Raw genomic sequence first — 72,089 nt, forward strand, 5'->3', positions numbered from 1 at the left:
CGATCCCCACACTAACACGGGTTATACAGACCAAAGGACAAACTGCCGGAGGGTCGGGGCAGGGTGACAATTATTTGTGCTTTGTTGAGATTGTACCTGGAATATGGTGTAAAATCCCGATCCCCACACTAACACGGGTTATACAGACCAAAGAACAAACTGCCGGAGGGTCGGGCAGAGTGACAATTATTTGTGTTTTGTTGAGATTGTACCTGGAATATGGTGTAAAATCCCGATCCCCACACTAACACGGGTTATACAGACCAAAGGATAAACTGCCGGAGGGTCGGGGCAGGGTGACAATTATTTGTGCTTTGTTGAGATTGTACCTGGAATATGATGTAAAATCCCGATCCCCACACTAACACGGGTTATACAGACCAAAGGACAAACTGCCGGAGGGTCGGGGCAGAGTGACAATTATTTGTGCTTTGTTGAGATTGTACCTGGAATATGGTGTAAAATCCCGATCCCCACACTAACACGGGTTATACAGACCAAAGGACAAACTGCCGGAGGGTCGGGGCAGGGTGACAATTATTTGTGCTTTGTTGAGATTGTACCTGGAATATGATGTAAAATCCCGATCCCCACACTAACACGGGTTATACAGACCAAAGGACAAACTGCCGGAGGGTCGGGGCAGAGTGACAATTATTTGTGTTTTGTTGAGATTGTACCTGGAATATGGTGTAAAATCCCGATCCCCACACTAACACGGGTTATACAGACCAAAGGACAAACTGCCGGAGGGTCGGGGCAGGGTGACAATTATTTGTGCTTTGTTGAGATTGTACCTGGAATATGATGTAAAATCCCGATCCCCACACTAACACGGGTTATACAGACCAAAGGACAAACTGCCGGAGGGTCGGGGCAGGGTGACAATTATTTGTGCTTTGTTGAGATTGTACCTGGAATATGATGTAAAATCCCGATCCCCACACTAACACGGGTTATACAGACCAAAGGACAAACTGCCGGAGGGTCGGGGCAGAGTGACAATTATTTGTGCTTTGTTGAGATTGTACCTGGAATATGATGTAAAATCCCGATCCCCACACTAACACGGGTTATACAGACCAAAGGACAAACTGCCGGAGGGTCGGGGCAGAGTGACAATTATTTGTGTTTTGTTGAGATTGTACCTGGAATATGGTGTAAAATCCCGATCCCCACACTAACACGGGTTATACAGACCAAAGGACAAACTGCCGGAGGGTCGGGGCAGGGTGACAATTATTTGTGCTTTGTTGAGATTGTACCTGGAATATGATGTAAAATCCCGATCCCCACACTAACACGGGTTATACAGACCAAAGGACAAACTGCCGGAGGGTCGGGGCAGAGTGACAATTATTTGTGCTTTGTTGAGATTGTACCTGGAATATGGTGTAAAATCCCGATCCCCACACTAACACGGGTTATACAGACCAAAGGACAAACTGCCGGAGGGTCGGGGCAGAGTGACAATTATTTGTGCTTTGTTGAGATTGTACCTGGAATATGGTGTAAAATCCCGATCCCCATACTAACACGGGTTATACAGACCAAAGAACAAACTGCCGGAGGGTCGGGCAGGGTGACAATTATTTGTGCTTTGTTGAGATTGTACCTGGAATATGGTGTAAAATCCCGATCCCCACACTAACACGGGTTATACAGACCAAAGGACAAACTGCCGGAGGGTCGGGGCAGAGTGACAATTATTTGTGATTTGTTGAGATTGTACCTGGAATATGGTGTAAAATCCCGATCCCCATACTAACACGGGTTATACAGACCAAAGAACAAACTGCCGGAGGGTCGGGCAGGGTGACAATTATTTGTGCTTTGTTGAGATTGTACCTGGAATATGATGTAAAATCCCGATCCCCATACTAACACGGGTTATACAGACCAAAGGACAAACTGCCGGAGGGTCGGGCAGGGTGACAATTATTTGTGCTTTGTTGAGATTGTACCTGGAATATGGTGTAAAATCCCGCTCCCCATACTGACACGGGTTATACAGACCAAAGGACAAACTGCCGGAGGGTCGGGAAGGGTGACAATTATTTGTGCTTTGTTGAGATTGTACCTGGAATATGATGTAAAATCCCGATCCCCATACTAACACGGGTTATACAGACCAAAGGACAAACTGCCGGAGGGTCGGGCAGGGTGACAATTATTTGTGTTTTGTTGAGATTGTACCTGGAATATGGTGTAAAATCCCGCTCCCCATACTGACACGGGTTATACAGACCAAAGGACAAACTGCCGGAGGAACTCAGTGGGTCGGGCAGCATCTGTGGAGGGAAATGGACCGTCAACATTTCGGGCCGAGACCCTCCCTCTGGACTGAGAGTGGACGGGAAATAGTCTGAGAAAAGAGGTGAGGGGTGGGGATGGGGCAAAAGCTGGGGAGTGAGAGGTGGATCCAGGTGAGGGGGGAGGTGGGAATGTGAAAATAATGACAAGGGTGGGAGGTGAGTAGTTGGGGCAACACGGGCTGCAGAAAATGGAAATGAATTCCATAGAGGATGAAAAAAGAGGTTAGAGAGTATTTGTTATAGAGAGTGCAATGAATATTCACCTGACTGATCCCTGGAGTGGTGGGGTCATAACTTGAAGAAAGATCAAATGTGATAACTCTAAATGTCATTTAGAGAATCGAGGACTGAGAGGTGAACACATTGAAATGCACAACATCATTACCGGTTGAACCAGGGATCCCAGTCTCTGAAACAGGGGATGGACTGTCCGGGACTGTGATGAGGGGAAATGTCTCCATTCCGAGGGTGGTGAATATCTGTAAATCCCCACCACAGAGGGCGGCAGATGTGTGGAGACTGAAGGGGTGGAGGAAATGAGGATTGGGCAGAAACATGTGGTTGAGATGGATGAGCAGCCGCCATCTTGCTGATGGTTAGAGGGGATGAATGGCCTCCTGCTGTTTCTCACTTGATGTCTCAGTGTTCCTGTCCAGCAAGGCTCCGGAGGAACGTGAATAGAAATTAGTGTTTATATATACAGAACTGATTTAAATTAAACGTGAACATTTCCTGTTTGGGTCTGAATCATGTTTTGGACCTGGATGGGAATTGAGCCGGAGACTCTGTGACCTGGAGGTGGAGGGAAAGGAATCGGGGAAGATATGGTGTGGAAAAATAATCATGTATCTGGGGTAAATATGGAATAATGTGGTGAATGCGGTGGATGGGTCGGGCAGCGTGTGAGGGGCGAGGAGCAGAGTCACCGGTTCAGGTGGGAGACCCTCCACCCGTCACCTGATCCCGTTTCCCGTTCATGTTTTTCCACAGATCTGCAGCATCTGCGGGTCACTGCTCTACGTGTACGTGTAGCTTCATCTTTCCCCGTTCAGACAAGGCAGTGAGATCCGGATCTGTCACAACCTCTCATTGTGGGTGGACAATGTTTTTTTTTCTCTGCAATAGTTTCTGTTGTTTCATTCCACTGTTTTGAGGTGCTGAAGTGCTGCCAATGTTTCTGGGTGTCTGACCCGTTTTTGTGAGAATTTAGCCTTTTCTATTTCTCTGAGTTTCTCATAAATGTGTAAAGTTCAGTTCAGCTTCACCTCAGAATTTCCAAAGCAACACCCAGTCAGTCAAATTGCTCCACAAAATTAAAATAGCTTATTACATTTTTTTTCTATTTTTGTACTATATATATGTATATTCTTATTTTAAATCACAATTGTTAAAAACTATTGTTATTAAATAGGTTCTACTGCTACTGCAAGGACAACAAATTTCATGTCATATGCCGGTGCTATTAAACCTGATTCCTGGAGCAAAAGGAAAAACATTGTATTCATACAACCCAGATGGTGTCACAAATGCAGAAATTTCTCTACCTCTGTCCGTCAATGGAACACACCAATACCCTTTCAACAGATTAATCTTTGTAAGAAATTAGCTTTTCCAGCCTTATCGATGCAATGATCCACTCTAGGGATAGGATAGGCATCTGTTTTTATTACTGCATTTACCTTTCTATAATCAGTGCAAAATCTAACATGACCATCAGGTTTGGGCACAATAATGCAGGGTGACTCCAATCTCATTTTGAAGGCCTAATAATACCATTCTCCAGCATATACTCAATTCCCTGGTCAGCCAATTTACACTTTTCTACGTTCATGCAATATGGGTGTTGTTTAATCAGTTTGGCTTGACCAATATCTACATCATGTACTGCGACCGTGGTTTGCTTGGGAACATCGGGAAATAAATCTTTAAACTTCAGAATTAATTCCTTCAGCTGTTGTTGTTGCTTTGGCTGCAGATGAGACAACTTGTTAGCAGTGTTTTCTGGAACAACCGAGTTCATTGGCCTAACTGGGACCATGTTTGGCTTGTGCAAAGTCTCAGATGAATCAATAGTTTCATTCTCAGGGTTGCCAGTTTCATTTGTTTTGACAACAACACACACAGATGGTACCTGCCTGTCAAAAAAGGCTTTATCATATTTATGTGTACCACCTGTGTTAGTTTAAGTCAGCTGGGTGTTTTACTAACATAATTCACATCATTAGTTTGGGAGACTATTTCATACGGTCTATTGAATTTCGCCTGAAGTGGATTTGTCAACATAAGGCAAGCAGCTTATCTCCCACCTGGTATTTTCAATCGCAAGCCCACTTATCAAACCAACACTGCATTTTGTCCTGAGAAATCTTTAAGTTTTGTCTCGCTAGACTACAGGCTTGGTGTAGTTTATTATTGAACTTCAAATCATAGTCTAACGAGTTAGCATCAATCCACAGTTCCTTTTAACAAGGTGAAAGGTCACTCTGCGACCAAATACAAGTTCAAATGGAGTAAAGCCCAGTGATTCCTGTACTGACTCTCTTTCTGTGGACAAAAGCAAATGTATTCCTTCATCCCAGTCTTTTCCATTTTCAACACAATATGTCTTAATCATTGTTTTGAGGGTAGAATGAAATCTTTCTAAAGCCCCTTGTGATTCTGTATAGTATGCAGATGATGCAATTTGTTTTCCTCCCAGTTCAGAAACTACCTGCTGGAATAATCCGGATGTAAAATTACATCCTTGATCAGACTGGATTTCTTAAGGCAAATCGAATAAAGTGAAAATCTTGGTAAGAGCCTTTGCCACAGTTTTAGCTTTAATATTTCTGAGAGGTATTGCCTCTGGGAATCTGGATGCAGTACACATAATAGTTAGCAGATACCGATGGCCAGCTTTAGTCTTTGGCAATGGGCCAACACAATCCACTATAACTTTGGAAAAGGGTTCACCGAATGCAGGTACAGGCCACTGGGGTGAGCTCATTCGGTTTACCCACAACTTGACAAGTGCTTTTGGAAACTCTTATTCAGGGTAAACATAACTTTATGAGTTAAAGCAAACTGATCTGCTAATCTAGCAGATTCCTGCATCGTGGCAGCATCATTTCCATCTAGATACGTCTTTATGTCATCAGGGACGCACTTTTTGAATTCTTCAATTAAAACCAACTCTTTCAAGCGGTTAAAATCAGCATTTACATGTTCAGATGTGCACCAACCGTCAAAACACACAAATTTCTCATAAGCAAATTCCGTATGTCTGGTTCACAGATTTCTTCAAATGTCTAAACTTTTACCTGTATGCTTCTGGGACCAACTCATAAGCTTTGAGCACAGTCTGTTTCACTATGTCATAATGTGTGGTGCGTGACCATGTGGTTAAGGTGTTGAACTAGCGATCTGAAAGTCATAAGTTCGAGCCTCAGCCGAGGCAGCGTGTGTGTCCTTGAGCAAAGCACTGAACCACACACAGCTCCTGCACATTGATAGCCCAGTGGTGATGATTGGGGCAGCATAGATAAATAAATAATAAGCTGCTTCAGCAACTGTCAAAGCAGAATAGGCTTGCTAAGCCTTCCCCTTAATTACACTTTGTAAGAGAATTTTCTTTCTGCTTTTCTGCCTCTCCAGCCTGAAACTGCGTTTGCCTTTCAGGAGCCTCCATCTTTAATTTTTCTAACTTGTACTGGGGCTCAAGCTCACTAGGTTTACTTTCAGGAAACAACTCCAACTCCTCCACTTTAAACACACCCTCAGATATATAATGTTCAGCTATTATCCAGCGCATCAGTGCCCTCCTCATTGTCAATTTCACCTTAGCAAGTATCAACGTTTTAGCAATACTCAATCCTTCTGGTGTCCTCTAATGACTGAGAGGTTCACACTTCCAGATATCTATCAACATCCATTGCTGCTGATTTTCCACACACAAATAAATCAAAAGGGATTTCCCCAATGAAATCGATATTAAATCAATCCTCAAATTTGTTCATATCCCTGACGCAGGCCCCATTTTTTTACAAACCGTAACGCTTTAGAAATGAACCAGCAGCAACAGACTACTCCCAGTGGCCACACATTTTAATTCCACGTCCCATTCCCATTCTGATATGTCTATCCATGGCCTCCTCTACTGTCAAAATTAATCCAAACTCAGGTTGGAGGAACAACACCTTATATACCAGCTGGGTAGCCTCCGACCTGATGGGATGAACATGGACTTCACCAACTTCTGTTAATGCCCCTCTTCCCCCATCACCAACATATTTAATTGTTTGTTTGTTTTCCATGTCTCTCTGGTGCTTCCCCCCGCCACATTTCTTTCTCCTGAGGCCTCCTGTCCCATGATCCTTTTCCATCTCCAGCTCTGTATCACTTTCGCCAATCACCTTTCCAGCTCTTAGCTTCATCCCACCTCCTCCGGTCTTCTCCTATCATTTCGCATTTCACCCTTCCCCCCACTACTTTCAAATCTCTTAGTACCTTTCCTTTCAGTTAGTCCTGATGAAGGGTCTCAGCCTGAAACATCGACAGTTCTTCTCCTTATAGATGCTGCCTGGCCTGCAGTGTTCTACCAGCATTTTGTGTGTGTTGTTTGAATTACCAGCATCTGCAGATTTCCTCTTGAGTGTTATGTGTACAAATGATAGATAGATAGACAGATAGATAGATAGATACTTTATTCATCCCCATTGGGAAATTCAACTTTTTTCCAATGTCCCATACACTTGTTGTAGCAAAACTAATTACATACAGTACTTAACTCAGTAAAAAATATGATATGCATTCAAATCACTATCTCAAAAAGCATTAATAATAGCTTTTAAAAAGTTCTTAAGTCCTGGCAGTTGAATTGTAAAGCCTAATGGCATTGGGGAGTATTGACCTCTTCATCCTGTCTGAGGAGCATTGCATCAAGAGTAACCTGTCACTGAAACTGCTTCTCTGTCTCTGGATGGTGCTATGTAGAGGATGATCAGAGTTTTCCATAATTGACCGTAGCCTACTCAGCGCCCTTCGCTCAGCTACCGATGTTAAACTCTCCAGTACTTTGCCCACGACAGAGCCCGCCTTCCTTACCAGCTTATTAAGACGTGAGGCGTCCCTCTTCTTAATGCTTCCTCCCCAACACGCCATCACAAAGAAGAGGGCGCTCTCCACAACTGACCTATAGAACATCATCATCTCACTACAGATATTGAATGACGCCAACCTTCTTAGGAAGTACAGTCGACTCTGTGCCTTCCTGCACAAGGCATCTGTGTTGGCAGTCCAGTCTAGGATATGTATGTGCATAAATATAACTCCCAAACTATTGAGCTCGGGGGAAACAAGGCTTGTAGTCTTGAGATGGTAAAGTATGAAAGTTCAGTTCAACCACAGAATAGGTGATGAGAGAGATAATTGTAATCCAGGGTAAATGTTGAGAGGTTCCATGGTGGTAAAACGAGACAACAGTCACTGTAGATTTTATCTGTCATCCTTCCAAATCCACATACTAATTATCACCCGAAGTAACTTGTCATAAGGGGTATCGTCTTAAAATGAATTACCACACCACAGCCAGGCAAGGGTTAACACATAAGTGGCCTCCACAGGATATCCCAAATCAGATCCACTCCTATGGGTCAAATGAGGTGACAACCACACATTTGATGTACGGTGAATTGATAATTAGCCCACCCTTGTGGGCAAAGGAAAGTACCAAACAGTGACCCTTGGCCACTAGTTCCCTGGTTTCGATTCTTCCATTTTTCCTCCTTCATCTCCATCTGACTCTGAGTGTCTGTGTCCTCGGTTAAAACTGAACAAGCTGCACGTGATGTAAACAAGCTGCAAGTCAGACTGATTTGCCTTCTTAATCTCTCTCTCTCTCTCTCTTAAAATGACAGTCCACAGCAAACAAAACCTAGGGATTCATAACAATGGCCACTCCCCATTGTGAGCTGACAGGTGAGCCAGTAGGTGGGATAACTGAGTGAATCCCTTCCCACAGACTTGAGCAGGTGAACGGCTTCTCCCCAGTGTGAACTCGCTGATGACTCTGTAGGCTGGATGACCGAGTGAATCTCTTCCCACAGATTGAGCAGGTGAACGGCTTCTCCCCAGTGTGAACTCGCTGATGACTCTGGAGGTGGGATGACTGAGTGAATCCCTTCCCACAGACTGAGCAGGTGAATGGCCTCTCCCCAGTGTGAAGTCGCTGGTGTCTCTGTAGGGTGGAAGAGTCAGTGAATCTCTTCCCACAGACTGAGCAGGTGAACGGCCTCTCCCCAGTGTGAACTCGCTGATGACTCTGTAGGTTGGCTGGATCAGTGAATTTCTTCCCACAGACTGAGCAGGTGAATGGCTTCTCCCCAGTGTGAACTCGCTGGTGTCTCTGCAGGCTGGATAAATTACTGAATGTCTTCCCACAGACTGAGCATGTGAACAGCTTCTCCCCAGTGTGAACTCGCTGATGACTCTGTAGGTGGGATGACCGAGTGAATCCTTTCCCACATTCTGAACAGATGAACGGCTTCTCCCCAGTGTGAACTCGCTGATGTCTCAGTAGGTGGGATGAATGAATGAATCTCTTTCCACATTCTGAGCAGGTGAACGGCCTCTCCCCAGTGTGAACTCGGTGATGTACCAGTAGGGTAGATGACAGAGTGAATCCTTTCCCACATTTTGAGCAGGTGAATGGCCTCTCCCCAGTGTGAACTCGCTGATGATTCTGTAGGTGGTATGAATGAGTGAAACTCTTCCCACAGACTAAGCAGGTGAACGGCTTCTCCCCAGTGTGAACTCGCTGGTGCCTCTGTAGGTTGGATGACTGAGTGAATCCTTTCCCACATTCTGAGCAGGTGAACGGCTTCTCCCCAGTGTGAACTCGCTGATGACTCTGTAGTTGGGATGAATGAGTGAATCCCTTCCCACAGACTGAGCAGGTGAACGGCTTCTCCCCAGTGTGAACTCGCTGATGTCTCTGTAGGGTGGAAGATTCAGTGTATCTCTTCCCACATTCTGAGCAGGTGAACGGCTTCTCCCCAGTGTGAACTCGCTGATGTCTCAGTAGGCGGGATGACAGTGTGAATCCCTTTCCACAGACTGAGCAGGTGAATGGCTTCTCCCCAGTGTGTACTCGCTGATGTACCAGTAGGGTAGATGACCGAGTGAATCCTTTCCCACAGACTGAGCAGGTGAATGGCTTCTCCCCAGTGTGAACTCGCTGGTGAGCCATTAGGTCAGATGACTGAGTGAATCCTTTCCCAGAAATTCAGCAGATGACCAGCCTCTGCCCAGTGTGGTGTGAACTGACTGGTGTGTCAACAGGTGGGATGACCAACTGAACCCCTTCTCACACACAGAACAGATGAATGGCCTTGCCCAGTGTGAACTTGCTGATGTACCTTTAATTCTGATAACCGAGAGAATCCATTCCCACTGTTTGAGCAGGTGAACAGCCTTTCTCCTGTGTAAATTACAGGCGTGCCAGTTGGTCAAATGAGCGAGTGAATCCCTCCCCACTGTCTGAGCACGAAGGGTGGTCAATTGGATCCCTTGTTCCACTTCTTAAATATCTAGACAGAGACAACAAAACTGCTGTGCCGTGTTTGAGCTTCCTGGAGATGAATTCCTTCTCATTTTTAACCTGTAAAAGATTTACAAAATCCATCAATGGGTGTAGGACAACATTTCAGATTAAATTACTTGAGTTACCAAGGTTTGATCTGGTATCACACTGTTACAGTGAGGTTCAACGAAAGTTGGACAGAGAAATCAACTCCTGACTGGGCAGAGTGCTGGTATCTGGAATGACCATCAATTCCCTGATGCTCTTCCTGTCTCTATAAGAATGGGGCATTTCTGCCATCTCCAATCAGTGCCTTGGCTCAGTTTGACTCTCTCCATTGATATTATTCCCTGTTCCCACTGAGCTGCATGGGTTCCTCACCCCACAGTAACTGAAACACTCTCACACAAATAGTTTTTCTTGACGTGCAGCTGGGATCTACTTTTATGTATTATTAACTTAAAGTGTCACAGTTTTAATGCCATATAAAACATTCCTGCTGAAATGACTGGTTGGTTCACACAGCTGTCAAAAGGGGTTAGAGTGAATTTTTGTATTATTTCAGGTTCTTGTCACAATCATAGAAAATTTCAACACAGAAACAGGCCCTTTGGGCCATCTAGTTTGTGCTGAACTATTTAAACAGCCCACTCCCACACCTCTACCATCCAGGTACCAACAGAAAACCTCTTAAATGTTGAAATTGAGCTCACATGCACCACTTGTGCTGGCTGCTCATTCCACACCAGGATGACCGTCTGTGTGAAGAAGTTTCCCCTCATGTTCCGTTAACATTTCACCTTTCACCCTTAACCCATGTCCTCTGGTTGTTGTCCCACACAATCTTCGTGGAAAAAGCCAGCTTGCATTAACACTATCTGTGCCTCTCTATCACAATCAAATCTCCCCTCAATCTTCTACATTCCAAGGAATGAAGTCCTGATTTGTTCAATCTTTCCTTCTAACCCAACTCCTCCAGACCTGGCAAAATCCTTGTGAATTTTCTCTGAACTCTCTGAACTTCTTTTACAGCTTTCCTGTAGGCAGGTGACCACAACTGCACAGAATTCTCCAAATCAGGCCTCACCAATGTCTTCTACAAGTCAACATAACATCCATCTATTGTCAGTATATGGTTCATGAAGGCCAATGAACTAAAATCTTTCCTTCCATCCCTATCTACCTGTGGTACCACTTTCAGTGAATTAAGGACTTGTACTCCCAGGTCCCTTTCTTCCACAACACTCCTCCGTGCCCGACCAGTCACTGTGAAAGACCTCACTTGGTAGGTCATACCAAAGTGCAACAACTCACACTGGTCTGCAGTAAATTCCATTTTCCATTTTTCAAACCATTTTCCCAGTGGGTCCAGATCACACTGCAAGCCATGATAGTCTTCCTCACTGTCCACTGCCCCCAGTCTTGGTGTCACCCACAAATTTGCTGATCCAGTTAACCACACTATCATCCAGATTACTGATATAGATGACAAACAACAACAGATCCAGCACTGATCCCTGTGGCAACCACTAGTCACAGGCTTCCAGTCGGAGAGGCAACCATCTGCTACCACACTCTGGCTTCTCCCAAAGACAGTGTCTCATCCAATTTACTGTCTCATCTTGAATGCTGAGTGACTGAACCTTCTTGACCAACCTCCCATATGAGACTTTGTCAAGTGCCTTGCTAACGTCCATGTAGACAACATCTACTGCCTTGCCTTCATCCACTTCCCAGATAACTTCCTCGAGAGACTCTATAAGATTGGCCAGAGCCATGCTGTCTATCCTTTATCAGTCCACACCTATCCAAATACTTACAGTATATACTTGGTTCCTGCACACACATTCCAATAACTTTCCCAGTACTGATGTCAAGCTCACAAACATATAATTTCTAGTTTATTTTTACAGACTTTCTAGAACAGCAGAACAACATTGTCTGTCCTCCAATCCTCCAGTACCTCACCTGTCACTAAGGATGATTTAAATATCTGTGCTGAGGCCCCGATAAGTTCTGCACTTGTCTTCCGCAGGGTCCTAGTGAACAACTTGTCATGCCCTGGGGATTGATCCACACTGATTTGCCTCAAGACAGCAAACCCCTCCACCTCTGTAATCTGTACAGGGTCCATGAAGTTGATGCAGCTTTGCCTCACTTCTATAGACTCTGTGTCCATCCCCTGAGTAAATACGGATGCAAAAAAAATCTCCCCAAGTCTATGTTATCCCTTCATATGGATTACCATTCTGATCTTCCAGAGAATTAATTTTTTCCCTTGCAATCTTTTTGCTCTTAACATATCTGCAGAATCCCTGAGGATTCTCCTTCACCTTGTCTGCTGGGGCAACCTCATGCCTTCTTTTATTTCTTTCATAAGTGTTCACTTGAATTTCCTGTATTTCATAAGTACCCCATTTGTTCCTATCTGCCTGTACCTGGTATGCACCTCCTTTTTATTCATCTGGGAGAGGAAAGCCAAAGGGGTGATAGAGCTGCATGCTGGGAGGTGGGGGTAAGGAGGGTTAAACTAAAGTTGCAGGGGGAATGGGAGCCTGAGTAATAGAACAGATAGTGGAGAGGTTGTGGAGACAGATGTTGTTCAGGCCTCAGACAAAGTCAGGAATGAAAAAGTTGAACATGGTGCAGTGAATATGCTGAGCCCTGTATATTTCAATACAAGGAGCAGCGTAGGAAAGGTGGATGTGTTCAGGGCATGGATCAACACCTGGAATCAACACTGGAATCTGGCAACTGTGGATTGGGACAGGCTGCTTTATGGCAAAGGTGTGCTTGGTAAATGGGAGGCCTTCAAAGCAAAATTTTGAAAGTAGTAAGCGGGTATATCAGAATAAAAGGTAAAGATAGAAACTGTAGGGAAACTTGGATTGCAAGAGATATTGAGACCCTGGTAAAGCACAAAATGGAATTGCATAACAGGGATAGGCAGTCAGTTTCTTATGGATATCAGAAATGCAAGAGAACACATAAGAAATAAATCAGGATGGCTAAAAGATGGCATGAGGTCGCTGTCACAGAAAAGGTGAAGGATAATCCTCAGGGATTCTAGTGATAGATTAAGAGCAAAAGGATTGCAAGGCACAAAGTTGGTCCTCTGGAAGACCGGAATGACAATCCACGTGTGGAAACAAAGCAGATGGGGGAGATCTTAAATATTTTTCCATCTCTATTTACTCAGGAGATGGACAAAGGGTCTATGGGAGTGTGGAAAAGTGGCATTAACCATTTCAACCCTGGGGTAAAAAAAACACTCCTCTGGCCACTCACACGCTCAATACCCCTCATCATTTTATACACCAAAAAATGTCTCTAAATATAAACAAGGAAATTATACATTGCACAATCTACTTTCCACGATTCAGTACATTTACACAGACAGGTGTGTAAAAAGGGCCCAAAGAATATCAGGGACAAACAGGCCCAATTCATCCCATCCACAAACTATTTCTGCTGCTACCATCCAGGAAACGGTACCACAGCAAAAGGAGCAACAGGCTCTGGGACATCATCTTCCACCAGGCCATCAGACTGATTAATTCATGCTGATACAATTGCATTTCCATGTTATATTGACTGTCCTATGTACAAACGATCTATTATAAATTACTGTAAATTACACATTGCACATTTAGATGGAGATGTAACGTGAAGATTTCTACTCCTCATGTTTATGAAGTATGTATCTAATAAAGTCAATTCAATTCACCCTCTCCACTATCTGTTCTGTCATTCTGGCTCCCATTCCCCCTACAACTTATTTTAACCACATCACCCCCTCCCCTGCTCACTACCACTAGCAGGCCTTACCACTATGATATTCGTCCCCTCTTGTTCTGTTCCTCTAACTAACGAATCCCCTATCAGCCTTTTGACTTTCCTCTGCCAGGTAATTCCCCCCAACAGTTTCTAAAGTGATCCACCTGTTGTTGTGGGGGATGGCCACTAGAGTACTCTGCGATGGCTATTTAACCTCATTCCCCTTCCTGATTCTCATCCAGTTTCCTGTGTCCGGCACCTTGGGTGTAACTCACCTCTCTTCATGTCATATCAATCACCCCCTCCAACTGCTGGATGATCTGGAATTCACCCATTTCAAGTTGCAGCTCATTGAAGTGCAGGGTTACAAACTGCAGCTGGATGCACATCTTGTAGGTGAGGGCATCAGGGACACTGGAGGTCTCCCCTCCTTCCCTCCAATACCTCTCTAATTTGTAATAATCTCCCCTCTAACTTATAATAACCAGTGTGAAGATAAATCTTGTACTGTGTATTTTTTACCCAGTGACAAGATGTGCACAGTGAATTTTATATGGAGAGGTATTCATCTTAACAGCTAGCAAATCACTGTCAATAGGAACTTTGATCTCCTCTGGGTTTGATTGAGTTCATCTGCACTCTCACACAACCTATGTAGCAGGCCTGTAACGGAAATGGAGGATTTTCTCACCAAAGTTTTTGCACATTGTCCATATGTGGTTTCCTTGCTAAATTATGCTTTAAAAAGTCAGATTTCCAAATATCACTCCACTTCTTCCCACTTGCAAATTCTCCAGCAACTCTTGCATCACCAAAATGCAAACAGGCATCACTAGTTTCTGTATTCTACATAAATATTTCCTCTGAACCCTCCCCCAATGACTGACGGTGGTGGACTCAGTGATGGTATATGAAGGGGAGGGCAGTAGCCTGTCTCACCGGAGTCTGGCACATGTGTGATGTGAAAGCTACTTGTTGCCCAAGACAAAGGTGTTTGATATCATTATGTACACAGAGAGAATTGGACAAAACATGTTCTCACCGGTAGAAAAGTCCAGAGCAAGAGGAGGTAGAGCAAACAACACACAATCTACGGAAAAGAGTACTAATGCTGATTTTCTGAACTGCTGATGTAAAATATTTTGTTCCCTTTCTCTGAGTTCCTAATCCTTACATTTAGATAGCTGGAGCTCAGCTCTGTCTGAGAGATCCATCGGTTCCCATTCCCTCATCAACCGGAAGCTCCCCGGGGCCCGTGTACGGATCGTGGGGCTGAGAGAGAGGGAAGAGGGCAGGACTGTCCCGGGATTGTTGGCCACGGTGTCCGAAATTCAAAGGAATTATCCCGAAGTCGGTGTTTAAGCTAAAAACACGGGGAATCGCTCTTACCCGCAGCCGACATTTTCAAAGCCTTCTGTGTACTGCGCGCATGCGTGATACTCGGGGACGTCCTCAGCCTGACGCCTGCGCAGTTCATTGGCGCTTCAGCGCCGGCGAAATTCTTAACGCATTGCCTTATGGGTAATCACGGTGCCATTAAATATTTCTGTAAGCACCTGTTCAATGTCCATACCTCATTTTTTCGTGTGTGTATAGAAAAATCTGCAGCTGTTTTAACGCAGAAAGCGGCTCCTATAAGCAATATACTCAATATCAACGTGTATCTAATGCCAAAGTAAAATGCAGATATAAAACACAGGAGATTCTGCAGTTGCTGGAAATACACAGACGCACACACACAAAACGCTGGAGGAACTCTGCAATTCAGAGAGCAACTAAGCAGCGGAGTAGACAGGCTAGACACGCTGAAGGTGCTCGGCCTAAACGTTTCCTTTTTATGCCTCTCCACAATTGCTGCCTGACTGTTGATTTCCACCAGTATTTTGCAGAAATTAACCACCTTTTTTTTCGATCAACCAGTTTCCAAATGCTTCTAATCTTTCTTTTGTAGCCACATCCTGCTGGTCTGATTCCTCCTCCTCGTAAACTCTAGACCCCATCTCTCTTTGCAGCCCCAAAGCCCTGACTCAATCTGGCAACTCTTTGGTTTCTGACTCTGCACCATCGAAGATTCACTCGCTAGCCTGCTGTCACACTTCAGAGGCGCATTGTGTTACGAGACCGCAGGTTCGCTAACTGTGAGTGTCGCTTTAAGTGCCTGAGTGAGGCGGGGCAGTGACGTCAGACACAAAGGGGGAGGGAGGGAGAGAGAGAGGGGAAGGCGTAGGGGAGGAGAGGGGGGAGGGAACGTCAAAACCACAGTGAGCTCATCGTCTTATTCAGACTGGAGAAAATCATGCGGGTGTATAGGATGATGAGAGGCATTGGTCGTGTGGATAGCCAGAGGCTTTTCCCCAGGGCTGAAACGGCTAACACGAGGGGGAATAGGTTGAAACTGCTTGGAAGTAGGTACAGAGGAGATATCAGAGCTAAGTTTTTTTTAAGCAAACACTGATGTGTGTGTGTGTGTGGAATGCACTGCCAGCGATGATGGTAGAGGCGGATACAATAGGGTCTTTTAAGAGACTCTGAGATAGGTACATGGAGCTTAGGAAAATAGATTTCTATGATTCTGTGAAATTTATGGGAAATCTCCTATCCCACAGAGTGGTGACTAGTGGCAACCTGTCACCTCAGCGAGAGTGAGAGGGGAACAGCAGGGGTAGATTTTGATATACGGATATGGAACAGAAACATGGGCAGGAACCAGATGGGCTGAGTGACCTTTCTAGTGTACATTGTGAGTGTGGTAGAGACAGTAAGTACCTGAGACACGGGATTTGATACAGAACTGATTTATCGTTCACAGATCCACAATATTAAACATCAGTCTTGTTTAAGGCTATCATCAGCAGTACAGACTCCTCCAATGCTCAGTGACCAGGGTTCAGTCCTGGGTGCGATGAGCAGCCGCAAGAACTGCAGAATCTGACAGTAACAGTCCCTCATGAACCTGCAGCTGCCTTCAGTTACTGTGATGGTTAGACTTTTAACACAGAGATGATTTGAACTTCCTCCCTGATGTAGGAGGTTTCAGACCAAATATGTAGGGGAGAAGGAAAACAAAAAGATAATAAAGTTGCGTGCACTGTTAGGGATAAGCAGAGAGGAAGAGGTGGAGAGTTTCTTAAATGCATTTATTTTAATGCTAGGAGCATTGTAAGAAAGGTGGATGAGGTTAGAGCATGGATTGATACCTGGAAATATGATGTTGTAGCTATTAGTGAAACATGGTTGCAGGAAGGGTGTGATTGGCAACTAAATATTCCTAGATTTCGTTGCTTCAGGTGTGATCGAATTGGAGGGGCAAGAGGGGGAGGCGTTGCATTGCTTGTCCAAGAAAATATCGGGGTGGTGTTTTGACAGGATAGATTAGAGGGCTCGTCTAGGGAGGCTATTTGGGTGGAATTAAGGAATGGGAAAGTTATAGTAACACATAGGGGTGTATTATAGACCACCTAATGGGGAGCGAGAATTGGAGGAGCAAATTTGTAAGGAGATAGCAAATATTTGTAGTAAGCTCAAGGTTGTGATTGTGGCAGATTTTAATTTTCCACACATAGACTGGGAAGCCCATTCTGTAAAATGGCTGGATGGTTTTGAGTTTGTAAAATGTGTGCAGGATAGGTTTTTGCAGCAATACATAGAGGTACCAACTAGAGAAGTGGCAGCGTTGGATCTCCTGCTGGGAATGAGATAGCTCAGGTGATGGAGGTAAGTGTTGGGGAGCACATACCATTTGATCACAATACCATTTGTTTCAAAATAATTATGGAGAAGGATAGGACTGGTACCAGGGTTGAGATTTTTGATTGGAGAAAGGCTAACTTTGAGGAGATGCAAAAAGATTTAGGAGTGGATTGGGACAATTTGTTTATGGAAAGGATATAATAGAGAAATGGAGGTCATTTAAAGGTGAAATTTTGAGGGTACAGAATCTTTATGTTCCTATTAGTTTGAAAGGAAAGGTTAAAGGTTCGAGAGTGCCATGGTTTTCAAGGGATATTGGAAACTTGGTTAGGGAAATGAGAGAGATCTATAATCAATATAGGCAGCATGGAGCAATTGTGGTGCTCGAAAAATATAAAGAATGTAAAAAGAATCTAATATAAAGAATGTAAAAATAAATTAGAAAAGCTAAAAGAGGATATGAGGCTGCTTTGGCAAGTAAGGTGAAAATGAATCCAAAGGGTTTCTACAGTTATATTAACAGCAAAAGGATAATGAGGGATAAAATTGGTCCCTTAGAGAATCAGAGTGGACAGCTATGTGTGGAGCCAAAAGGAGTGGGGGAGGTTTTGAAAAAATTATTTTCATCGGTATTCACTTAGGAGAATTATATTGAATTGTGTAAGGTAAGGGAAACAAGTAGGGTAGTTATGGAAACTAAGAGGATTAACGAAGAGGAAGTACTAAAGCTTTTAAAGAATATAAAAGTGGACAAGTCTCTGGTCCTGACAGGATATTTCCTAGAACCTTGAGGGAAGTTAGTGTAGAAATAGCAGGGACTCTGACAAAAATATTTCTAATGTCACTTGAAAGGGGGATGGTGCCGGAGGATTGGCGTATTGCTCATGTTGTTCCATTGTTTAAAAAGGGTTCTCAGAGTGAACCTAGCAATGATGGGCCTGTAAGTTTGACATCAGTGGTGGGTAAATTAACGGAAAATATTCTTAGATATGGTATATATAATTATCTGATTAGACAGGGTCTGTTTAGGAACAGTCAATGTGGATTTGTGTGTGGATGGTCACGTTTGATAAAACATATTGAACTTTTTGAAGTGGGTACTAGGAAAGTTGACAAGGGTAAAGCAGTGGATGTTGTCTATATGGACTTCAGTAAGGCCTTTGACAAGATTCCACATGGAAGGTTAGTTAGGAAGGTTCAATCGTTAGGTATTAATTTTGAAGTAGTAAAATGGATTCAACAGTGGCTAGATGGGAGATGCCAGAGAGTAGTGGTGGATAACTGTTTGTCAGGTTAGAGGCCGGTGACTAGTGGTGTGCCTCAGGGATCTGTACTGGGTCTAATGTTGTTTGTCATATACATTAATGATCTGGATGATGGGGCGGTAAATTGGATTAGAAAGTATGCAGATGATACTAAGATAGGTGGCGTTGTGGATAATGAAGCAGGTTTTGAAAGCTTGCAGCGAGATTTAAGCCAGTTAGAAGAGTGGACAGAAAGATGTCAGATGGAGGTTAATGCTGATCTGTGAGGTGCTACATTTTGGTAGGTCTAATCAAAATAGGACATACATGGTAAATAGTAGGGCATTGAAGAATGCAGTAGAACAGAGTGATCTATGGGGCATAGATAATAGAATGATGGTGAATAGTCCCCTGAAGGTGGAATCTCATGTGGATAGGGTTGTGAAGACAGCTTTTGGTATGCTGGCCTTTATAAATCAGAGTATTGAGTATAGGAGTTGAGATGTAATGTTAAAATTATACAAGGCATTGTTCAGGCCAAATTTGAAGTACTGTGTACAGTTCTGTTCACCGAATTATAGGAAAGATGTCAATATAATAGAGAGGGTACAGAGAAGATTTACTAGAATGTTACCTGGGTTTCAGCACCTAAGTTACAAAGAAAGGTTGAACAAGTTAGGTCTTTATTCTTTGGAGCATAGAAGTTTGAGTGGAGACTTAATAGATGTATTTAAAATTATGACGGAGATAGGTGGAGTTGATGCGGATAGACTTTTTCCATTGAGAGTAGGGAGATTCAAACAAGAGGACATGATTTGAGAGTTAGGGGGCAAAAGTTTAGGGGTAACACAAGTGGGAACTTCATTACTCAGAGAGCGGTAGCTGTGTGGAGGAGCTTCCAGTAGAAGTGGTAGAAGCAGGTTCGATATTTTTTTTTAAATGGATAGGTATATGGACAGGAAAAGAATGGAGGGTTATGAGCTGAGTGCAGGTCAGTGGGATTAGGTAAGAGTAAGCTTTCAGCATGGACTAGAAGGGCTGAGATGGCCTGTTTCCATGCTGTAATTGTTATATGGTTATATAATAACCATCCGGAAATTATATTACAGGATGAACAAGCAGGAATAACTCCCTCAATAGATATAACCATTCCCAACACCCACATCTTCGTCAACCAATGGAGCACCTCACAACAGGTATTGTTTCTGTCATCAGTCAGACAACCGAATTATTTTCTGTCAATCAGCTTCGAAATGGTCCTACTCTGTTATTCGGTTCCACTCCCTGCTGCTGATTCCCTTCTCATGATACGTTCTTACCCCAAACATCTTCCAGAGCCCCACACTCTACCCTGTGCAGACCTGCCTCTGGTTTCTGATCATGATTCTTTGAACATCCAACTGATGGTTTCCAATTCTACTTCCAGTCTTTAAAGGACACTGGTGTTTTCAACAACCCTTTGTAAGCAGGAAAAATGACCCATAAAATGGAAATGAGTCATAATTAAGGAGGTTAACTACCAATGTCATTCTTCCTCAGCCCAGAGATTTGAGGGGCGAAGAACATCTCAGACAGAACTGCAGTCAGCTCAACTTCTTCAGTCTGCAGGAAATTCAAGGGAAACCTCTTCACCCACAGAGTGGTGACTATTTGGAACCCATCACCACAGGGAGAGTGAGAGGTGAATAACAGGGGATGATTTAAAAGGACTGTCGTGGAATTGAATCTCGGCAAGGTCTGGGCAGCCTGAGTTGACTCTCTACTGTGCACTACGTGTGTTATAAATTCACTAAGTACCAGAGACAGAGTTTAAACTAAAACTGATTTATTTGTCTCAGGTCCAGAGTATTAAACACATCTCATTAAAGGTGAATATGCAGCAGAAGAAACTCCTCCCATGCCCAGTGAACAGGGTGCAGAACTGGGTGTGGTGAGCAGCAGCAATAATTGCAGAGTTCAGCACCGACAGTCACTCTCGAAATTGCATTCAGCAACGGTGATGGACACACATCCAGTGAACGGTCTCTCCAGTGTGAACTCAATGATGCACATTTGGTTGATTTGACTGAGAGAATCTCTTCCCAAAGTCCGAGCAGGTGTCCAGAGTCTCCCCGGTGTGAACTGACTGGTGTGCTCGCAGGTGGGATGACTGAGTGAATCCCTTCCCACAGTCTGAGCAGGAGAATGGCTTCTCCCCAGTGTGAACTCGCTGATGTGCTTGCAGGTGGGATGACTGAGTGAATCCCTTCCCACAGTCTGAGCAGGTGAATGGCCTCTCCCCAGTGTGAACTCGCTGATGTACCTTCACTTGAGATGGAAAAGTGAATGCCTTCCCACATTCTGAGCAGGTGAATGGCCTCTCCCCAGTGTGAACTCGCTGATGTGCTTGTAGGTGGGATGACTGAGTGAATCCTTTCCCACACTCTGTGCAGGTGAACGACCTCTCCCCAGTGTGAACTCGTTGATGTGCTTGCAGGTGGGATGACTGAGTGAATCTTTTCCCACACTCTGTGCAGGTGAACGGCCTCTCACCAGTGTGTACTAATTGGTGTTTCAGTAGGTGAGATGACGACCTGAACGCCTTCCCACAGTCTGAGCAGGTGAATGGCCTCTCCCCACTGTGACCTCGCTCATGTAGCTTAAGATTAGATGACGAAGTGAATCCTTTCCCACATTCTGAGCAGATGAACGGCCTCTCCCCAGTGTGAACTCATTGATGTAACTTAAGTTGGAATGATGTAGTGAATTCTTTCCCACAGTCTGAGCATGTGAATGGCCTCTCCCCAGTGTGAACTCGCTGATGCACCTTAAGGTTAAATAATGAAGTGAATCCTTTCCCACAGTCTGAACAGATGAATGGCTTCTCCCCAGTGTGAGCTCGCTGATGTGCTTGTAGGTTGGATGACTGAGTGAATCGCTTCCCACAGTCTAAGCAGGTGAATGGCCTTTCCCCAGTGTGAACTCGCTGATGCACTTTAAGGTTAGATGATGAAGTGAATCCTTTCCCACAGTCTGAGCAGATGAACGGCTTCTCCCCAGTGTGAACTCGCTGATGTACCTTAAATTGAGATGATGAAGTGAATCCTTTCCCACAGTCCAAGCAGGCGAATGGCCTCTCCCCAGTGTGAACTGACTGGTGTGCTTGTAGGTAGGATGACTGAGTGAATCCCTTCCCACAGTCTGAGCAAGTGAACGGTCTCTCCCCAGTGTGAACTCGCTGATGTACCTTAAGTTGAGATGATGAAGTGAATCCCTTCCCACAGTCCGAGCAGGTGAACGGCCTCTCACCAGTGTGAACTGACTGGTGTCTCAGTAGGTGAGATGACAACGCAAATCCCTTCCCACAGTCTGAACAGGTGAACGGCCTCTCACCAGTGTGAACTGACCGGTGTGCTTGTAGGGTAGCGAATCGTGCGAATGCCTTTCCACAGTCCGAGCAGGCGAATGGCCTCTCCCCAGTGTGAACTGACTGGTGTGCTTGCAGATTAGCTGACAACGTGAATCCCTTCCCACAGTCTGAGCAGGTGAATGGCCGCTCCCCGGTGTGAACTCGCTGTTGAGCCATTAGGTCAGTTGACTGAGTGAATCCTTCCACACAAATTCAATGTGCACTGACTGGTGTATGCAACAGGCAGGAAGACTGTCTCAATCCATTCTCACCCACAGAACAGATGAATGGCTTTGCCCATGGTGAACCTGCTGATGTACCTTCAGTTGAAATGACCGACTGAATCCATTCCCACTGTCTGAGCAGATAAATGGATTCCCCCGTGTAAATTGACAGCATGCCAGTCGGTCAGATGATCGAGTGAATTCCTCCCCACAGTCTGAGTAGGAATGATGATCGAGTGAATCCCTTGTTCCACTTCTTAAATATCTGGACATAGACAACAAAATGGCGTGTTGTGTCAGACAAACCCGTAGATAATTTCCTTATTGTTTTTAACCTGAAAAAAGATTTATAGTACATCATAAAGTGAAGGACAACATTTCAGATGAGATCAATTGAGTTGTCATGGTGTGATCTGACATCACATTGTTACAGTGAGGTTCAACCCAAGTTGGAGAGAGAAATCATCTTCCAACTGGGCACAGTGCTGGTATCTGGAATAAGAATGGGGCATTTCTGCCATCTCCAATCTGTGACCTGGCTCAGTTTGACTCTCTCCATTAGTATTATTCCCTGTTCCCAATGAGCTGCAAATGTGCCTGGCCCCACAGTAACTGACCTCTCTCATGCAAATACCCTTTGTTGATGTGTAGCTGGGATTTTCTTTTATCTACTGTCAATATAAAGTGCCACAGTTTTGAAGCCATGTAAACATTTCCTGCCCAGATGAATGGTTGGTCCACACAGCTGTTAAAAGGAATTAAATGAATAATCATATTATTTCAGGTTCTTGTCAGTCATAGAAAAATACAACACAGAATCCAGCCCTTTGGGCCATTTAGTTTGTGCTGAACTATTTAAACTGCCCACTCACATATTCCTACCATCCACGTACCTATATGAACCTCTTAAATGTTGAAATTGAGCTTGCCTGCACCACTTGTACTGGCTGCTCATTCCATACCCGAATGACCGTCAGTGTGAAGACATTTCCCCTCATGTTCCCCTCACCTTTCCCCCTTAACCCATGGCCTCTGGTTGTAGTGCCACCCCATCTCAGTGGTAAAACCCAGCTTGCATTTACCCCATCTATAACCTTCATAATTTTGATATACTTCCATCAAGTCTCCCCTCAATCTTCTACATTCCAAGGAATTCCAATTGTGGGGAATTTTAACATGCGAGTGGATTGGGAAAATCAGGTCGGCACTGGATATCAAGAGAGAGAATTTGTAGAATGTCTCCGAGATGGCTTTTTAGAACAGGTTGTTGTTGAGCCCACTAGGGGATCGGCTGTACTGGATTGGGTATTGTGCAATGAACCGGAAGTAATTAGAGAGATGGAAGTGAAGGAACCCTCAGGAAATTTTCGAATGGAAAAAGCATGCAACCATTGCTGACAAGAGAAGTCAAAGCCAAAGTAAAAGCGAAGCAGAGGGCATACAAGGAAGCAAAATTAGTCGGAAGACAGAGGATTGGGAAGTTTTTAAAAGCTTACAAAAGGAAACTAAGAAGGTCATTAAGAGGGAAAACATGAACTATGAAAGGAAGCTAGCAAATAATATCAAAGATATTATTTTCAAGTAAAAGCTTTTTCAAGTATATAAAGAGTAAAAGACTGGTGTGAGTAGATATAGGACCGATAGAAAACGATGCTGGAGAAATTGTAATGGGAGATAAGGAGATGGCGGAGGAACTGAACGAGTATTTTGCATCAGTCTTCACTGAGGAACCATTTGACAAGGTGCCACACGAGGCTGCTAAACAAGATAAGAGCCCATGGAATTATGGGAAAGTTACATACGTGGATAGAGCATTGGTTGATTAGTGGGAAACAGAGAGTGGGAGTAATGGGATCCCATTCTGGTTGGCTGCCGGTTACCAGTGGTATTCCACAGGGTTCTATGTTGGGGCCGCTTCTTTTTACATTGTATATCATCGATTTGGATTATAGAATAGATGGCTTTGTGGCTAAGTTTGCTGACAATACAAAGATAGGTGGAGGGTCTGATAGTGCTGAGGAAAGAGAGTCTGCAGAGAGACTTGGATAGATTGGGGAAATGGGCAAAGAAGTGGCAAATTAATTACGATGTCGGAAAGTGTATCGTCATGCACTTTGGTAGAAGAAATAAATGGGCAGACTATTATTTAAATAGGGAGAGAATTCAAAGTTCTGAGACGCAATGGGACTTGGGAGTCCTCATGTAGTATACCCTTAAGGTTAACCTCCAGGTTGAGTCGGTGGTGAAGGCGGCAAATGTAATGTTGGTATTCATTTCTAGAGGAATAGAGTATAGGAACAGGGATGTAATGTTGAGGCTCTATCAGGCACTGATAAGACCTCACTTGGAATACTGTGTGCAGTTTTGGGCTCCTTATTTAGGAAAGGATGTTCTGTCTTTGGAAAGGGTTCAGAGAAGATTCACTAGAATGATTCCAGGAACGAGAGGGTTAACGTATAAGGAATGTTTGACCGTTCTTGGACTGTACTCCTTGGAGTTTAGAAGAATGAGGTAAGACCTGATAGAAACATTTCGAATGTTGAAAGGCATGGACAGAGTGGATGCGGCAAAGTTGTTTCCCATGGTGGGAGATTCCAGTACAAGAGGGCATGACTTAATGATTGAAGGGTGCCCATTCAGAACAGAGATGCAAGAATTTTTTTTAGCCAGAAGGTGGTGAATATGTGAAATTTATTGCCACGGGCCACAGTGGAGGCCAAGTCATTGGGTGTATCTAAGGCAGATATTGATAGGCATCTGAGTAGCCAGGACATCGAAGGTTATGGTGAGAAGGCGGGAGAATGGGACTAAAGGGGAGATTGACTGGATCAGCTCAAGATAAAATGGCAGAGCAGACTCGATGGGCCAAGTGACCGACTTCTGCTCCTTTGTCTTATGGTCTTATGGAATAAAGTCCTGACCTGTTCAATCTCTCCTTACAACCCAAGTCCTCCGGACCTGGCAACATCCTTGCGAATTTTCGCTGAACTCCTTCAAAGTCTTTACATCTTTCCTGTAGGTTGGTGACCAAAACTGCACTCAATACTCCAAATTAGGCCTCACCAATGTCTTGTACAATGTCAACATAACATTCATCTCCTGTACTCAGTACTTTGGTTCATGAAGGCCAATGTACAAAAATCTTTCTTTCCATCCCCATTGAACTGTGACACCACTTTCAGTGAATTATAGACCTGTATTCCCCGAATCCTTTCCTCTACAACACTCCTCAGTGCCCAGTCACTGTGTAAGATCCACCTGGTAGGTCCTACCAAACTGCCACAACTCGCATGTTTCTGCTTTAACTTCTACCTTTCATTTCTCAAAACATTTTTCCAGCGAGTCCAGGTCACACTGCTAGCCATGATAGTCTTCCTCGCTGTCCACTAGACCACCAATCTTGGTGTCACCCACAAATTTGCTGATCCAGTTAAGCACACCAACATCCAGATTACTGATATAGATGACAAACAACAACAGATCCTGCACTGATCCCTATGGCACACAACTAATCACAGGCTTACAGTTAGAGAGGGAACCATCTGCTACCACACTCTGGCTTCTCCCAAAGGCAGTGTCACATCCGATTTACTGTCTCATCTTGAATGCTGAGTGACTGAACCTTCTTGACCAACCTCCCATATGAGACTTTGTCAAGTGCCTTGCTAAAGTCCATGTAGACAACATCCTCTGCCTTGCCTTCATCCACTTTCCTGATAACTTCCTTGAGAGACTCTATAAGATTGGTTAGACATGACCTACCATGCACAAAGCCATGCTGTCTATTCTTAATCAGTCCACATCGATCCAAATACTTATATATCCGGTTCCTGCACATAACTTGCAATAACTTTGCCCCTACTGATGTCAAGCTCACCAACGTACAATTTCTTATTTATTTTTAGAGCCTTTCTTGGACAGTAGAACAACATTGTCTGTCCTCCAATCCTCCAGTACCTCACCTGTCACTAAGGATCATTTAAATATCTGTGTTTGTGCCCTGACAATTTCTGCACTTGTCTTCCGCAGGGTCCCAGGGAAGAACTTGTCAGGCCTTGAGGACTTATCCACACTAATTTGCCTTATGACAGTAAACAACTCCACATCTGTAATCTGTACAGAGTCCATGAAGTTGTTGCTGCTTTGCCTCACTTCTATAGACTCTGTGTTCATCTCTTGAGTAAATACGGATGCAAAAAAAAAAAATCTCCCCATCTATTTTGTTTCCTCATATGGATTACCATTCTGATCTTGCAGAGGATTAATTTTTTTCCCCTTGCAATCTTTTTGCTCTTAACATATCAGCAGAATCCCTGAGGATTCTCCTTCACCTTGTCTGCTGGGGCAAGCTGATGCCTTCTTTTATTTCTTTCATAAGTGTTCACTTCAATTTCCTGTATTTCATAAGTACCTCATTTGTTCCTATCTGCCTGTACCTGGTATGCACCTCCTTTTTATTGATCTGGGAGAGGAAAGCTAAAGGGGTGATAGAGCTGCATGGTGGGAGGTGGGGGTAAGGAGGGTTAAACTAAAGTTGCAGGGGGAATGGGAGCCAGAATAACAGAACAGATAGTGGAGAGGTTGTGGAGACAGATGTTGTTCAGGCCTCAGACAAAGTCAGGAATGAAAACGTTGAGCATGGTGCAGTGAATATGCTGAGCCCTGTATATTTCAATACAAGAAGCAGCGTAGGAAAGGCGGATGTGTTCAGGGATGGATCAACACCTGGAATTAAGATACTAGGATCTGGCAACTGTGGACTGGGACAGGCTCCTTTATGGCAAAGGTGTGCTTGGTAAATGGGAGGCCTTCAAAGTGAAATTTTGAAAGTACAAAGCGGGTATGTGCTTGTCAGAATAAAAGGTAAAGATAGAAACTCGGAATCAGAATCAGGTTTATTATCACTGGCATGTGTCGTGAAATTTGTTAACTTAGCAGCAGCAGTTCAATGCAGTACAGAACCTAGCATAGATAATAATAAAATATCAATAAAATAAATACATTAAAACATTAGAAATAAATTAAATAAATTATGTATAATGGATAGATAATTAAAAATGTGCAAAAACAGTAAAAGTGAGATAGTGTCCAAAGCTTCAAAGTCCATTTAGGAATCAGATGGCAGATGGGAAGAGGCTGTTGTTGAATCGCTGAGTGTGTGCCTTCAGGCCTGATGGTAACAGTGAGAAAAGGGCATGCCCTGGGTGCTGGTGGACATTAATAATAAATGCTGCCTTTCTGAGAGACTGCTTCCTAAAGATGTCCTGGATACTTTGTAGGCTAGTACCCAAGATGGAGCTGACTAGATTTACAACCTTCTGCAGCTTCTTACGGTCCTGTGCAGAAGCCCCTCCACAACAGACAGTGATCCAGTTTGTCAGAATGCTCTCCACAGTAAAACGATAGAAGTTTTTGAGCGTATTTGTTGACATGCCAAACCACTTCAAAGTCCTAATAAAGTATAGCCACTGTCGTGCCTTCTTTCTGGCTACATCAATGTGCTGGGACCAGATTAGATCCTCAGAGATCATGACACCCAGGAATTTAAAGTTGCTCACTGTCTCTACTTCTGATCCCTCTATGAGGATTGGTACGTGCTCCCTCATCTTACTCTTCCTGAAGTCCACAATCTGCTCTTTCGTCTTACTGACATTGAGTGTCAGGTTGTGGCTGTGGTACCCTTCCACTAGCTAGCATATCTCACTCCTGTACGCTCCCTCGTCACCATCTGAGATTCTACCAACAATGGTTGTATCGTTAGCAAATTTGTAGATGGTGTTTGAGCTATGCCTAGCCACACAGTCATTTGTATACAGAAAGTACAGCAGTGGGCTAAGCACACACCCCTGAGGTGCAGCAGTGTTGATTGACAGCGAAGAGGATATGTTAAACTGTAGGGAACCTTGGAATTCAAGAGATTTTGGGACCCTGGTGAAGCACAAAATGGAGTTGCATAACAGGGATAAGCAGGCAAATTCTAGTGGAGTATAAGAAATGCAAGAGAACACATTAGAAATAAATCAGGATGGCTAAAAGAAGGCATGAGGTTGCCCTCACAAAACAAGGTGAAGGATAATCCTCAGGGCTTCTAGAGATAGATTAAGAGCAAAAGTTTTGCAAGGGAGAAAGTTGGTCCTCTGGAAGACCGGAATGGCAATCCACGTGTGGAAACAAAGCAGATAGGGAGATCCTCATTTTCTCTAATCTCTGTTTACTCAGCAAACGGGATACATCAGCAAACATCAAGATGGCGGCGCGACGACGCAGGGCGCAGCGGCCACTCCAGTAAGGAATATCCGTTATCTGTAAGTAGGGGCCGTGCACAATCCTGATTTGATTGAGACGGATGTGTGAAGCACGGAGGAACATCTGGCGAAACTTCTGACATGCCTGTGCTGCTGACGCTGCTACTGAGCGATCGGAGAGATCTCCAGAGAGGAAGGCCCCGAATCCTCGGCTTTGCCTGTTGCTTGGTGGCCGGAGCCGGGGTTGAAGCACTCGGCAGAGATGGTGCTCGGTGCTCGGTGTCGGAGGGCTGGTCGGAGGCACGAAGTTGTCGGAAGTTTTCGGACGGACTCACAGTTGGCTGTGCTCGGGTGCTTCCAGAGGCTGCATCGGGAAGTTTTGCCACGTTGGAGGTTTCTTCCTTCTGCCATCTGCGTGAGATGACGGGCTATCTGGGACTTTGAGACTTTTTTTTACCGTGCCCATGGTCTGCTCTTATCAAATTATGGTATTGCTTTGCACTGTTGTAACTGTATGTTATAATTATGTGATTTTTTTTGGTCAGTTAGTCTTGGTCTGTCTTGTGTTTATGTGATATCATACTGGAGGAACATTGAATTTCCCCTTGGGGATGAATAAAGTATCTATCTATCTATCTATCTATCTAAAATCTATGGAAGTGTGGAAAAACAGCATTAACATCGTGAACCCTGTACACACTAAAGTACAGGAGGTGTTTCCTATCCTGAGGCAGATCAGGGTGGATAAATCTCCAGGGCATGACAAGGTGCTCCCTTAGACCCTGTCGGAGGCAAGTGCAGAAATTGTCGGGCCCCTGGCAGAGATCATTAAGTCATCCTTTGTGATGGGGGTGGTACCAGATGATTGGAAGTTAACCAAATTTGTTTTGCTCCTAAACATACAACAGTGATACCTACAGCACATTACAGGCTCTTTGGCCCACAGTCCTGTGCCAACCATGTAACCTACTCTAGAAGCTGCCTGGAACTTCCCCAGCACATAGCCCTCTATTTTTCTGTGTACCTATCTAAGAGGCTGTTAAAAGACCCTATTGTATCTGCCTCAAACACGGCTGCTGGCAGTGCATTACGCACATCCAGCACTCTCTGTGTAAAAAACTTACCCCTGACATCCCCTCGCTATCCATTTCCAAGCACCTTAAAAGACTGTATGCCCCCCCATATTGGCCAATTCTGCCCTGGGAAAAAACCTCTGGCTATCCACATGATCAATGCCCCTCATCATCTGATACATCTAAAAAAGGCTCTAAACATAAACAAGGAAATAATACATTGCTTTGAGGATTTGTTTGAAGTATAGTAGTTTTTTCCCTCTCACACTGAGAGTGGTGAGTGCATGGAATGGGCTGCCAGCGGCTGTGGTGGAGGCGGAAATGAAAGGGTCTTTAAGAGACTCCTGGATGGATACATGGAGTTTGGAAAGTTAGAGGGCTAGGGGTAAGCCTAGGTAGATCTAAGGTAAGGATATGTTTGAGCCAAAAGGTCTGTGTTGTGCTGTAGGTTTTCCATGTTTCTGTGTAGACAAAATACAAGGGTATAGATTGGGTAATTGCAAGCAGGCTTCTTCAACTGATTTTAAGTGTGACAACAACCAGAGGTGATGGGTAAGTGGGGACGTGAAAATTTATGGGGAACAAATTATTGGCCTTGAGAGTGTGGAATGAGATGCCAGCACAAGTGGTGTATGGTAGCTCGATTTCACAATTTAAGAGAAGTTTGGATGGGTATCTGGATGGTAGGTGTATGGAGTGCTAAGGTCCCGGTGCAGGTCATTGCATTCCACAGCTTGAATGTTTTTCCAGCATTGAGAAGATGGGCCAAATGGCAGGTTTCTGTACTGAACTTCTCCATGTTTCAATGACAGAGAAGCTGGCCAGACTTGATTGGAAGGGAAACTGGCAGCAGTGACAATGGAGCAGCAATGGCTGGAGTTTCTGGAGCAATTTGGGAGCTGAGTGATCGATACATCCCCAAGTAGAGCAAGCATTGGAAAGGCAGGAGGACAAAACTGTGGTGAAATGACAAGCCAAACCCAACATAAAAGCCAAAGAGAGGGCAAACAAAAGAGCAAAAACTATTGGCAAACTTTTAGAAGCCAACAGATGACAACTTAAAAAAAAGGTCAGATATGCTCAGGGCATGGAATGATGATATTGTAGCCATTAATGCATCTTGGTTGCACCCAACAGCCTGAGGCATTTAGAGGAACAAAATATATGGGGCCTCGATTTCTCTTGAAAACCAAGGTTCCCTGCACCATTTGCATCTCAACTTTTATTTTGACAGACACATACAAACTCTACACCCTTAAAATTTCACTTCTGAAGGCGTCCCACTGACTAAGTACTCCTTTGCCAAAAAACATTCTGTCTGAAACCACACTTGTCAAATCCTTTCTGATACCATCAAAATTGACCTTTCTCCAATTTAGAATGTCACCCCGTGTTCCGGACCTCTCTTTCTCCATATTTACTTGGAATCTAATAGCATTATGATCACTAGATACAAAGTGTTCCCATATACTAATTTCTGTCACTAGCCCTGGATCGTTTCCTAACAGCTTATTGCACACTTCTACATCAGGAATTCTGCGTCCTGATTAAGGGCACATTTGACAAACTCTACCCTATCTCATCCTTTTACAGTATGAGAGTCCCAGTCAATATATGGAAAGTTAAAATTGCTTACAATCTCAGCCTTTGTTTCTTGTAATAGTCTGCGATCTCCCTACAAATTTGTTCCTCTAATGGATACAGGATAAACCCTCCTGACATCAATGGATCTGCTGTTGAGAGGGTGAACAGCTTTAAGTTCCTCAGCATACACATTACCGAGGATCTCACCAGGTCCGTACATATCGGCTGTGTGGTGAAAAAGGCACAACAGCGCCTCTTTCACCTCAGACTGTTGAAGAAGTTTGGAATGGTTCCCCAAATCCCAAAAACTTTCTACAGGGGCAACTTGAGAACATTCTGAGAGTCTGCATCACTGCCTGGTATGGGAACTGTACTTCCCCAGTTGCAGGACTCTGCAGAGAGTGGTGCATACAGCCCAGCCCATCTGTATATGTGAACTTCCCACTATCCAGGGTATTTATATTATGGTGTAAAACAGACCCATTGGATCATTGGGGAGCTCAGTCACCCCAACCACAGACTGTTGCAGCCGCTACCATCCGGGAAATGGTACCGCAGCATAAAAGTCAGGACCGCCAGGATCCGGGACAGCCTCTTCCACCAGGCCATCAGACTGATTCATTCATGCTGATACAATTGTATTTCTGTTATCTTGAATGCCCTGTTGTACATCTTAATTATTATTAATTACTATAAATTGCACACTTAGATGGAGACGTAACGTAAAGATTTCTACTCTTTAAGTATACGAATGATGTATGTAATAAAGTCAATTCAATTCAACCTCTCCATTATCTGTTCTGTCATTCTGGCTCCAATCCTCCCTGCAACTTTAGTTTAACCACCCACCCCACAGGGGAGCATTACCACTCGGATAGTAGTCACCTTCTAGTTCTGTTCCACTAACAAATCCCCTATCTCCCCTTTTGACTTTGCTCCATCAGGTAATCCCCACACAACACCTTCTAAACTGGTCCACCTATTCTTGTGGGGGATGGCCAGAAGATTACTCAACAATGACTATTTAGCCTCATTCCTCTTCCAGACACTCACCCAGTTTCCTGTGTGCTGCAACTTGAGTGTAATTCACATCTCTTCATGTGATACCCATCACCCCATCCAACTGCCGGATGATCTGGAATTCGTCCATTTCAAGTTCCAGCTCCTTAAAGTGCAGGGTTACAAGCTGCAGCTGGATGCACATCATGTAGGTGAGGGCATCAGGGACACTGAAGCCTCCCCTCATTCCCATTAATGTCCCCTCCGATTTGAAATATGTGCGCAAAAACCTTGTGCTGTGCAATGCTTACCCAGTGACAACAATATGGTCTGCTCTGAATTTTATATTTTGAGATATTCATTTCAAAAGCTACCGAATCACTGTCAATAATAACTTTGATCTCCTCTGGGTTTGATCGAGTTCATCTGTACTCTCACACAGCCTATGTAGCAAGCCTGTAGCAGGTAATGAAGGATGTTCTCGACAGAGCTTTTGCATACTATCCATATCTGATTTGTTTACTAAATAATGCTTTAAAAAGTCAGATTTCCAAATATTACTCGATTTCTTCCCACTTGAAATTCTCTAGCAACTTTTGCATCATCACAATACACACCGGTGACTCCACTTTCTGTATTATACATAAATATTCCCCCTGAACCCTTCCCCAAGGGACTGACAGTGGTGAACTCAGTGAATGCAATGCCAATGTATATGAAGGGAAGGGCAGTCCTCTGTCTCACTGGAGTCTGGCGCATTTGTGATGTGAAAGCTGCTTGTTGCCCAGGGCAAAGGTGTTCGATATCATTATGTATCCGGAGAGAATGGGACAAGGCATTTTCTCACCAGTAGAAAATTCCAAAACAAGAAGTGGTAGAACAAGGAGCACACATAAAATGCTGCAGGTCAGACAGCATCTAAGGAAAATTATATCAATGTGGAGTTCCTCTAGCATTTTGTGTGTGTTTCTTGGATTTCCAACATCGAAAAAGTAAGCCTCAACCTCCGGCCCCCAATGCTGTGCCGAACATTACTTACGTTAAAAATTACCTGATATTCCCCACAGCTTTCTATTTTTCTACGTGTCATGTACCTATCGAGGAGCCTCTTCAAAGACCCTATTGTATCCGCCTCCATCACAGTCACCAGCAGCCCATTCCACACACTCGCCACTCTGCGTAAAAAAAACCTCACCCCTCGTGGTGATATCACGTGTCAGAAAGGGATGGAACGGAGTTCCGAGCATGCGCAGAAATGAAGAATGATCGAGAAGCGTGGCAGTGTAAAACGTGGTTTTGTTGTTGTTAAATAAAAGGTAAACTCTTCCAGAATATGGTTTGTTATGAGTAACCTACAGTACGTATAAAGAACACAACCCCTGACATCTCCTTCGTACCTGCTTCCAAGCACCTTAAAACTGTGCCCTCTCCACAAGTTTTCTCTTGTTTGTGATTGGAGGTAGAAAAAAAGGTGATTTTCTCAACAGCTGATATAAAAGCTTTTGTTCCCTTTCTCCGAGTTCCTAATCCTTGCACTTAGATAGCTGAAGCTCAGCTCTGTCTGAGAGATCTATCGGTTCCCATTCCCTCATCAGCCGGAAGCTCCCCGCGGCCCGTGTACGGATTGTGCGGCTGAGAGAGAGGGAAGAGAGCAGGACTGTCCCGGGACTGCGGGCCACAGTGTCCGAAGTTCACAGAATTTTTCCTAAAACTGTGTTGAAAACTCCACGTGGCGAACACTCTTACCTGAAGCTGATCCTTCGGTTTGTGCACTGCGCGCATGCGTGATGTTCGGGTATAATTAACAACGCTAACGTCTGCGCATTAGATCGGTGCTTCGGCGACAGCGAAATTTTTAACGCATGGATTTATGGGTAATCACGGTGCCATTGAATGTCTCTGCAAGCACCGGTTGCATGTCCATAGCTCAGTTTTTTTTTTGTGTGGCAGCTCCCAGAAACAAAAAAGTCGATACTAACAGGTATTCCGTGTATCTAATGCCAATGTACAATCCTCTTACACATGCAGGTATGAAACAGAAGAGATTCTGCAGTTGTTGGAAATAGAGAGACTCAGACACACAATACTGGAGGAACTGTGCAGTTCAGGCAGCAACTAAGCAGAGGAGTACACAGTCTAGGCGTGCTGAAGGGGCTCGGTCTAAACGTTGTCTATTTATTCCTCTCCACATTTGCTGCCTGATCTGTTGATTTCCTCCAGTACTTTGCAGAAATTAAACACCTTTTTTCAATCAAACAGTTTCAAAATGTTTCTGATCTTTCATTTGTAGCCACATCCTGCTGGTGTGATTCCTCTTCCTCCTACTCATCATAAACTCCAGGCCTCAATTTTTTTCTGGTGTCCTAAAGCCCTGATTCAGGCTGGCAACTCTTTGGTTTCTGACTCTGGTCCATCGAAGATTCACTCGATAGTCTGCTGTCAGGGTTTAGAGGCACATTACAACAACCCAGCTTCCTGAGGCACAGTCCTTTGAAATTAGTGAAAATGACCCAAAACGTTCAAAAGAGCAGGGAAGAACCACCTTAGCCCAGAGCTCTGAAGAACTTTAAAACCACAGTGTGGCCATCGTCTTATTCACCCTGGAGAAAATCATGCAGGGAATTCATGCAGGTGTATAAGATGATGAGATCCATTGGTCGTGTGGATAGCCAGATTTATCTAATGTAGACTTTTTTAGATAATTACATCTGGAACCACAACCTAATTCACTTACGGCAATATTTAGGATTATCCCATTGGAACCAGGAAATATTCCTGATTCCACTCAACGTATGATAGCCTTTTCAACTTCATTGAATAGGACAGCCATTTTATTGAAGTGGAAGGATTCTAATCCACCCATTGTCTTTTATTGGTTTTCCTCCATTATGTCCTGTCTAAGTTTAGAGGAAATAAGAAGTCGGACATTAGATACATCCTGTAAATTTGAGCAAATCTGGCGACCATTTATTCAATATTTTCATTTGGTTTGATTTGTTACTTTTACAATTTTTTTTCGAAGTTCTAGATTTGATCAGAAATTCTTTCTTTTTTTATAGAGTAGTGTTTTATTTTCTTCTTTTCATAATTTATTTTTTTTTCTCCATGTACAGAATGGAGGAGAATCAGCTGTCGTCTTTTTTTTTATTATATATCACATAATAGCTTAACACTATGTATGACTTTGATCATCTTTATGTCACTTTCTGTTTGTATTGTTATTGATACGTACATTTGAGATAATTCTCCTCTTGTTTGTATTTATATTCCTTTTATATCAATAAAAAGATTAATAACTCAAGAAAGAGATTTACTCAATCATCCCAGCTGTGGCAACACCAGCACCTTCACATCAGGGAGGAAGTTCAAATCAGCTCCGTGTTAAATGTTTAACCATCACGGTGACTGAAGGCAGCTGCAGGTTCACGAGGGACTGTTACTGTCAGATTCTGCAGTTCTTGCGGCTGCTCATCGCCCCCAGGACTGAACCCTGGTCACTGAGCATTGGAGGAGTCTGTTCTGCTGATGTTAGCCTTAAACTAGACAGAAGTTTTACATTGTGGATCTGTGAATGATAAATCAATTCTGTATCATTTATCCCGTGTCTCAGGTACTTACTGTCTCTATCACCCTCACAATGTAAACTAGAAAGGCCACCCAGTCCATTTGGTTCCTGCCCATGTTTCTGTTCCATATCAGTTTATCAAAATCTATCCCTGCCGTTTCCGTCTCACACTCCCTATGATGACAGGTTGCAACTAGTCACCTCTCCATGGGATAAGAGATTTCCCTTGAGTTTCATAGAATTATAGAAATCTACAGCATATTATAGACGCGTTGGGCCATAATGTTGTGCCGACCATGTAACTTACTCTAGAAACTGCCAAGAATTACCCTACCGCGTAGCCACCTATTTTCCTAAGCTCCATGTACCTGTCTAAGAGTCTCTTAAAAGACCCTATTGTATCCGCCTCTTCCACCGTCACTGGCAGTGCATTCCACACAAACACCACTTTGTTTAAAAAAACTTAGCTCTGACATCACATCTGTACCAACATTCAAGCAACTTAAACCTATGCCCCCTCGTGTTAGCCGTTCCAGCCCTGGGAAAAATCCTTTGGCTATCCACACGTCAAATGCCTCTCATCATCAAATATACCTCCATGAATTTCCTGCATGATTTTCTCCATGCTGAAGAACTGTGGTTTTAACGTTCTTCAAAACTCCGGACTATGGTTGTTAACTCCTTCTTCCCTGCACTTTTGAACGTTTTGGGTCATTTTCACTAATTTCAAAGGACTGTGCCTCAGACAGTTGGGCTGTTGCAATGCGCCTCTAAAGCCTGACAGCAGACTAGCGAGTGAATCTTCGATGGTGCAGAGTCAGAAACCAAAGATTTGTCAGCCTGAGTCAGGACTTTGGGACTCCAGAAACAAATGGGACCTGCAGTTTACGATGAGTAGGACGAAGAGGAATAACGCCAGCAGGATGTGGGTACAAATGAAAGATCAGAAACATTTTGAATCGGTTTGATTGAAAAAAGGTGGTTAATTTCTGCAAAGTACTGGAGGAAATCAACAGATCAGGCCACAAATGTGAAGAAGAATAAATAGACAGCGTTTAGGCCGAGGGCCTTCAACATGCCTAGACTGTGTACTCCTCTGCTTAGTTGCTGTGTGTGTGTGTGTCTATATTTCCAGCAGCTGCAGAATCTTCTGTGTTTCATATCTGCATTTGTAATTGGTTTGTACTTTGGCATTAGATACACGAAGTGCCTGCTGATATGGAATATATTGTTTATGGGAGCCGCCACACAAAAAAAAACACTGAAGTATTGTCATGGAACCGGTGGTTGCAGAAACTTTCAATGGCTCCCTGATTACCCAGAAATCCGTGCGTTATAAATTTCGCTTTCGCCGAAGGACCGATTGAATGCACAGGCGTCTGCTTTGTTCACGTTCCCGGATATCACGCATGCGCGCAGTGCACAAACGGAAGGATCAGCATAAGGTAAGAGTGTTCACCCCGTGAAGTTTGCAACACCGATTTAGGGAAATTTCTCTGAGTTTCGGATATCGTGACCCGCAATCCCGGCACAGTCCTGCTCTCTTAACTGTCTCTCAGCCCCACGATCCGTACACGGGCCCCGGGGAGATTCCGGCTGATGAGGGAATGGGAACCGATGGATCTCTCAGACAGAGCTGAGCTCCAGCTATCTAAATGCAAGGATTAGGAACTCGGAGAAAGGGAACAAAATATTTTACAGCAGCAGTTGCGAAAATCACCTTTGTTTTGTTTCCAATCATAAAAAAAGAGAATTTGTGGAGAGGGCACAGTTTAAAGGTGCTTGGAAGCCGGTTGGAAGGAGATGTCAGGGGTGTTGTGTGCCTAATACATACTGAGAGTCACTCATAACAAACCATATTCTGGAAGAATTGACCTTTTATTTAACACCAACAAAACCGCGTTTTACACTGCCATGCTTCTCGAACATTTTTCATTTCTGCGCATGCTCGGTACCATCGCGTTCTGACACGTGATATCACCACGAGGGGTGAGGTTTTTTTACGCAGACTGGCGAGTGTGTGGAACGGGCTGCTGGTGACTGTGATGGAGGCGGATACAATAGGGTCTTTTAAGAGGCTCCTGGATAGGTACATGGCACGTAGAAAAATAGAGGGCTGTGGGGAATATTAGGTAATTTCTAATGTTACGTACCCGTGACACATGACAGTGGTACCCTTGTCACGTGACTGGGGTTGAAGTTATACTGGACATGAGGTAATGGTGGAGTGATGTCATTTTCCCGCCAGTAGAGGTCATGTGACAGGTTTTTTCTACAGGGTATAAAAGGAAGACCCACCCTGTCAGGTGGGGCAGTTCGTGGCTGGATTTGCCAAGATGACTTCATGTTACTGTGTGATTTAATGTGATGACGCAGTTTAGTTAAAAATGAAGTTTTGTATAATGCCTAAAGTTTAAAAGGTCAGAGCCAACGGTTTCTTTGCTGATGGAGAGTGAAGTTTGGAGATCAAGAAAAATCGATTTTCGATGGATTGACTTCGACCTTGTTTGATCCTCATTCGGAAGGATTTCGTTGACTATTCTCGCTGTTGACCCCTGGGATGACCAGAAAGGGTTTGAGAATAGTGTGGAAGAGAGGTCAGTCACTTTAAGTTGTTATATTTAATAAAATTCGACGTGGGAGTTCGACGCTGGGAATCGAAGGACATCGACGTGGAAGAGAATTTAAATCGCTTTAAAAAGTCTCTCCTTTTAAAAGTACCGTGAGCTTTTGAACTGTCGGCATATCGTTTTAAAATACTGCTTTCTTTCGACATATCGTTTTAAAAAAGCTGAGTTCTTTTCAATACTACTTTAAAGACTGTTTGAGACTGCAAAGCTATTAAGAACTGTCTGACCAGCTGTCAGCAGCTGAGCTCGGATCATTGTTTGGGTTTGTTTACATTTGAAGGGGGTTTGTTATCAGTGTTTAATAAACGTGTTATTCGTTATAAAACCCCTTGCCTAACTCATCTATATTATTGTTGCCCGAATACGTAACACTAAAGTAAGTAATATTCGGCACAGCATTGTACGCTGAAGGGCCTGTATTATGCTGTAGGTTTTCTGTTTTTTTTTCCCATGTTGGAGATCCAAGAAACGCAAATGCTGGAGGAACTCAACAATAATATTCTTTTCCATAGATGCTACCAGGCCTGCTGAGTTCCTCCAGCATTTTGTGCATGTTCTTTGTTCTACCACCTCTTGTTCTGGAATTTTCTACCGGTGAGAACATGCTTCAGCCCATTCCCTCTGGTTACGTAATGATATCAAACACCTTTGCCCTGGGCAACAAGCAGCTTTCACATCACAAATGTGCCAGACTCCAATGAGAGAATCTACTGCCCTTCCCTTCATTTACATTGGCATTCCCATCACTGAGTTCACCACTGTCCGTCCCCTGGGGGAGGGTTCAGGTGGAATATTTATGTACAATACAGAAAGTGGAGTCACCTGTGTGTATTGTGATGATGCAAAAGTTGCTGGAGAATTTGCAAGTGAGAAGAAGTCGAGCAATCTTTGGAAATCTGACTTTTTAATCATCATTTAGCAAACAAATCAGATATGGATAGTATGCAAAAGCTCTGATGAGAACATTGTTCATTACCAGCAACAGGCATGGTACATAGGCTGTGTGAGAGTGCTAATGAACTCGATCAATCCCAGAGGAGATCAAAATTCTTACTGCCAGTGATTTACTAGCTGTTGAACTGAATACCTCAAAATGTAAAATTCAGTGCACACCATATTGTTGTCACTGGGTAAACATAGCACAGCACAAGGATTTTACGCACATATTTCAAATCAGAGGGGACATTGGAGGGAAAGTGGTGAGACCTCTAGTGTCCCTAATGCCCTCCCCTACAAGATGTGCATCCAGCTGCAGCTTGTAGCCCTGCACGTTAAGGAGCTGGAACTTGAAATGGATGAATTCCAGATCATCTGGCAGTCGGATGGGGTGATGGATATGAAATGAAGAGATGTGAGTTCCACACAGGGTGTAGGACACAGGAAACTGGGTGAGAGTCAGGAGGGTGAGTGAGGTTAAATAGCCATCATAGAGTACTGTTGTGGCCGTCCCCCACAAGAATAGGTGGACTACTTTAGAAACTGTTGTGGGGGGGATTATCTGATGGGAGAAAGTCAAAGGGGAGATGGGGGATTTATTATTTAGGAGAACATAACTAGAAGGGGACTAATATCCTAGTGGCAAGGCTTGCTAGTGCTCCCCTGTGGGGTGGGTGGTTAAACTAAAGTTGCAGGGAGGATTGGAGCCAGAATGACAGGACAGATAGTGGAGAGGGTGAATTGAATTGACTTTATTACGTACATCCTTCATACTCTTTAAAGAGTAGAGATCTTTAAGTTATGTCTCTGTCTAAATGTGCAATTTCTAGCAATTTATAATAATTAATATGTACAACAGGACATTCAAGTTAACAGAAATACAATTGTATCAGCATGAATGAATCAGTCTGATGGCCTGGTGGAAGAGGCTGTCCCGGATCCTGGTGTCCTAGCTTTTATGCTGCGGTACCATTTCCCGGATGGTAGCGGCTGCAACAGTCTCTGGTTGGGGTGAATGAGCTCCCCAATGATCCTGCAGGTCCTTTTTACACAATAATGCAATAATAGTGGGAAGTTCACATATACAGATGGGCTGGACTGTCCGCACCACTCTCTGCAGAGTCCTGCGACTGGGGAAGTACAGTTCCCATATCAGGCAGTGATGCAGACTCTCAGGATGTTCTCAAGTTGCCCCTGTAGAAAGTTCTTGGGATTTGGGGAACCATTCCAAACTTCTTCAACCGTCTGAGGTGTAAGAGGCGCTGTTGCGTACAGACCTGGTGAGATCCGCGGTAAGGTGTATGCTGAGGAACTTAAAGCTGGTCACCCTCTGAACAGCAGATCCATTGATGTTAGAAGGGTTTATCCCATATCCATTCTTTCTGTCGTCCACAACCTGCTCCTTTGTTTTTGTGACAATGAGGGAGAGGTTGTTTTCCAGACACCAGAGAGATGTTGTTCAGACTGCAGACAGAGTCAGCAATTAAAAGATTGGGCATGGTGATATGAATGTGCTGTGCTGTGTGTATCACAATGCAAGAAGCATTGTAGGAAAGCCAGATTAACCCAGGGCATGGAATTATGATGTTATAGCCATTACAGGGAGTAGAGTACACCCAACTATCTGAGGGATTTAGAGGAACAAATTTGTAGAGAGATCACAGACTATACCAAGAAACATGAAACTATGTCAAGAAACAAAGGTTGAGATTGTAAGCGATTTTAACTTTCCATATATTGACTGGGACTCCCATACTGTAAAAGGACTAGATGGGGTAAAGTTTGTCAAATGTGCCCTTAATCAGTACATAGAATTCCTGATGTGGAAGTGTGCAATAAGCTGTTAGGAAACGATCCAGGGCTAGTGACTGAAATTAGTGTATGGGAACACTTTGTATCCAGAGGTCATAATGCTATTAGATTCCAAGTAAATATGGAAAAAGAGAGGTCTGGAACACAGGTTGAGATTCTAAGTTGGAGAAAGGTCAATTTTGATGGTATCAGAAAGGATTTCACAAGTGTGATTTGGGACAGAATGTTTTTTGGCAAAGGAGTACTTAGTCAGTGGGACGCCTTCAGAAGTGAAATTTTAAGGGTGTGGTGTTTGTGTGTGTCTGTCAAAATAAAAATTGAAATGCAAATGGTGCAGGGAACCTTGGTTTTCAAGAGGAATCGAGGTCCCATATATTTTGTTCCTCTAAATGCCTCAGGCTGTTGGGTGCAACCAAGATGCATTAATGGCTACAATATCATCATTCCATGCCCTGAGCATATCTGACCTTTTTTTGAGTTGTCATCTGTTGGCTTCTAAAAGTTTGCCAATAGTTTTTGCTCTTTTGTTTGCCCTTTCTTTGGCTTTTATGTTGGGTTTGGCTTGTCATTTCGCCACAGTTGTGTCCTCCTGGCTTTCCAATGCTTCCACTACTTGGGGATGTATCCATCACTCAGCTCCCAAATTGCTCCATAAACTCCAGCCATTGCTGCTCCATTGTCACTGCTGCCAGTTTCCCTTCCAATCAAGTCTGGCCAGCTTCTCTGTCATTGAAACATGGAGAAGTTCAGTACAGAAACATGCCATTTGGCCCATCTTCTCAATGCTGGAAAAACATTCAAGCTGTGGAATGCAATCACCTGCACCGGGTCCATAGCACTCCATACACCTACCATCGAGATACCCATCCAAACTTCTCTTAAATGGTGAAATCGAGCTACCATACACCACTTGTGCTGGCATCTCATTCCACACCCTCATGGCCAATAATTTGTTCCCCATAAGTTTTCACGTCCCCACTTACCCATCACCTCTGGTTGTTATCACACTTAAAATCATTTGGAAAAGCCTGCTTGCATTTACCCATTCTATACCGTTATATTTTGTGTACACTGAAACATAGAAAACCTACAACACAATACAGACCTTTTGGCTCAAACATATCCTTACCTTGGATCTACCTAGGCTTAACCCTAGCCCTCTAACTTTCCAAACTCCATGTATCCATCCAGGAGTCTCTTAAAGACCCTTTCATTTCCGCCTCCACCACGGCCGCTGGCAAACCCATTCCATGCACTTACCACTCACTGTGTGAGAGAAAAAAACTATCTTCTATACTTCAAACAAATCCTCAAAGCAATGTATTATTTCCTTGTTTATGTTCAGAGCCTTTTTTAGATGAATAAGATGATGAGGGGCATTGATCATGTGGATAGCCAGAGGATTTTTTCCCAGGGCAGAATTGGCCAATATGGGGGAGGCATACAGTCTTTCTCTTTCAATCTTTTTATTAATATTTAGAATATTATGAATGAGATACAATTCAAATATTGGTAAGGGATTACAAATATATAGACTCCCATTATACATAAAGTATTACATAAACAATGAATAGAGCATAAGTAAGTTTCCCAAAACATAAACCGTATAGTATATATATGAACAAGGTAAGTTTAGATATTTCATAATATAGTGTAAAAAAAGAGAAAAAAAATCTATCTAAGGAAGTTAGCTAATCTACATGTCCACTTTTGAGAAAATATTGGAAAGATATTTTTGATATTATTTCGGCGGTATTGAACACTGATTTACAACCCCATCCTATTACCGCAATTTTTGGTTTACCGTTGATGGACTTACTTCACTTATCTCCTTCCGCCTGTCGAATGATTGCTTTTCTCACTTTGATGGCTAGAAGATCTATTTTGTTGAATTGGAAGGAAATTAATCCTCCCATGGTATTTCATTGGCTTTCTCAAACTATGTTATGTCTAAATTTAGAAAAAATTAGAAGTGCTGTATTTGATACTTCTATTAAATTTGAAAATATATGGAGACCATTTATTCAATATTTTCATATGATGTAATGGCCCTGTGCCGGGCTTATTGGTTTTTTTTTCAGCTTTAATCGTATGTATGTTGAGAGGATCGGAGTTGACGTCATTGATGTTTATGTATACTCGTGAGATACTATGAACAGCCCTTTTTTTCTCTTTTTAAAAGTTTTTTTTATTTTTTTTTCTTCTTTGTTTTTTTTTCTTTTTCTTGATACTAGATTAGTAGATTAGCTAACTTCCATACAGTCTTTTAAGGTGCTTGGAAATTGATACCGAGGGGATGTCAGGGGTAAGTTTATTACACAGAGAGTGTTGGATGTGCGTAATGCACTGCCAGCAGCCGTGTTTGAGGCAGATACAATAGGGTCTTTTAACAGCCTCTTAGATAGGTACACAGAAAAATAGAGGGCTGTGTGCTGGGGAAGTTCCAGGCAGTTTCTAGAGTAGGTTACATGGTCGGCACAGGATCATGGGCCAAAGTGCCTGTAATGTGCTGTAGGTATCACTGTTATATGTTAAGGAGCAAAACAACTTTGGTTAACTTTCAATCATCTGGTATCGCCCTCGTCACTAAGGATGACTTAATGATCTCTGCCAGGGACCCGACAATTTCTGCACTTGCCTCCCACAGGGTCTGAGGGAGCACCTTGCCATGCCCTGGAGATTTATCCACCCCAATCTGCCTCAGGATAGGAAACACCTCCTCCACTTTAGTCAGTACAGGGTCCACGATGTTAATGTCGCTTTTCCACACTTCCATAGACTCTGTGTCCTGTCACCGGACTAAATAGAGATTAAAAAAATAATGAGGATCTCCCTTGCAATACTTTTGCTCCTAATCTATCACTAGAATCACTTAGGATTATCCTTCATCTTTTCTGTGAGGGCAACCTCATGCCTTCATTTAGCCATCTTGATTTATTTCTTATGTGTTCTCTTGCATTTCTTATACTCTATAAGACTCTGACTGCCAATCCCTGTTGTGCAATTCCATTTTGTGCTTTACCAGGGTCTCAATATCTCTTGAAATCCAAGGTTCCTACAGTTTAACATATCCTCTTCGCTGACAATCAACACTGCTGCACCTCAGGGGTGTGTGCCTAGCCCACTGCTGTACTCTCTGTATACACATGGCTGTGTGGCTAGGCATAGCTCAAACACCATCTACAAATTTGCTGACGATACAACTATTGTTGGTAGAATCTCAGATGGTGACGAGGGGGCGTACAGGAGTGAGATATGCCAACTAGTGGAAGGGTAACACAGTCACAACCTGACACTCAACGTCAGTAGGACGAAAGAGCAGATTGTGGACTTCAGGAAGAGTAGGATGAGGGAGCATGTACCAATCCTCATAGAGGGATCAGAAGTAGAGACAGTGAGCAACTTTAAATTCCTGGGTGTCATGATCTCTGAGGATCTAATCTGGACCCAGCACATTGATGTAGTCAGGAAGCAGGCACGATAGTGGCTATACTTTATTAGGACTTTGAAGCGGTTTGGCATGTCAACAAATATGCTCAAAAACTTCTATAGTTGTACCGTGGAAAGCATTCTGACAACCTGGATCACTGTCTGGTGTGGAGGGGCTCCTGCACCGGACCGTAAGAAGCTGCAGAAGGTTGTAAATCTAGTCAGCTCCATCTTGTGCACTAGCCTACAAAGTATCCAGGACATCTTTAGGAAGCAGTGTCCCAGCAAGGCAACGTCCATTATTAAAGACCTCCAGAACCCAGGGCATGCCCTTTTCTCACTGTTACCATCAGGCCTGAAGGCACACACTCAGTGATTCAGCAACAGCTTCTTCCCCTCTGCCATCCGATTCCTAAATGGATTTTGAAGCTTTGGACACTACTTCACTTTTTAATATACAGTGTTACTGTTTTTGCACATTTTCAATAATCTATTCATTACACATAATTGATTTAATTGTTTATAATGTTTTAATGTATTTTATTATTATTATTAATTATTATTATTATTATTTTTATTAATATCTATGCTAGGCTATGTACTGCATTGAACTGCTGCTGCAAAGTTAACAAATTTCATGACACATGCCTGTGATAATAAACCTGATTCTGATTCCGAGTTTCTATCTTTACCTTTTATTCTGACAAGCACATACCTGCTTTGTACTTTCAAAATTTCACTTTGAGGGCTTCCCATTTACCAAGCACACCTTTACCATAAAGGAGCCTGTCCCAGTCCACGGTTGCCAGATCCTAGTGTCATAATTCCAGGTGTTGATCTGTGCTCTGAACACATCCACCTTTCCTACGCTGCTCCTTGTATTGAAATATACAGGGCTCAGCATATTCACTACACCATGCTCAACTTTTTCATTCCGGACTTTGTCTGAGGCCTGAACAACATCTGTCTCCACAACCTCTCCACTATCTGTTCTGTTATTCAGGCTCCCATTCCTCCTGCAGCTTTCATTTACCACCCTCCACTCGCTTACCCCCACCTCCCAGCATGCAGCTCTATCACCCCTTTGGCTTTCCAAACCCAGATCAATAAAAAGGAGGTGCATACCAGGTACAGGCAGATAGGAACAAATGGAGTACTTATGAAATACAGGAAATTCAAGCGAACACTTATGAAAGAAATAAAAGAAGGCATCAGCTTGCCCCAGCAGACAAGGTGAAGGAGAATCCTCAGGGATTCTGCAGAAATGTTAAGAGCAAAACGATTGCAAAGGAAAAAAATTAATTCTCTGGAAGATCGGAATGGTAATTCATATGATGGGATAACATAGACGTGGGGAGATTTTTTTTTGCATCCGTATTTACTCAAGGGATGAACACAGAGGTCTATAGAAGTGAGGCAAAGCCGCATCAACTTCATGGACCCTGTAGAGATTACAGAGGTGGAGGGGTTTGCTGTCTTGAGGCAAATTAGTGTGGATCAATCCCCAGGGCCTGACAAGTTGTTCACTAGGACCTTGCGGAAGACAAGTGCAGAAATTATTGGGGCCTAAGCACAGATATTTAAATCATCCTTAGTGACAGGTGAGGTACTGGAGGATTGGAGGACAGACAATGTTGTTCTGCTGTTCAAGAAAGGCTGTAAAAATAAACTAGGAAATTATACGTTGGTGAGCTTGACATCAGAACTGGGAAAGTTATTGGAATGTGTGTGCAGGAACAAAGTATATACTGTAAGTATTTGGATAGGTATGGACTGATAAAGGATAGACAGCATGGGTCTAGCCAATCATATAGAGTCTCTCGAGGAAGTTATAAGGAAAGTGGATGAAGGCAAGGCAGTGGATGTTGTCTACATGGACTTTAGCAAGGCACTTGACAAAGTCACTTATGGGAGGTTGGTCAAGAAGGTTCAGTCACTCAGCATTCAAGATTAGACAGTAAATTGGATGAGACACTGTCTTTGGGAGAAGCCAGAGTGTGGTAGCAGATGGTTGCCTCTCTGACTGGAAGCCTGTGACTAGTGATTGCCACAGGGATCAGTGCTGAATCTGTTGTTGTTTGTCATCTATATCAGTAATCTGGATGATAGTGTGGTTAACTGGATCAGCAAATTTGTGGATGACACCAAGACTGGTGGTGTAGTGGACAGTGAAGAAGACTATCATGGCTTGCAGTGTGATCTGGACCAGGTGGGAAAATGGTTTTAGAAATGGAAAATGGAATTTAATGCAGACAAGTGTGAGGTGTTGCACTTGGTATGACCTACCAAGGGAGGTCTTTCACAGTGACTGGTCGGGCACGGAGGAGTGTTGTAGAAGAAAGGGACCTGGGAATACAAGTCCTTAATTCACTGAAAGAGGTATCACAGGTAGATAGGGATGGAAAGAATGATTTCAGCCCATTGTCCTTCATGAACCAAAGTACTGATAACAATAGATGGATGTTATGTTGACTTCTAGAAGACATTGGTGAGGCCTAATTTGAAGTATTGTGTGCAGTTTTGGTCACCTACCTACAGGAAAGATGTTAATGAAGTTCAGAGATTTCAGAGAAAATTCACAAGGATGTTGCCATGTCTGGAGGACTTGGGTTATAAGGAAAGATTAAACAAATCAGGACTTTATTCCTTGGAATGCAGAAGATTGAGGGGAAATTTGATTGTGATAGAGAAGCACAGATAGTGTTAATGCAATCTGCCTTTTTCCATGAAGATTGGGTGGGATGACAACCAGAGGCCATGGGTTAAGGTGAAAGGTGAAATGTTAAGGAGCACATGAGGGGAAACTTCTTCGCACAGACAGTTATCCGGCTGTGGAATGAGCAGCCAGCACAAGTGGTGCATGCGAGCTCGATTTCAACATTTAAGAGGTTTGTGTTGGTACCTGGATGGTAGAGGTGTGGGAGTGAGCTGTTTAAATAGTTCAGCACAAACTAGATGGCCCAAAGGGCCTGTTTCTGTGTTGAAATTTTCTATGATTGTGACAACAAACTGAAATAATACAAAAATTCACTCTAACCCCTTTTGACAGCTGTGTGAACCAACCAGTCATTTCAGCAGGAATTTTTTATATGGTGTTAAAATTGTGGCACTTTATGTTAATAATACATAAAAGAAGATCCCAGCTGCACATCAAGAAAAACTATTTGTGTGAGAGTGTTTCAGTTACTGTGGGGCCAGGCACCCATGCAGCTCAGTGGGAACAGGGAATAATACTAATGGAGAGAGTCAAACTGATCGAGGTCACAGATTGGAGACGGCAGAAATGCCCCTTTCTTATAGAGACAGGAAGAGCATCAGAAATTTTAATGGTCATTCCAGATAACAGCACTGTGCGTAGTTACAAGATGATTTCTCTGTTCAACTTTCGTTGAACCTTACTGTAACAGTGTGATACCAGATCAAACCTTGGTAACTCAAGTAATCTCATCTGAAATGTTGTCCTACACCCATTGATGGATTTTGTAAATCTTTTTACAGGTTAAAAATGAGAAGGAATTCATTTCCAGGAAGCTCAAACACAACACACCAGTTTTGTTGTCTCTGTCTAGATATTTAAAAAGTGGAACAAGGGATCCAATCGACCACCCTTCCTGCTCAGACTGTGGGGAGGGATTCACTCGGTCATTTGACCAACTGGCACGCCTGTAATTTACACAGGAGAAAGGCCTTTCACCTGCTCAGGCAGTGGGAATGGATTCACTCGGTTATCACAATTGAAGGTGCATCAGCAAGTTCACACTGGGCAAGGCCATTCAACTGTTCTGTGTGTGAGAAGGGGTTCAGTCAGTCTTCCCACCTGTGGACACACCAGTCAGTTCACACCACACCAGGCAGAGGCTGGTTATCTGTTGTATTTCTGAGAAAGGATTCCCTCAGTCATCTGACCTAATGGCTCACCAGCGAGTTCACACCAGGGAACGGCCGTTCACCTGCTCAGTCTGTGAGAAGAGATTCACTCACTCTTCCACCTTATGGAAACACCAGCGAGTTCACACAGGGGAGAAGCCATTCTCCTGCTCAGTCTGTGGGAAGGGATTCACTCAGTCATCCAACCTGCAGAGTCATCAGCGAGTTCACACTGGGGAGAAGCCGTTCACCTGCTCAGAATGTGGGAAGAGATTCACTCATTCATTCACCCTGCAGAGACACCAGCGAGTTCACACTGGGGAGAGGCCATTCACCTGCTCAGACTGTGGGAGCAGATTCACTCAGTTATCCAGCCTACAGAGACATCAGCACATTCACACTGGGGAGAAGCCGTACACCTGCTCAGAATGTGGGAAGAGATTCACTGATCCATCCAACCTACAGAGTTATCAGCGAGTTCACACTGGGGAGAAGCCGTTCACCTGTTCAGAATGTGGGAAGGGATTTACTCAGTCATCCCAACTACAGAGTCATCAGCGAGTTCACACTGGGGAGAGGCCGTTCACCTGCTCAGTCTGTGGGAAGAGATTCACTCAGTTATCCAGCCTACGGAGGCATGAGCGAATTCACACTGGGGAGAAGCCGCTCATCTGCTCAGAATGTGGGAAGGGATTTACTGATCCATCCAATCTACAGAGTCATCAGCGAGTTCACTCTGGGGAGAAGCCGTTCACCTGCTCAGTCTGTGGGAAGAGATTCACTCAGTTATCCAGCCTACGGAGGCATGAGCGAATTCACACTGGGGAGAAGCCGCTCATCTGCTCAGAATGTGGGAAGGGATTCACTGATCCATCCAACCTACAGAGTCATCAGCGAGTTCACACTGGGGAGAAGCGGTTTACCTGTTCAGAATGTGGGAAGAGATTTACTCAGTCATCCCAACTGCAGAGACATCAGCGAGTTCACACAGGGGAGAAGCTATTCACCTGCTGAAAATGTGGGAAAGGATTCACTCAGTCATCCCAACTACTGGCAGATCAGTCAGTTCACAATGGGGTGTGGCCGTTGTTATGAATCCCTAGGTTTTGTTTGCTGTGGACTGTTATTTTGAGAGAAAGAGAGAGAGAGAGATTAAGTATGTGAATCAGTCTGACTTGCAGCTTGTTCACATCGCTCGCAGTTTGTTTAGTTTTAACTGAGGACAGACACTCAGAGTCAGACGTAGACGAAAGAGGAAAAATTGAAGGATCGAAACCTGGGAACAAGTGGCCAAGGGTCACTGATTGCAACTTTCCTATGCCCACAAGGGTGGGTTAATTATCGATTCAACGTACACCAAATGTGTGGTTGTTACCTTGTTTGAGCTATAGTAGTGGATCTGATTTGGGGTATCCTGTGAAGACCACTCATGTGTTAACCCTTGCCTGGGTGTGGTGTGGTAATTCATTTGAAGACGATACCCCTTGTGACAAGTCACTTTGGGTGATAATTAGTATGTGGATTTGCAAGGATGACAGATAAAATTTACAGTGACTGTTCTCTTGTTTTACCACCATGGAACCTGTGGAATTCGAAATAATTGCCTTCTCTTGACATTTACCCCGGATTACAAATATCTCTCTCATCACCTCTTCTGTGGTTGAACTGAACTTTCACACTTTACCATCTCAAGACTCCAAGCCTTGTTTCCCCCGAGCTCAATAGTTTGGGAGTTTTATTTACACGCATATATACACATAACACTGTTAACTTCTGTATATCTTGCTTAAGTTACTATTGTTTCGAAGGATGAACAGCTCTGATAGGCAGAAGCGTGCAGAGTTGCCCATGTCCCCCTCCCTTGGAAGAATTACAAACCGTTACTGTTGCCATGCTGCTAATGAGAGAGAAAGAGATGGAACAAAAACATCCCAGAACATACTGGGACTGGGACATTTGCTTCAGATAAGGGAGAGATAACACAGGGAGGAAGAGACTTGTTGTTCCACCATATTATGACTCCTGTAAGACTTATGGCTCCGGAGAAGGCTGTTTACTTGGTACTATTCTGTTCATTAAAATTCCTCAATGGACAGCCCGAGTGGGCTGGTTTGATGGGCTAAGCCATTCCAAACTGATTGACACCTGAGACCCCGTGAGTGGGGATAAAAATGAGGTCTGGGGAGACACCCCTCAGACGCACCAAGAGACACACTAGTGAGCACTGCTTAAGTGTTGGAACCCACGAGAAAGTGTGGGGCATCGGAGACCGAACGAAGGATCGGTCAATTTTAACTCACAGTGTTTATAGCGAGGCCGGTGGGGGCTTGTGTGTGTGTCCACCCTTGCCTGGGTGACGAGTCCACCATAGAAGAACGGTCAAGCTAAAGGACAGAGGGGTCATACCTGAATGGCCACAACAACACATCGACTGATCAAGATTGTAAAGGAAGGTTTGACTGGCTGTCACTGCTCGTTCTCCCTCTCCCTCTCCCTCTCCCTCTCTCCCTCTCCCCCTCTCCCCCTCTCCCCCTCTCCCCCTCTCCCCCTCTCCCCCTCTCCCCCTCTCTCTCCTCCCCCCCCCACACATCGACCAACAACTACCTCAGCAAGTATCAACTGAACGTTATATTCACATATGAAAATTCATTATCCCCTGGACATCAATAGAGCTTGTTTATTATTGATTATTCTTATACCCACACTTAGGTTTAGTATTGCTAACGTGTATTATCTGTATATTTGCATTGTTGATATTGATTTGTATATTTTACTAATAAGCACTGTTTTGATAATAGTACCAGACTCCTATCTTTGCTGGTAAGACACCCAGTTACGGGGTACGTAACAAATTGGGGCCTCGTCTCGAGATTTGATTACCAAATTGGGGGGCCAGTGAGTCGGGCTATAAGTCCATTATTTGATCTGGTTGCGTGGGTAACCAGACAGGAAACTAGCAAAGATGGATATAGACAAATTTATAGAAAACCCGACTTTGAAGGCGCTAGAGGATGCTACAAAGATGGTCTTGTGGATATTGCGAAATGATTAAATCTCAAAGAGGTGAAGTCGTCAATAAAAAAGTGGGAGATACAGAGGGCCATAGCCCAGTATTATATATCTGAGGATGTGTTCACGCCGGGGGTATTGGAACTTATCCCTGAAAAGAAACCAGTTGTTGGGGTGGTTCAGTTAGAGTTGGAAAAATTAAGGTTGGATGCGGAACAGAAGAAAAGGGAGAATGAGATCCTGCTAAAGGAGTTAGAGGCGCAAAGGGAGCGGGAAAGAGCTGCCAGGGAGGCACAAAGGGAGAAGGAAAAGGCTGAAAGGGAGATGGAGGGAAGGGAAAAGGAGAGAGCTAGGCAGCATGCGCTGGACATGGAGAGGTTAAAGCAACAGGGAAGAGACCGAGGGGAAGGCTCAGTTGAGAAGTTTAATGTTAGTAGAGAGTTCAGGTTAGTACCTCCGTTCGAGGAGACAGATGTTGATAGTTACTTCTTGCATTTTGAAAAGTGGCAGTGAATCAGAAGTGGCCCAGAGATCAGTGGGTGGCGTTGTTACAAAGTGCATTAAAAGGGAAGGCTCAACGGGCATATGCGGCGTTGTCTGAGGGGGAGTCTGAGGATTATGAGGAAGTAAAGCAGGCTATCCTTCGGGCCTACGAGTTGGTACCTGAAGCGTATAGACAGAATTTCAGAGATTTAAAGGAACAGTGGAATCAGACGTATGCAGAGTTTGTCTATGAGAAGGGTGTGCTCTTGGATCGCTGGTGCGCTGCAGGATTTCCATCGTTTCAGAGAGTTAATTCTGACTGAGGAATTTAAAGGTTGTGTTTCAGATAATATCAGGATGTATCTGAACGAGAAGACGAATAAGTCTATATCAGAATTTGCCAGGTTCGCAGATGAATATGCCCTAACCCACAAGACAAAGTTTTCCTCAAATAAGAGTTACCAGAAAGGCAGTAGGGACGGTAAAGAAAGTCCACCGGCTAAGGCAGAGAATAAGCCGGGAGCTAGTTGTAAAGGTAAGAAGGAGGACAAGCAGGCTGGCAGGATGATTTCTGGTTTGACCTGCTATTATTGTGGAAAGGTTGGTCATATTGCATCTAAGTGCTTTGTTCCGAAGGAGACAGGAAAAGGGAAAACGGCAGTCCCTACAGGGTACATTGAGTCGATCAGTAAATCGACGAGGAAGGCAAAGGTAGATAGAGTACGAGACGGGCGTGAGAAATTTATTTCAGAAGGGACGGTGTCTGTGAAAGAAGAAGAGACCCCAGTTCCAGTGAGAATCTGGAGAGATACTGGGGCTGATCAGTCATTGATCCTAAGTAAGGTGCTAGATTTTGGTCCTGAAACTGGAGAGGTGGTATTAAGAGATATAGGAAAAGGGACAGAAGCTGTACCTTTGCATGGGATCATTATAAAATGTGATCTGGTATCTACTACAACACATCGTCCAACAACTACCTCAGCCTACATGAACAGAACTGAACTTTATACTTTCCCATGATAATTCATTATCCCCTAGACAACGATAGAGCTTGTTTATTATTGATTATTATTATACCCACACTTTTAGGTTTAGTATTGCTAACGTGTATTATCTGTATATTTGCATTGTTGATATTTATTTGTATATTTTACTGATAAACACTGTTTTGAAAATAGTACCAGACTCCAATGGATACTTCTATCTTTGCTGGTAAGACGCCCAGTTACGGGGTACGTAATACTGCCTATTCTATAAGCCTCTCATAATCTTATAAACCCTATCAAATTTCACTTCACCGCTTCAGAGAAAACCACTCAAGTTTGTCTAATCACATGCCCTCTAATCCGGTCAATGTCCTGGTAAACTTCTTCTGCACTCTCTCCAAATTCTCAACATCCTTCCTAGAGTGAGGCAACAGGAATGGCACGCAATACTCCAGATGTGGCCGAACTAGAGTTTTATCAAATGCATTACAGCTGGCTCAAGTAATAAAGTCAAGCATGCCATATACCTTCTTAACCACTTAATCAACCTGCATAGCCAATTTCAAGGAGCTTTGAATTTGAATCCCACCGTCTTTCTGCTCATTAACACCTGTTAAGTGCCTTGCACTTAACATTGTGTTGTCTCTTTACATTTGTCCTACCGAGGTACAACACTTCACATTTACCTGGATTAAACTCCATCTCCATTTCTCTGCCCACATCTGCAATTGATTTACAGTTCATCCCGCTGTATTCTTTGCTACTATTCGGTGCTATATAAAATAATGTTCATTTTCAGCCAGATCGGCTATATACATCACAAACTGCAGGGGTCACAGAACTGATCCCGGTGGAGCACCACTAATCACAGAGCTCCAGCTACAACTGGTCCCTTCAACCAGTACCCTCTGTCTTCAATGGGCGGAGCAGTTCTGAATTCAAACAGCCAGTTCACCATTGATCCTAATCTTCTGGATGAGACTTCCATGTGGGAACATTGTGAACTGCCTTTCTGAAACGTGTTGAAATGACAACCATAGCTCTGTCTCCGTCAATCATCCTCGTCACGTCAAGATGGCGGCGCGACGACGCAGGGCGCAGCGGCCACTCCAGTAAGGAATATCCGTTATCTGTAAGTAGGGGCCGTGCACAATCCTGATTTGATTGAGACGGATGTGTGAAGCACGGAGGAACATCTGGCGAAACTTCTGACATGCCTGTGCTGCTGACGCTGCTACTGAGCGATCGGAGAGATCTCCAGAGAGGAAGGCCCCGAATCCTCGGCTTTGCCTGTTGCTTGGTGGCCGGAGCCGGGGTTGAAGCACTCGGCAGAGATGGTGCTCGGTGCTCGGTGTCGGAGGGCTGGTCGGAGGCACGAAGTTGTCGGAAGTTTTCGGACGGACTCACAGTTGGCTGTGCTCGGGTGCTTCCAGAGGCTGTATCGGGAAGTTTTGCCACGTTGGAGGTTTCTTCCTTCTGCCATCTGCGTGAGATGATGGGCTATCTGGGACTTTGAGACTTTTTTTTTACCGTGCCCATGGTCTGCTCTTATCAAATTATGGTATTGCTTTGCACTGTTGTAACTGTATGTTATAATTATGTGGTTTTTTGGTCAGTTAGTCTTGGTCTGTCTTGTGTTTATGTGATATCATACTGGAGGAACATTGAATTTCCCCTTGGGGATGAATAAAGTATCTATCTATCTATCTATCTATCTATCTATCTAATAAAATCAATCAATGTAATGAGGCACAGTTTACCCAGAAGGCCATGCTGGCTCTCCCTAATTATGCTATGATTTTCCAGATATTCATAAATCCTGTCTCTCACAATTCTCCTCAGTACCTTCCGTGTCTCTGACTTGAGACTGACCGGTCTAGGGTTTCCAGGATTATCCCTGGTTTCCTTCTTGTATAGGAACAGCATGAGCTTCTCACCAGTCCTCCAGGACCTCGCCTGTGGCTATGTAAGTCACAAAGATATTGGTCAAGGCCCCAGCAATCTCTTCACTTTCCTCTCAGTTACCTGGGGTATATCCCATCAGGCACGAAGGACATAACCAAATTTTGCTATTTAAGATACCCGGCACTACGTCCTCCTACACTTCAAAATGTCGGAGCATATTAATACTCTTGGTACTGATCTTCACATCTTCCATATCATTCTCCTTGGTAAATAGTAATGCAAAGTACTCATTTTGGACCTTACCCATATCCCTCGCACCTAGGCAAATGATCTCCTGCTCCCACTTTATGCTTGTGTGGTCCCACCCTCACTTGTTATCCTCTTGCCCCTGATGTATGTACAGAATTCCTTGGGCTACTCTTTAATCCTACTGTCCAAGGGCTTTTCGGGGCCCCTCTTGACTTTCCTAATTCCGCTCCTAAGTTATATTCTGTCTTCTTTATAATTCTCCAAGTCTCAGGTTCATTCTAACTTCTGAAACTTTACCAACTTTTTCCTTTTAATTTGGAACTACAACATGACCTCCCTTGACATCCACAGTTCTCTTTGTCCTTCTTTCTGACTGGAACATACCTGTCCTGTACTTTGCGTCGTTAAATTTAAGCACTCTTCACACGTTGGAAGTGGACTTGCCCAAAAGTAGCTGATCCTAATTATCTCTCCCTAGTTCCTGCACGATGCTGTCATAATGTAACCTGCTCCACTTTAATACGCTTTCAAAAGCTTCATTCTTGTCATTATCTGTACCTATCTGTAAAACTTAAGGAGTTGTAACTATTTGATGCGAAAGGATCGGTCAGCTAGCCAGGTTCATTACCCAACGCCAGATCCAGTTCAGCTTCTGCTCTTGTTGGACAACATACATATTAATTTACAGAACCCACCCGGACGCCTATTTCCCATAGTCCGTTGTCTATTTCCCAGAGCTCATCCGTTCCTGATTTAAGGTCCGTTTCCAGCCATATACCATCGTAATTCCACTTCCAACAATTAATTACTTTAGGAACTGAAACAGAGCTGCGGCCAGATAGTGGTACCGTTTATTCGAGGACAGACACAGTCTTAGAAGGTTGGCGTCATTCAATGTCTGTAGTGAGATGCGGAAGATGTTCTATAGGTCAGTTGTGGAGAGCGCCCTCTTCTTTGTGGTGGCGTGTTGGGGAGGAAGCATTAAGAAGAGGGACGCCTCACGTCTTAATAAGCTGGTAAGGAAGGCGGGCTCTGTCGTGGGCAAAGTACTGGAGAGTTTAACATCGGTAGCTGAGCGAAGGGCGCTGAGTAGGCTACGGTCAATTATGGATAACTCTGAACATCCTCTACATAGCACCATCCAGAGACAGAGAAGCAGTTTCAGCGACAGGTTACTATCGATGCAATGCTCCTCAGACAGGATGAAGAGGTCAATACTCCCCAATGTCATTAGGCTTTACAATTCTACCGCCAGGACTTAAGAACTTTTTAAAAGCTATTATTAATGCTTCTTGAGATAGTGATTTAGATGCATATCATATTTTTTACTGAGTTAAGTATTGTATGTAATTAGTTTTGCTACAACAAGTGTATGGGACATTGGAAAAAAGTTGAATTTCCCCATGGGGATGAATAAAGTATCTATCTATCTATCTATCTATCTATCTATCTATCTATCTATCTATCTATCTATCTATCTATCTATCTATCTATCTATCTCGAGGTTGCAGGACAGCGTGATTAATTTGGATGCTGACAAAGGCAGGATGGGTGGAGACAGAGGGGTAGTTGAATGGTTTGGGGGCTGACTTGGGCCTGTGGGAAGAGAACCGGGCCTTGGGATTAATCTGGGGACTGCCACGGGTTGTAGGGAGAGAGTGGGACAGTGTCATTAGACAAGGGACTGACATGGACTGCGAGGAGAGAGATTAGGACAATATGATTGGTTCAGTGTCTGACCAGGACTGTGGGGAGAGAGTGAGATGGAACGACACGGGGACTGACACGAGGCTGTGGGGTAATCGTGGTGCAGTGGGATTACTTTGGGACTGACAAGTGTCGGTGGAATTATTTTGAGGACAGACGCAGGGTGCGGGATTAGTGTGTTTTCCCTGTTTATGAACAGAGGCTGCAGGAACAGAGTGAATCACAATAAAATATTAATATTATTATATGTTACACAAGCCCTCTGTTTGTGTTATTCCATAAGTATTTAAACTGATTGAGCTAATTTAGGACCATGCAGCGAACTCCTTCCTCTCCATCGAGGAGCTCCCCATGACGACCCAACGCCGCATTACCACACTCTCACTCCACACTTCCTTTGAGCTCAGGACCACGGAATCCCGAGCCCAGGAGCACCGCCCACCCCACAAATGCCGGGAATCTGGGATCCCCTACCCCACCCCCACTTTCCCTGCCGCTGCCCCACGGAGGTCAGATAAATCTCCGCAATTCCATCCCCGTCTTTCGTCACTGCCGGCCTCTGGACCCTTTCAACCCGGAATGACTCTGTAGGGAATATCAGCTCCTCCCTCCTGCCGGGGCAGTGGGAGCAAGAGCCTGCCATGATCCGTCCGGCCGTCTGGATAGTCGACACCCTCCGGTCAATGTCTCCGCCACCTCCCGGGAAGCTGAAGCTCAGATGAATACCCGAAACTCGTCGCCTCACCCTCTTGGGCCCGAAAGGGGTGTGAGGCCTCTCTGTACACAGTCCCGTGACACGCTCCCTCTTCCCGCTCCCTCAGCGCTTGAGCCAGAAACCTGCGGTAGCCTGGCAAGGCCACTCGGGAGGTTGGGGTGTGAGGCCTCTCTGTACACAGTCCCGTGACACGCTCCCTCTTCCCGCTCCCTCAGCGCTTGAGCCAGAAACCTGCGGTAGCTTGGCAAGGCCACTCGGGAGGTTGGGGTGTGAGGCCTCTCTGTACACAGTCCCGTGACACGCTCCCTCTCCCCGCTCCCTCAGCGCTTGAGCCAGAAACCTGCGGTAGCTTGGCAAGGCCACTCGGGAGGTTGGGGTGTTTTGGGCCGAGAATGAGGCGAAACACCGGCGGGACTCGCTATCGAAGAGAAGTAAATGGAAACGGAAGGGGTTGGGGTACTCCAGGGTATGAATGACCACGACCCAGGACAGATCCTCGCCAAGCGAGATGCTACCCCCAGGGCACTACCCAAGATCCATTCCATGCCGACTCCAGGGTGCAGTGAGCACCGTCTTCGACTCCAGGCTGGCTTTGGCCCCGGGCTGATCCTGCTGAGGAACCTTCGCCTGCCGACGATAAACAGGGAGACAGTGCCGTCCGAGAAGCGCAGTGATCGGATACAGGGACGGTGATCCCTGTGAAGAGAGAGGGTGAGGGTCAGTTCGGAGGGAAGAGAAGGTGTCGCGGAGATTGAAAGAAGTGCAGGGGAAGGATGTGAAAGTCTCTACCAGATCGATTGCGACAATGTGGCAGGTGCGCGTGCGCTGTTTTATAGCGCGGGGTGTGTCCGCGCGGGCTTTCCAGTGTCCATGTTTTTCGTCTAGGGTGGGTTCGGTTCGGTTCCACACTGTAAATTTCCAAGAGTATGACTCAGTATAAATGTTTCATCATTCTACTTTGCGCGTTCGTAACAGGAGCCAACGGGTGTGCTCACAGAAACGCGGAGGGAGAGTGAAGATCGCGAAGACCGGTTGAGGAAAGGGAGATCGCGGATACGGTGCGGGAAGAAGTGGGGTTAAGCAGGCGGGGTGGTAGAGGTCAGCGAGATAGCACAGGTTGCTTTTTTCAGAGGGATTTTATAATGGAAGCGCTGTAATCCCAGAATGCCCTGCAGGAAGGAAAGTCCTCTAATCGCTCAGTGCATTTATGGACAATATTCTCAGACTCAGACTTCCCTACCTCATCCCGTCTCGCTCTCGCAATGTCCAGTGTCTATTTCCCGCCCCAAGTCCTTTAACCTCCCGTCTGTGTATCCACCACTCTCTCCAAAACCCCGGTCATCAGTACCTAACCAACCTCTCTCTCTCCAGATTCAGTCCCCAATCCCGGTGTCTTTCGTCATCAAGATGGCGGCGCGACGACGCAGGGCGCAGCGGCCACTCCAGTAAGGAATATCCGTTATCTGTAAGTAGGGGCCGTGCACAATCCTGATTTGATTGAGACGGGTGTGTGAAGCACGGAGGAACATCTGGCGAAACTTCTGACATGCCTGTGCTGCTGACGCTGCTACTGAGCGATCGGAGAGATCTCCAGAGAGGAAGGCCCCGAATCCTCGGCTTTGCCTGTTGCTTGGTGGCCGGAGCCGGGGTTGAAGCACTCGGCAGAGATGGTGCTCGGTGCTCGGTGTCGGAGGGCTGGTCGGAGGCACGAAGTTGTCGGAAGTTTTCGGACGGACTCACAGTTGGCTGTGCTCGGGTGCTTCCAGAGGCTGCATCGGGAAGTTTTGCCACGTTGGAGGTTTCTTCCTTCTGCCATCTGCGTGAGATGATGGGCTATCTGGGACTTTGAGACTTTTTTTTTACCGTGCCCATGGTCTGCTCTTATCAAATTATGGTATTGCTTTGCACTGTTGTAACTGTATGTTATAATTATGTGGTTTTTTTTGGTCAGTTAGTCTTGGTCTGTCTTGTGTTTATGTGATATCATACTGGAGGAACATTGAATTTCCCCTTGGGGATGAATAAAGTATCTATCTATCTATCTATCTATCTATCTATCTATAAATTTCTATCCCTACCCACCGACACTCCTCCCCTACCCTATTCCCCCATCCCCACGTCTCGGGCTCTTCCCTTCCGCGTTCACTTCCAATCTCGCTCCTCACACCGATCGCTCCCCATCCCCGGCCTCCCTCACCCTGGTGTTTCTCTAACCCCTCAGTCTCTCTGTACTTCACCGGTCTCTCTCCCAAGTCTCTCCTCCATCTCTCTACCCTGGCTCTGTCATACAAGTGTCCCTCTACCCCGCCCCCACTCTTTCCCTCCGGTTCCCTCTCCCTCTGCCGTTTCTGCTCTCCTAGAATCTCCACTGTGTCTCTCTCTATCTCTCTCTCTCCCTCTTCTCTACTCAGACTCTTGCCGCCGTCTCTCTACATTCCCCAGTCTGTTTTCCCTCCCACCCGTCCCTCACAGTCACACTACCCCATCTCCCCACAACTCCGAACTCTCTCTCCCATCTCTCTCTCTACCTGCTCCAAACCCTCTCCCTCCTCCGGACGTTCTCTCCGTCATTCTCTTTCTATCCAGTCTTTCTCCTGGCCCCTCCTCTTTCCCATCTCCCTCTCCATCCGCGTTTCTCACTCCTTTCCCCGGACATTCCCCTCCCTCTTTGTACCGACACTAAATTCTCGAATCTGATCTCTTTCCCCAACTAAAACATTTCCCCAATCCCAGATCTCTTTCCACAAACCAGATCTCTCAACTTCTCCGGCCTCCCTCCCCCTGGCCTTTCTCTGCCCTCCTCTTTCTCTCGCTACCTCACCAGTCTATGCCCCCGTCGCTTTCTCCTCAGTCCCTCTGTCTCTCTGACCAGCGTCGACTCCTTTTCCGGCTAATAACTTTTCTCTTCATTGACTGTTCATGGAGTGTCAAGGATCTAGTCGGGTGCACACAGGGAGATAGCGTGTGAACCTACGTGCTTTATAGTTGAAATAAAAAAAAGGTACTCGTTGGTAAAATCAGATTATCTGTACCTCACTGATCATTATTACTAGGGGCGCTACTTTTAACAGTGGCGTCCATCATTGACATTGTCCACTAACAGCACGTGCCCTCTGCACAGTGTTACCATCGGGAAGGAGATACAGAAGCCTGAAAGCTCAGGCTCAGCGATTCAGGAACAGCTTTTTTCCCCGCTGCACCTGTATCTCAGTTTTGATTTCTCTATATTTATTTATCCTGTATTTCATTGTACTACTACGGAAAATTTAACGATTTCGCGAAGTATGTCTGTGATATTAAATCTGGTTCTGATTCGGATGAAGGGGGATGTGTTAAATTGAAGAAATTAGTTGAAACTCTATCAGAACCTCCTGAGACGATGGGCTGTACCGTGCTGCAATATTCTATGTTCTGTGCTCTATGTAGTGTGCTTTATCTTAGTATGTAGGTCTAGTGGGTTAGTTATTTAAAGCTGCGACGCCTTCCTTTTCCAGACAACCCTCAATGCGTTGGATAATAAAGTACAGGAGAATTTAACAACAATAGTCCATAAACGTCAGTCCCGGCCGCTGGATGATATCAATAGTTTGGCTGGGAGCTTTACGATGTAGTTACCAGGAATGGTGTTGAAGGCAGGCAGTGGATGCCGTCTAACAGGGACTTCGGCAAGGAATTTGCAAGGTTCCGTATGGGAGGATGCTCGAGAAGGTTCAGTCGCTTGGCTTTCACGGTGTAATGAATTGGATTAGTCATTGGCTATGCTGGGGAAGCTGGAGCGTGGTAATGGATGGTTGTCTCTCTGACTGGGGCCCTGTGACAAGTGAAGTGCCCCAGGGATCGATGCTGTGCCCGTTGTTGTTTGTAATCTATATCAACGATCTGGATAATAATGTCATTAACTGGGTCAGCAAGTTTGCCGATGACAACAACATTACGGGTGTAGTCGACAGCGAGGAAGACGACCGAAGCATAAAGCGCGATCTGGACCAGCTGGCAAAATGGCTGAAAATTGTCAGATCTCATTTAGCGCAGACAAGTGTTAGATGTTGCCCTTTGGGCGAACCAGCCAGGGTTGGTCTGACACAATGAGAAATAGGGCACTGAGGAGTACGATAGAACAGCGAATCTGGGAATGCAGGTCCATAATTCAATGAAAGTTGCGGCACAGTCAGACAGGGTCGTAAAAAAAAGCTTTTCCACATTGGTCTTACTAAACCAAATTACGGAATACAAGAGTTGCGATGTTACGTTGCTGTGGTTTCAGGCTTTATTGGGGCCCAATTTGGAATATTGTGTGCTGTTGGGCTCAACCACCTGCAGGAAAGATGCAAATAAGATTGAAAGAATGCAGAATTAAATTAACACGGCAATTTCCGGGACTGAATGTTTTGAACTGAAATGAAACATTGCATATGTCAGCACTTTATTCCCGAGCGGGTAGAAGACAGAGGGGAGATTTGGTAGAGGTATACAACATTAAGAGGCGTATAGAGAGTGTAAATGCTAGCGGGGTTTATCCACTGATGTTGGGCGAGAATACAACTGGAGATCACGGGTGAAGGGTGAAATGTGAAATGTTTAAGGGAAACATGAGGGGAAACTCTTCACCCAGAGGGTGATCAGAGTGTAGACAGTGCTGCCAACACAAATGGTAATTGAGATTCCGATGTCAAAGTTTAAGAGATGATTGGAGAAGTACACGGATGAGAGTGATATGGATGGCCACGGTCCGGGTGAGGTCGATGGCAGTAGGCAGTTTAACTAATTCCTCACTGACTGGACGGGCTGGAGACCCTCTTTCTGTGCAGTGCTTTCCTATGGCTGTCTGACTGTATGTCTGGGTTAGAACTTTAATGTCTCACAGCACCGACCAATCTAGAAAGTCGTTGTTACTGTCCGATCCCTCTGTCCCTGCACACACTGAAGCATGGAGACTGAGTATAATGGATGGTTACAGCATGAGAAGCTGGACGCGCAGATGTGAGATGATGAAGGGAATATCACACTACAGGTAATGCGATAGAAACAGTACTTCCGGGCTGGAAGTAGGTGTGACAGTGGTCCCAGTACAGTGAACAGATCTGTTGCTTTAGCGGTAATAATAGGGATCATTCGCCCCGATACTATACAACAAACTGACATGTAATCCGAATCCTATCCCTGGTCAGAAATGTCACAATCCTGAAAAGTCGTTGGATGTTTGGAGACGTCATGTTTTAATTGTGTGGAATATTAACTCTTGGATGATACGTTACTTTCTGCGTCTCTTTATCTTGGAGTCGAAAGGCTTTACTAAATGTTGTATGATTCAAATGACAGATGCTTGTTAGCCATTGAACAAATGTCATTTTCTGCGATATTTTGAAAATATGAATGCATTGCAGTTTTAAAAATATAGTACGAGGTTTGGACATAAGTGAGTTCCATTGAAAGAGGAAGAGAAAGATTACGGCCATGAATGGCTTTATGTGAGTTATGTGTTTCTTTTCTTTGTGTTGGGGGGCTGACTAAATTAATCATTTTTTTCTCCATGCACTTAACAAAAAATTGTGTCACCTAACGAGAAGTGATTTCCAGGAACTGATGCGAAATTCGGAGGATGCATATCTTTCCGAAATTCTATGAAGTGCTGGTGTATGTGAGCCTCAGCTCTCCACACCTTACTCTCCTAAGTTTTTTTTTTAATACGTGCTGAGGCGTTTTGCTTTAGAAGTTGTTTATTCTGTATTAGGACTATTCTGGACTAGGACGGCCGGAATGGCCTGTTTCCGTGCTGTGATTGTTATATGGTTATATATAACCCGGAGTCTTGCCATGTGCAGAAGTTCGCTGATGACACGGCCATAGTGGGGTGTGTCAGGAATGGACAGGAGGAGGAGTATAGGAAACTGATACAGGACTTTGTGATATGGTGCAACTCAAACTACCTGCGTCTCAATATCACCAAGACCAAGGAGATGGTGGTGGACTTTAGGAGATCTAGGCCTCATATGGAGCCAGTGATCATTAATGGAGAATGTGTGGAGCAGGTTAAGACCTACAAGTATCTGGGAGTACAGTTAGACGAGAAGCTAGACTGGACTGCCAACACAGATGCCTTGTGCAGGAAGGCACAGAGTCGACTGTACTTCCTTAGAAGGTTGGCGTCATTCAATGTCTGCAGTGAGATGCTGAAGATGTTCTATAGGTCAGTTGAGAGCGCCCTCTTCTTTGTGGTGGCGTGTTGGGGAGGAAGCATTAAGAAGAGGGACGCCTCACGTCTTAATAAGCTGGTAAGGAAGGCGGGCTCTGTCGTGGGCAAAGTACTGGAGAGTTTAACATCGGTAGCTGAGCAAAGGGCGCTGAGTAGGCTACGGTCAATTATGGAAAACCCTGAATATCCTCTACATAGCACCATCCAGAGACAGAGAAGCAGTTTCAGCGACAGGTTACTATCGATGCAATGCTCCTCAGACAGGATGAAGAGGTCAATACTCCCCAATGCCATTAGGCTTTACAATTCAACTGCCAGGACTTAAGAACTTTTTTTAAAAAGCTATTATTAATGCTTTTTGAGTTAGTGATTTAGATGCATATCATATTTTTACTGAGTTAAGTATTGTATGTAATTAGTTTTTGCTACAACAAGTGTATGGGACATTGGAAAAAAGGTTGAATTTCCCAATGGGGATGAATAAAGTATCTATCTATCTATCTATCTATCTATCTATCTATCTATCTATCTGGTTATTCTGCAATTGCCTGCAATGGTGTTGAAGGAAGACACGCTTGAGCGCGGGTGTTCGCTTTGCTCTCGCTGCGTTTTTAGTTTGTGACGTTTTGTATATTTCATTTATTATTAATTTCAGAGGCAGACACGGATTTCACACCGGCCATGTGGATTCAGGGTTAAATGGATCGAAGTTTGAGCGTATCTACAGCCGATACGATTAAACCACGATTCAGAGGTATTGTGATAAATTGGTGCGTACACGAATGGGAATATGGAATTGTCACTTTGGAAGGCTGGTTATTTTAATGAGCACCAGAAACTGTTCTGAACACTTCTAAATGCTGTTTTTAAGTTGTAGGTCTCCATCGGAAAGGATTGTTTTGAGGTCATTGCAGCATGTGTCCTGCAATATGTAATAAACAGGTCAGTTTAGATAACGTGTCGGTATAGTTAATAGCTCAGCGATTTGCTTACGTCATCTGCCCTAATTCCATAAATTATCCCGCTGCTTCTGTGTGGTCAGATTAAATTGTTTGTGTTGTTTTGTTTTTTCCCCTCAGCCCTATTCCTCGGAACACGGTAACTGCAGAGTCCAAAAGTTGTAAAATGTCCCGAAATTTCCACCCACCAAGCGGGACGCGGATGTCCGCTGTCTTCCAGCCAGTATTTACTCTATCTTGTTTTATTTTTACTTTTACAAATAATTCAGTTTGGCTCATATAGGGCAACATACATCTCAAAGAGCCATGTTGTCTCTCCGTAACCAAATACTCATTAATTCCCTCATCAATTATCCTCTACAATAGTTTACCCACTACTGATGAAAGACTCACTGATCTATACTTCCAACGAGTATCCTTATTATATTGCTTCAACAAATGAATTATTTTTTACCAACTTCTAATCTTCTAATTCTGCTTCCGTGGCCAGGGAAGACACAAATATCCTGTCCAGAAGCTCAGCAATGTTTTCGCTTCCCTTCCCAAATCACCTGGACTATATCCTTTCCAGCACCGGAGAATCATCAATCTCAGTATTTTCCAAGTTTCCAGCGCATCCTCTTTCTTAGCGTCGGAATGTTCTAGCATAACTGCCTTTTTCCGCTGTGTTCACTTTCATCGATGTATTCAGTGAGAAGATTCACCTCCTCCTTGGATTCCAAACTCAGGTTTTCCACTTTTACATCTGATCTGCCCACACTCTCTCCAGTCTCCTCCTGTTCTTCACAGTGCAACACGTCAAGGACTTCTCAAGTCCCCTTCTAACTCTTCTGAGTCCATTATTAAATTCTCTCCCGTCTGCATTGTGACCCTCCATAACACTACCTGATCCTTTCTCCCTAAACCTTAAGTACCTTTCTTTCTTCCGCTTGACTTGTTCCAACTTTATTGTCACCCAGGGTTACCTTATGCTATCATCCTTGCCCTGCGACAGTAAGACAAGCCCTTACTGAACCCCAAGACAGTGTTCTCTAAGCAATCTCCACATATCTGTTCCGCATTTCCCAGAGTACATCATTTTCCAATGAACGTTCCCAAATTCCTGACAGGTAGCACCATAATTCGCAGACTGCCTATTAAACACTTTCCATGCTCTGCTGGTCTTATCCATGTGCAAGTTAAGTCGAGGGCAGATCTGGCCTATTCCTGTGAAATACTCACCCACCAAGAGATCTGTCACCTGATACGTTTCCTTTTCTAATATTAGATCCGGTATGGACTGTTCGCCTGTCCGCCTTTCTTCATACAGTGACATGAATCCTTCCTGGACACAACCAAGAAATTATGCCATACCTAGATTTTTACCCTGGGGAGGTGCCAAAGAATATTGTGGAAGTTTCAGTTACGCTTGCCAATAACATGGCCAATGTCCACTATCCGCTTCCCGATCTGTTCTTTACCGTTCCCATTGCACTTATTTGGTTAATCTGGTGGGCTGATCATGTTTCTGTGTTCGCCTCCCAGTCGATCAACAAACGAACACTCGACGTTATCCTCCCTTTCTGCAGCTGCGATACTATCCCTGGTTTCTCATCGCACTCCCTTTACACTCTGTTACCCGACCCTGTCCATTTTGAAACATCAAAAACCCGGAAATTACTGAAGCCATCCCTGCCTTTGTGGCAGGCGAGTGTCTGTGATAGTTTGGGACATACTTCAACCAATGTAACACTCACGCCAGCAGCAATGAACGTTTGTATTGCTACCTTCCTGAACTGTATGAAGTCAGCAATCTTCCGCCAATTCTGCAATTTCCGGATGACCAGGCATATGATTGTTTGAATTTATGACATATTTGACAAACCTGGTAATTGTAAAACGGCTTTATTTGACAACTCTGCTGAATTGTCATTAGACACCGGCGTTATCTACACAGATGGCCATTTAATGTAAACACATACTTCATTCCATCCCTCAGCTCTTCTCTGAATTTCCTCTGTGTCAGTGTATAGATACAAGTATTGGTGCACATGCTGAGAATTTGCAACATGTACCCAAATTGTTGTAGGATGTATACCGGGGAACTCAAATATCTGTCCTCGTAAAAATAGTTTTGCTTTTGCCAGTTCAGCGTATGGGCTACATGGGGCATCCAAAATAATATGAAATTAGCTGATATAGAAAACAGCAAAACCATCGATTTTCTGCGTTTTTCCACCTCGGCATCTTTCTGATTGTCGCTGCTGTGCCGAAGCATTCTGCGGACTCTATTTGCCACAACGATATGACTTACGGTTAACCCGTTAAACACCAGGATTAATCCGATTGGTAGTATTGGTGTTAAAATACTGTCCAGTAATTGGTATCCTCTCCACACGGGTGAAGTAGCGTATTCATATATGAGGGTGCAACGCCACGGCATATTGCCAATAATGACGTAAGGTTCAATGGCAAAGTATAACGGGACACATTTCCCACAGATCACTATAACCACGGTCGCGATAACCACCTTTGCTGTTCTCTCGGTGCAGTATCGCTCCCGCAGCTTTCGGCAACATATTGCGATGAAGCGATCGAAGGTAAAACTGACCGTGAGCCAAACAGAACAGTCCTGCGTCGCAGCCACAAATACAAGTGTCAGAGCGCATACAGGAGTGATGAGCAGGGATCTGGAATAAATGTAGATATTGTTGGTCTGATCCACTAAAGCAACAACGATAACCACCATTAGATCCGCTGTTGCCATTCCAACCATGTAAAGGGTGATGCATTTGGAGAGTCCACATTTTCCCCGAGAAAGGATCACAATCGCCGTTAAATTAACTGCAAGAAATTTGGAAACAAAATAGAAATATGGTCAGCTCCCTGAATGCCCCCATTCTACCGATGCTATGCAGGGTATGGTCTGTGTGGAAGTGGAAAGCGGAAATCCAGTGTGTGCGGTCTCCGTCGCTGCACTCCGGCTGGAGGACAATGACGGATGTGAGTGCCAGTGGATTGGCGACCTTCCCACAGTTTAGAGCGAGGCATCCGAGTTCCACGACTCACGTACTGGTGAGCAGTCGATCGCTCCTGTAAACAACACCATTTCCATTATTAGAGGTGAAAGAACAGGCGGGATTATTTGGAGCGGTGTCAAAGTGGCATCGTGGAGATATAAAGCACGAGTTCTCATTTACTGACTTACAGAACAACAGACCTACGTGTCGCAAATAGACTGGACCGTCATTTAAATAAGCTGCCACGTTGTTATAAGGTCGGAGTGTCTGCACTGATAGAGACTCGGACCTAGAAAAGCAGAGACCAGCATCACTTCAGAAAGCCTAGCGAGGTGAAATTATGAAACAATGTCAATATCAGCACGAACATAATTGATAAAAGAAAAATCACTTCGATCAAACTATGAAACAACGACAATATCGACACCAGCTTAATTGAGAAACGAAGAAAACACTGCGATCGAAATGTGAAAAATGAAAATAAAACCATTGGATGCCTAAATCCTCCATTCCGGAAACACGTTTCAGCCCATGGTAGCATCTGTGCTCAGTAACAGTGCGGATACCGCAGCAGAGTAACGACGACACCATACATAATGTAACCAGCTCCGGCATCTTACCGGGGACACCAACCGCTACAAGTGTGGGATAGAAACTGGCCGCGATGTAGTAAATCGCCGGATATCCCATATTCCGCCAGAAGCAGCGTTCAGTTGTACGGAACGTTTCAGCTGCTCAGATGGACTGGGCATCGGTTTAGCAGACTTTTATTGAGGAGAGAGCAATTCCACTGAGGCAGTTCACGTGCCGACCACGTCAGGGACATTAGTGAGAACCAAATGCACAAACACTTACGTTAAGCTATTTGTACTCACTCAATCCCCGTGTCATGAATTTGACTCCTCACGGGATTTTGCAATGTAAATCCTTTAAAACAAAATATGGTGTGCTTTTTTCCCCATGTTATTTTCCATTATACCTGGCTTCAGCTAATTAAATGAAGATATATTTTGTCATTGTTGCTTTTAAATCAGGCATTCATCCTGAAGTCGATTTATTTGGAATATTTAACGGAGCACATTCGCTTCTGAAATTGAGGGAAGGAGTTTGCTCTGGCGGGTGAAATGGAGAACACTTGTTTATTAAAGGGGAACATTCATCATCTTGTCTTTCCTTCGTTCCAGTCATTCCGGACGGTTTGAGTGATGGAAATCACAGTGGCAGCTGACATGTGTTACAATAAAATACACTGCACATTTTCCTCCAAACACTTTAAAAGATCCACAGCGATATTCCAGAGACCTGTCGTCAGAAAGGAAGAGTGTCCTCGGGAGATTAGCGAGGGCTGTGGACAGTTTGAAGAACAATGTTTTCCGGAGCACACATGGGCCGTTTGTCAGGAACCTGGCCTCTGCCAGTGAAGGACTTGTCCGCCCCATAGCCGTGACCTGCGATGCAGTCTGTTTAACTTCAAAGATATTCTCAGACCTGCCACAATTCTACCACTATTTCTCCATCCATTCTCTGTTTGAACAGATATAGTAAGCAAAATCTATGATCAATCAGCAGGTTCCCAGGCTGTTGTATAATTTGCCACGAAGTTGTATTTTTTGCCTCTTGATTTACTGTCAGGTATATTGCCCTTCTAGCGTCTCTATGAGTACGTGCAGAACATCGGAAGTGTTCAAGCTCGCCTGTCAAACACACTTCCTTCTGCTCCTGCAGCGCACCGCTCCGTGCCGATTGTGGTTCTCGTACCGATGAACGGCTCTCGGCTTATTGGAGAAAGTCTCACCACTCTGTTTCCATTGTGGAACTCGTACTAATGTGCGGCCCTCGGTTGACTCGAGAGAGTATCACCTCTGCCTTCAAATTCATCTTCCCAAAGTGACTCACTCCGTAACGTTTCCGGGTTGAACTCCATCTGTAATTTCTCAGCGCTGCTCTGCGTTCTGTCACTGTCCTCCTGTAAATTCTGACTATCTTCTATACTATCCATAATCCCACCAACTTCCACGTCATTGGAAATACAATAACTCACCGTTCCACTTCCTTTTTCACATCATTTTTAAAGCACAAAAATCCGGGGGTCTCAGAACAGATCTCTGCACGACAACACTGGCGCCAACATCCAAATAGAAAACGCACCATCCACAACTATTCTCCCGACCACCTAAGAAGGTGTATTTAACCTACAGTATTTTTTTTTCAAAAGTTCCAGTACAGCCTCTCTCTTAACCGCGATATGTTGTCGCACGTCGGCCCGTGTAACGCTCTCCTCGCAAGTATCCCTTCTTATTGGTGAATAATGAATTAAAGTCTTCATTCATTCACCTGTCCTTCTTCCCCCGACCTCAGGGGCTTGTTTCATCTTCTATCCGCGACAGATCCTACACTCATTCCAGTCATCTTTTTCTTCATATACAACTTAATAAAATAGTCTACTCGTTTATTTCTTCTACCAAAGTGAATTCCTAATTACCTCCGGCATTGTATTCCATCTGCCATTTTTTTGCCATTCCCTAATCCGTGTGCCCTTCTTTATCCTTCCTATGACCCCAATGGGATATGAGCCTCATCTGTTTTTGTCCCACCCCTAAATCTGCCATAAAACCATCAACAACTTAATCGAAGTCATTGACATAGAACGCAAAAAAAGTGGTCCCAACCCCCGAGGATACTGGAAACGAAACATGGGTTAGGACCATTTTATCATGTTCTTAGAAGTACCTCGAATCTTCATCCTCAATAATAGTCTATAACATTGTCCCAAACACTGGTCACCTTCACTCACATTGCTCCTAAGTAGAACATATTCTGCTTAAAAGAAAGATAAAATATATTGCAAAACAGTCGCCCCCTTGGCCCGGTTTCTGGAACAATGAACAACAATAAGCATTTGTTGTGGTGTGTTGGTCAGTCCAGGATATTCAACACTATTTTTGCACGATTTTTAATCTATTGAATCTGCATGTATTTATTTGTATAGGTATTTCCGTACGTATGTATTTATGCATATCCATATTTATGTATGTGTCTATTTATTTGATCCTTGTTTGTTTGCTTCTTTATTTATTTTTCTTCTATATTATGTATTGCATTGAACCAGTGCTGCTAAGGTAACAAATTTCACCACACATGCCTGTGATAATAAACCTGATTCTGATTCCGTAGTGACGAACTATGTGACGAATATAAAGCAAGGACATGATGCATCTTGGCCATTGCCGTGTCCGTCGGTCACCACTAGGTGGTTCTCCCCTCTTCAGAATAATTCACCAGTGTATTAGAGAATTCTCGCTCCAGGTCAGTTCGTCGCCAGTCTCCGTCAGTCTCTTCCGTTCTCCTCAGCTCAGGTAAGATGCTTATTGAAGGAAGGGACTAAACCATAGGGCAGTTACATTTATAGTGAAGAGGAACAGTGAAAGCAAGAGCGACGCGTGAGATCACGGCAGCTGTATGTCGTAACCATTGCCATTCATCCCATCGAGGTGCGCTGGCACCAAATACACCATCACACTCATGTTTCATTAATTCCATTTTAATCACAATATTCCAATCTGCTTCGTTGGATCTAAACCAGACCAAGATATCAGCGGCCTATTAAACGACCTATCGTGAAAAGATATTACTCACAACACGCATAAGGAAGCGAGAAGCATGTGACAGGAGAGCAAACATAGTTGCATTTTTCAGCAGCACTGAGTTGGTCTGATCAGAGGTCATATTGGAATAATCGCTTTCCAGAGAGACGGGACATACAATCCCAAACGGATGCTCAGCATCTCCGTAGCAGACGTGAGGAGCTCCCTCTTCAACAGAGGCTTGGAGAACTGTCAGAATCTAATCACATGCGCCGCGTGGGAACTGATCCATAGTTCTGTCCAGAAGTGGAATTGTGTGCGCGGCAGGTTCAGTGTGAAACACAACAAAGGAATTGGCCGGCTCTGGACAATCTGGATTACATTCCGTGTGAAAAACAACAAAGGAATTGCCCGGCTTGGACAATCTGGGTTACATTCCCTCTGAAAAACAACAAAGGAATTGCCCGGCTCTGGACAATCTGGATTACATTCCGTCTGAAAAACAACAAAGGAATTGCCCGGCTCTGGACAATCTGGATTACATTCCGTGTGAAAAACAACAAAGGAATTGCCAGGCTCTAGACAATCTGGATTACATTCCGTGTGAAAAACAACAAAGGAATTTCCCGGCACTGGACAATGTGGATTACATTCCGTCTGAAAAACAACAAAGGAATTGCCCGGCTCTAGAGAATGTGGATTACATTCCGTGTGAAAAACAACAAAGGAATTGCCAGGCTCTGGACAATCTGGATTACATTCCGTGTGAAAAACAGCAAAGGAATTGCCCGGCTCTGGACAATCTGGATTACATTCCGCTGACACTGGGCGGCTACGACAGCTGCACTCAGGTGGCGAGGTCGGCAAGTCGAACCCCATGTCAGCGTCCTGGAAGATGGAAACACTGCACTCTCGTCCTTGGCTGGTCCGTACCGTGTCACACGGTGTCACTGGACAACTGGAC

At 44.3% G+C, this 72,089-nt stretch overlaps 1 protein-coding gene across 1 annotated transcript; it reads right to left on the reverse strand.

Moving 5' to 3' along the window:
* Positions 1 to 7,895: 7,895 nt before the first annotated feature.
* On the reverse strand, positions 7,896 to 31,318 carry LOC140722620 (uncharacterized). Its single transcript, XM_073037324.1, is given in 3 exon segments — positions 7,896 to 9,528; positions 20,707 to 22,172; positions 31,294 to 31,318. Coding segments are annotated over 3 exon segments (2,793 nt in total). The 3' UTR covers positions 7,896 to 8,226.
* Between the last annotated feature and the right edge of the window lie 40,771 nt (positions 31,319 to 72,089).

This window comes from Hemitrygon akajei, unplaced genomic scaffold (genome assembly GCF_048418815.1).
Source record: "Hemitrygon akajei unplaced genomic scaffold, sHemAka1.3 Scf000082, whole genome shotgun sequence".
Taxonomy (NCBI): domain Eukaryota; kingdom Metazoa; phylum Chordata; class Chondrichthyes; order Myliobatiformes; family Dasyatidae; genus Hemitrygon; species Hemitrygon akajei.